Source organism: Mustelus asterias, chromosome 11, assembly GCF_964213995.1.
Source record: "Mustelus asterias chromosome 11, sMusAst1.hap1.1, whole genome shotgun sequence".
Classification (NCBI taxonomy): domain Eukaryota; kingdom Metazoa; phylum Chordata; class Chondrichthyes; order Carcharhiniformes; family Triakidae; genus Mustelus; species Mustelus asterias.
In genome coordinates, this window is record NC_135811.1 from 71,149,322 (window position 1) to 71,221,410 (window position 72,089).

Below are 72,089 nucleotides of genomic sequence, written 5' to 3' on the forward strand. Positions count from 1 at the left end.
CGGATGAATGAACACCGCTCGACAATCACCAGGCAAGACTCTTCTCTTCCTGTGGGAGAGCACTTCAGCAGTTACGGGCATTCGGCCTCTGATCTTCGGGTAAGCGTTCTCCAAGGCGGCCTTCACGACACACGACAGCGCAGAGTCGCTGAGCAGAAACTGATAGCCAAGTTCTGCATACATGAGGACAGCCTAAACCGGGATCTTGGGTTCATGTCACACTATCGGTGACCCCCACAGCTTGCCTCCTGGACTTGCAGAATTTCACTGGCTGTCCTGTCTGGAGACAATACACATCTCTTTAACCTGTGCTTAATGCTCCCTCCACCCACGTTGTCTGTACCTTTAAGACCTGGCTGGTTGTAGGGATTCACATTCTAATCAGTATTCTGTAACTTGATTTTGTGTCTCTGTGCCCTGTTTGAGAGCAGATTTCCACTCCATCTGACGAAGGAGCTGCGCTCCGAAAGCTAATGGAATTTGCTACCAAATAAACCTGTTGGACTTTAACCTGGTGTTGTTAAAACTCTAACGATAGTAACCCATTCAGACAAGAGGCAATATTCAAGTTTAGTCCTAATTTATTCTTTAGAGTATTTGTGGGACTGCTGCACATTTTGAACAGCGATATATTAAACATGATTAGCTAGTCAGGCTAGGCACTGATTAGCAGACCTCACAAAGGGTGTGTTTGGATGGGGTGTGTGCTAGGACCCTGTGGCATTCCCTGCCAGCCAACCTCAATCCATGGGGTATATAAACAGGCTGGAAGCGGGGAGAGAGTTCAATCCTGGAACTCTAACTTGCAGCAACAAGGCGCAGACACACAAAGTGGACAAAGATGAGCATGAGTTTCGAGTCAGTACAGACCTCGTCTTACAGGAAGCGTTTCGGGGGTCTCACCACAATCCCTTCAAGCAGATACAGCTTCACAAAGAGGTACCAAATAATGCAGCATTCCTTCCGCAGCCTTGCTTGTAACCGAAGCGAAATGCTCACACAATGACAGTTAGAAACTTGCTGGAATCCGTGCTGTAACTGGGGGGTGAGAGTTACACCTTCAGAGGCAGATACAGAAACATCTGGAGTTTCAGTTACCTGTCACCTGGTAGGAGCTGAGTGAACTCGGAGCTTCTGTGAACTAGTTTAAAAATATTGCCAGCTCTGACCTTACTTTTCTTGACTTGGTTAGAACTGCTTTGGGCTTTCAATGTGCAATATTTGAATTACTCTACACATGCTTTATGTTCTGTGTACTGCATCTGGAATGGTTAAAAATTGGGTCAGGCTTTGGTACGGTCTATGGACCTGTTTCTCCCCACAAGATTCTCTTCCAAGTGTCTGGTTCAAGGTTCTGCTCAGATCTGCTGTTTGACTGTTGGTAAATATGTTTTTCATTTTAACAGTGTCTTTATTAACCCAACTCTTCATACAGGGCAGGTAATCAGTAATCACAATTGTCTTCACCTGACGAAGGAGCCCCACTCCGAAAGCTTGTGATTTCAAATAAACCTGTTGGGCTATAACCTGGTGTCGTGTGACCTCTCATCTTGTCCACCCGAGTCCAACACCAGCATCTCCACATGGCCTCTGTCAAAGAGTGAGGGATGTTAGAATGGGAGGAGAGCGAAGGAGAGGAGTGTCACAGTACAGGGGACAGAGTGAGGGGGTGGGAAGGAGAAAGGAGGTGTCAGCTTGGTAGGGGAGAAAAGGGTGTCATGGGGGTGGGAGAGAATTGGGAGGGAATCAGAACGAGGGCGGGAAAGGGGGAAGAGGAGAGAGGGTAGGTATCAGTGGGGAGGAGGGAGAGAGGGGGGCAGTCACAGTGTAGAATCATGGAATCTCTACAATGCAGAAGGAGGCCATTTGGCCCATCGAGCCTGCACCGACAACAATCCCACCCAGGCCCTATCCCTGCAACCCCATGTATTTACCTCGCCATTCCCGCTGACACTAAGGGGCAATTTACCATGGCCAATCCACCTAACCCACACATCTTTCTGACTGTGGAAGGAAACCGGAGCACCCGGAAGAATCCCACGCAGAAACGGGGAGAATGTGCAAACTTCACACAGACAGTGACCCAAGCCAGGAATTGAACCCAGGTCGCTGGCACTGTGAGGCAGCAGTGCTAACCACTGTGCCACTGGGCTGAGGGGAGAGAGGGTAGTCACAGTGCAGGAGGGGAGAGAGGGGTCTCAGACAGGGGTTCAGGGGAGGGCTGACGGTCAACACAAAGGAGAGAAAGAGCAGTGTCTCAGTCTGGGAGGAAGAAGGAGCGATAGGTATCGGGGGGAGAGAGATAGAGGGTCGCAGCATTTCACAGATGGGAGGATGTATTAATTTTTTAAATTTGATCTTTCAGCCACTCTTTTGGAGCGTACAAGCGCAGACATGCCCACACCCCTCCCCCACCCACCAGACCATACCCTCCCCACCCAACCCTGATCCTGTCTACTCCAACTGGCAGGAGAGAATATGAAGGAAATGGCACCCCCTAGTGAATTCTGAAAGTATTGCTGTTCTGACAAAAACTGCTGAATGCCCTGGAAATATCTCTGCAAATGTCAGCAACATTTAACACTCACTGAATGGGGGACAGAGTGCTGGAAGAAGGGAAGGGTGGGGTGAGTAGGAAGAAAGAGAGGGATGGATGAAAGGTCATATGGAGAGAGAGAAAGAGAGAGGCATCGGAGACGGGAATTAGCAGAAGGAGCGGGAGATGGACAGAGAGAAGTGAAAGGGTGGGAAACAACTGAGAGAGGCCAAGAGGAGAGGTAACGAGGGATTGAGGAAGGACAGAGATGGAGAGAGGAAGGCAAGATGAGAGAAGGGACAGGGTGATCGGAGGGGAGCAAGGAAGAGAGAAAGGACCCAATGTGTAGTGAGTACAGGGGTATTGGGGAGCGATGTAGGGGGGCGGGGGGGGGGGAGGATGGAGTGGTTTCGGCACTGCACAGTGACCCTGGATATTTCTCCTCCTGGAATCCGGATTAACTCTTTGGGGACTGCTGACAATTCTCAAGTGGAAAATTAACTGAATAAGATTGGAAAGAACCAAATCAAGTGGATGTAAATGATCCCTGGACATTACTGCAAAGAGAATCAGGAGAGTTCTCCCCAGTATCCTGGCCAAAGTTTCACCCCTCAATCAGCATCACTATCGTGGGTACTGTTTGTGGGATCTTGCTGTGCAAATTGGCTGCCATGTTTCTTACATTATAACAGTGGACAGACCTCAAACTTACTTCATTGACTGTTAAATCCTGAAGTTGTGAAAGGCACAGAATAATGTAACTTCTCTCTCTTTATATTCCTCCCCTCAGCACACACGTATTTATTGGAGAATTAGGTATCTGGATTTGAGAATGTTACCTGGGGCTGATTAGTCAAAAAGCTATCGCACGGACAACATGCAGCAACTCCCTGGACTAAGCACCTGCTCTGAGCCTCACCGATTAATCCTCCTTACAGTTAACAACTAAATTAGAAAGAGTGGAATAAAATTATTTCTTTCATTGTTGAGTGAGTCTGGAAAGTTCCATGATAGATTACATGTAATTTGCTAAAGAAATGAAAGGAGAAGTAGGAAAGGAGTGACATTATTAACCTATCTTATGGATGCTTCAATCCCCAACTTTCTGGCACATGGGTTCAGTAATGCCACTGAAAAGTGGCAGTCACACCAGCGGGTTAGAAGGTTGATTCTTGTTCTGTGGAGTTGGCTGATCTTCGCCAAGTGGTGCTGAAGGCAAGAGATGGGATTTTCCAGCTCGTGGGGGGGTTGCCTTCAGCGGGACTGGAAGATCCTGCTAGCCGGAAGGGCTGGAAAATCCCATCTCTTGCCTTCAGCACCACTTGGCGAAGATCGAAGATCAGCCAACTCCCCCCTCCACCCCCCCCCACCCCCCCACCACCTCAACCACCAGAAAACACGCCGCAGAGAGGCCGGAAAATCCCACCCAGAAACTATAACCTCGGCACCTCTGAGCCAGGGAGGGTCATAATCCACCAGGGTTAAAGTTCATGATCTCTCATCATTGTCCATAGCAATGAGTGTAGGCATGGTGCCTGCCATGAACATCAAGGCTGACAATCCTCACTCTCTAGACTGGTGTTTGAGAAATAGCTTATAGGTCACTCGGGAATCCAAGCTCCCACAGCAACATACACTTTTACTTGCATGTTGTAAGCTGGAGCTATGAATATTGATGTTAGAATTTCTTTCCATCACATGGATTCTCTCCTTCTCTTACCACCTCCTATTGGCGTGTGTTGGAAAGATTTGCAGATTGATGCTTAACCTCAATGTAATGAACATGGGCTATTTCAGCACATGTGGTACAAGAAATAAGAATCAAAGGGCAACAAGTTAAGGTAAATGGCAGCAGAACCAAACTTTACACAAGGTTAAAACAGCGAGTGGTGTGGGCCTGAGGCAGATTCAATCATGGCTTTCCAAAGGGAATTGGGGTAAGCTTCTGAAGAGGTAATGTGTGGGGCTATGAGGAATAGACTCTTGGACATGGAACACTGAATGGCCTCCTGCAATGTAACCATTCCATGATTCTGTAGGAACAAGGAGCAGGAATAGGCCATTCAGTCATTTGGGCCTGCTACAATATTCAATACCATTGCGACTGATTATTCTCAGATCCACAATCCCCATATTCTTTCATTCCCTTAGTATTCAATTTCCATCTCTAATATGTTCATCGACTAGTCAACTACAACCCTCTGTTCCAACTGGCCCGCTCCTTAGGTCTGGTCCGATCGGCCCCTGCCTTATGTCCGGTCTGACCGGCCCGCACCTTCGGTCTGTTCCAACCGGCCCGTGCCTTCAGTCCATTCCGACCAGTCAACTCCAGTGACCCAAGGCTGGAATTGAACTCTGGTCCCTGGCGCTATGAGGCAGCAGTGCTAACTACTGTGCCGCCCATAAAAAGTAGTTTCTATGTTACCACTAGATTGTGGTTTCAAATGGTGGCTCTCAGGAGGAGACTGAAATGGATCATCCAATTGGCACCTCTGGATAATGATGGTTGCAGGCATTTCAGTCTTGCTTTTGCACTGATGGAGTCTATCATCATTGGGAACTGAATGTTCATTCAGCCTCCTTCTCTTCCTCTTAGCTGCTTAATTGTCCACCACTAGTCGTGATTGGGTGTAGCTTTGGTCTGATCACTTGATTGGGGAAGTGTTTAGCTCTATTGTATGTTGCTTCCACTGTTAAATATACATGCAGTCCTGTGTTGTAGCTTCACCAAGTTGACATCTCATTTTTAGGTATGCCTGGTGCTGCTCCTGGCATGTCATCCTACACCAGGGTTAATCCCCTGGCTTGATGGTAATGGTAGAGTGGGGGATATGCCGGGCCATGAGGTTACAAGTTGTGGTTGGGTACAATTCTGCACCTGATGATGGCCCATAGTGCCTCATGGATACCCAATGTTGAGCTTCTAGATCTGATCTGGATCTAACCCTTTTAGCACAGTGGTATTGCCACACACCACAATGGACAGTATCCTCATTGTGAAGATGGGACTTTGTCTCTACAAGGATTGGGCGGTGGTCACTTCTACTAATGCTGTCATAGCTAAATGCATCTGCGGCAGCTCGGTTGGTGAGGCCAAATAATGTTTTCCCTCATGTTGGTTCTCTCACCACCTGCCGCATGCCCATTCTGGAAGCTACTATAGATGATGACATATAATTGACCTTTGAAGCCTCCAAACATTGTTCCAGAAATGAGGTTAGATTTATATGTGCCAGGTATGAAATGTGATCTGTCGGTGTAGATGTGGGTGAGTCACCATTTTGAAATGTGAAAGAAAATCATATTCTTTATTTCGGTATTTCATATGAAATTATTGTAGCACGATTTAGTGATGAAATTAATTGTACAAAAATACCTTTAACCACATTGAAAACATTTAAAAACCAGTCAAACTCATTGCTTCTGATAGTGAGTTCATCAAAATCGACCTGAGTCACTGGCTATGGATCCCACTCTGGATCAGATCACAGAATCCCTACAGTGCAGAAGGAGGCCATTCAGCCCATCAAGTCTGCACTGACAGAGTATCTTACCCAGGCCCTCTCCCCCGCCCTATCTGTGTTACCCTGCGGATTTACCATGGCTAATCTACCTAACCTACACACCTTGGGACACTAAAGGGTAATTTAGCATGGCCAATCCACTGTATTGGTGTAGTGCTTTCAGTTTCAGAATCCTTGCCCCATAACAAATCATCTTTCTTTCCATCCATTGAATTGGATATTCAGCGTTTTTGATCAATCTAAGAAAGTTTGTGCATTAATAGCATCCAATAATTTAATGATTAAAAACTACACAAAGCATCAAGTGGGGAAGCCATCTTTGTGAAGTTCTTTCCAACGTCAACCATCCATTTATTTGATTTGGTACGAACATGATTCTTGAGTGGCTGTTGATGCAAAGATCTAAATGTTGATCTCAGGATATTAGCCTCCCGCTTGGTAAAACTGTGACATGGGTGTTATTTATCACAGGTACCTCTTGATTTTATTGGCCGCATGGGTTCTGACCATGTCCCACACAAATAAGCTGCATTCTTTACATAGGCCATTGGGGCACCTATTTCACAAACTGAACCACCCCAGCCATCCAACTGTTGTCATGGTCAGGCATAAAAACTCCAGCAAGGAACCTGATTTTCACCATGGTTTTAAGTTTGGAAACAACCACAGGTGTCAGCCATGCGGATTAGTACCGCCATGAATTTTGTCTCCTCGTGTCCTGTGGTTTTCACTCGAATAGTTTTCAAACTTTTCCTCTCCACGGTTTGGTTACCGGGCCTATTGCAATTCATGGGATGGGAATTTCTGGCCGCACTCGCCCCAAGACCGGAAAATCCCGCCTGAGGTCAATGGACCTTTGCATGATCCGTGTCCCCCCACCCCCCCCCCACCCGCCTGCTACAATTCCCGTGGTGGGCAGGGCAGGACAGGAAAATTCCATCAATAGTGTTTCATCCACATTGCTGATGTGGCAGGATGGGTACTTTTGCTGCTGTTTCACTGGAAGCTGGTCATTTTGGCATCAAGCTCTTTTGGTATTCTCGGAGCAATCTTTGTCTTTTGCTGCAACACAACACCTTTTTCACTCCATTAACCAGCTATTGCTCGGAAATCTTTGCTGGGCTCACAGTTTGATTTGGTCCATTTAAATACGCGTTGCATTTTGATGACAATGAAACCATTCTGACGATTGGAAGACCCCATTCCCACACTTGTCAAGATCAGGCCGGTGGTTGGTCCCGGTTCTCATGACGCATTTGACCCTGGACATCTTCATAAGGCGGCTTCCTTCTTTCATTCTCGCACCAGTGCTTCACCAACTCTGAATTCCCAAACTGCAGCACACGTTATTTGGTAAGTTAGCAAATGTTACAACTTTTATATTGAAGCCAACTTCATACCTGATTGGTTTTGCTGAAAGACTGATTTCTCTTCACCATTCGCCAAGTGGAGTTTTCTCTTTGTGGCGTGTCTTGAACTCCAATGCATCTTTGCAATACATCCACGTGCATATCGCCTGCTCAATCACTTCTATAAAGTACATCAAACATGTACTTGTGGGGCAGAAAGATTGAGAATGACTGTGTTTAGCGTGTCATGACTGAAAAGGGGGAGTGAGCCTTTGTTGGACTCTGTCTGAGCCAAGTATATTTTTCCGAGGGTGAAGAATCCAACACACTACAAAGTACTCTAGTGACTGTCTAACAAAAGCACTAAGTGATTGCAGTAAGATCTCCATGCTCTTTTCCACTAATTCCCTTACAATGAAGGCTAACATAATGTGCTCGCTGTGCCTGCATGTTCAATTTCTATTATTTGTGCATGAGGATATCCAAATCCCTCTCAGAAAAACATTAAAATGTCTCTCACCTCTTAAATAATCTTATTTTCTATTCTTCCTGCCAAAGTGGATGATTTCACACTTGACACCTTCTTTCTTTCTCATTCACCCTGCCTATATCCCTTTGCAACCTCTTTGTGTCCCCAACACAGCTTACATTCCATTGTAGCTTTGTATCATTAGCAACCTTGGCTAAATTATCCTCGGTCTCCAGGTCAACACTACAGATTGAAAATATCATTAGTATGTATTCCACTATGATATTGACTGTAATACAGAGTCTGTACTCTATTGTGATTGTAATTTGGAGTGTATATTGCATTGCGATTGAGGTGCCAGAGGACTGTAGGACAGCTAATGTGGTACAATTATGCAAGAAGGGAAGAATGAATAAACCAGGTATTTACAGTGAGTCCTACATCAATGGTAGGGAAATTATAGAAAATATTTCTGAGGGACAGAATTAATCTTCACTTGGGAAGGCAATGATTAATCAAGGATAATCAGCATGTCCTTGTCAGGGGGCGATTGTGTTTGACAAATTTGATTGCGTTTTTGAAGAGGTCACTAGGTGTGTAGATGAGGGCAGTGCAGTTGATAATAGTCTACATGGACTTCCGTAAGACTCTTGACAAGGTCCCACATGGGTGACTGTTCAAGAAGGTAAAAGCCATGGGATCCAGAGCAAATTGGCAAATTCGATCCAAACTTTGCTGAGTAGCAGGAGGCAAAGGGGTTGAAGGTTGTTTTTGTGACTGGAAGCCTGTGTCCAGTGGTGTACCAAGGGATTGGTGATGGGTCCCTTGCTGCTTGTAGAGTACATTAATGATCTGGATGTGAATGTGGGGGGTATGATCAGTAAGTTCACAAATGATATGAAAACTGGTGGTGTGCTAAACAGTGAGGAGGAAAGCATTAGATGACAGGATGATATAGACGGGCTGGTCAGACAGGGAGAACAGCGGCAAATGGAATTTTACCCTGAAAAGTGTGAGGTGATGCATTTTGGGAGGACTAACAAGGCAAGGGAATACACAATGAATGGAAGTACAAAGGACTAGAGGGACCTTGGGGTCCAAATATCCCTGAATGCAGCAGCACAGGGGGATAAGGTGGTTAAGAAGGCATATGGGATACTTGTCTTTAGTAGCCGAGACACTGAATATAAGAGCAGATAGGTTATGATGGAGCTGTATAAAACTCTCGTTAGGCCACAGCTGGAGTGCTGTGTGCAGTTCGGGTCACCACACTATAAGAAGGGTGTGATCGCACTAGAGAGGGTGCAGAGGAGATTCACCAGGATGCTGCCTGAGCTGGGGGTTCTCAGGGGCTGGTTAGGCCGGGGCTGTTTTCATTAGAGCAGTGTAGGCTGAGAAGGAACCTGATTAAGCTGTATAACATTATGAGGGGCATAGATAGGGGAGAACCCTGAGGGGGTCAATAACCAGGGGGCATAGATTTAAGGGGATTTAGAGGGGATTTGAGGAAAAGCTTTTTCACCCAGAGGGTGGTGGGGATCTGGAATTCACTGCCTGAAAGGATGGGAGAGGCGGGAACCCTCACAGCGTTTAAGAGGCGTATGGATGAGCATTTGAAACACCACAGCACACAAGGCAACGGCCAAGTGCTGGAAAATGGAATTAGAATGGCTAGGTGCTTGATGACCAGCACAGACACGATGGGCTGAAAGGCCCCTTTCTGTGCTGTATGATTCTCTGACAGAGAGTCGATGTTTCATTGTGATACTGACTGCAGTACAGAGTGTGTATTCCAATGGGCCCTGGTGCAGTGATAGAGTTTAGCCAGTATCAAACTCAGCCCCTCTGTGACCTGGGGTTGTTTACCTCAGCTGGGACAGTTATTCAACTGTCCTCCTTGTATCAATTTGTAAGAGGGTTGAAATTAGACAGAAGTCTGACTCCTGGGATCTATCACCCCCATTGGAAAGGTGTGGGGGGGAGGGAGGGTCACTTCAGGGTGGGATTGGGGTTTCTGTTGTTCCCTGTTAATAGTCTGCCAAAGCTCACTGCAAGAAGAGAATCCACTTGGGCAAAGTTATTGACTGCACGATAGAGCTCTGGAATTGAATGGGAATAAAGGTGCTTGCACTGGGATAGATCGGGGGTGGGCGGAGGGGGGGGGGGGCTGGGGGGGGGGGGAATGAATCAAATCCTTGCTCCCACTAATTGCATCTCATTGCACAGGTCTGTTTTGCCAAGTACTTCCAGAAGCTCCATGATTCGACTGAAGCATGTCAACTATCCAACAAAAAGCTCCGGAATGTTCCAGGACAAGCTCGACTTCACCCTGTCAGACGCCCTCAATGCTGAGTTCAAGGAGACTCGGACCAACGAGAAGTTTGAGATGATGGAACTGAATGACCGCTTTGCCAGTTACATCGAGAAGGTGCGCTTCCTGGAAAACCAGAACAAAGTCCTGGCCACGGAGCTCAACCAGATCAAGGGGAAAGAGCCCAGTCGGCTGGGAGATATGTACCTTGATGAGATCCGGGAGTTGCGGCACCAGATGGACCAGCTGAACAGCACCAGGGCCCGTCTGGAGATCGAGAGGGACAATCTGCTGGAGGATCGGAACAACATGAAACAGAGGTATGGCATCGCCAGATATTAACCTGCTCGGGTAGATCACACGCTAGCTCTAAGGTTTCCCAAGGGGGTGAGAATCGACAGGATCCATGATTGGCACGCACTTCACCCCAACAGATTAACCCCCAAAAGGTGAGAACGAAAAGCTACTCCCATTCTTCAAATCACACAACCAGGCAAAGGATGAGGTCATTGGGCCTATTGAGCCTGTGGCACCTCTTTGAAATAGCAAACTAATTCAGCCCCCTCACTGCTCCATCACAAGCTTTCTGCCAATTCCACCCAGTTCCTTCAAACAAGTAACCATTTTGCCTTTTGAATGTTAGGGTTGAATCCCATTACCAACTGACTGAAACTCTGTCCTCTATCAGAATATTTACTCGTACTTTGTCCCTCCCCGTCCTACTTGGAGGTAGGCTGGAATGTGAGATGTGGAATCATTGCAGTCTTTCCTCAAAGTAAAATTTATTTATTAGTCACAAGTAGGCTTACATTAACACTGCAATGAAGTTGCTGTGAAAATCCCCCAGTCGCCACACTCTGGCGCCTGTTCGGGTACACTGAGGGAGAATTTAGCATGACCAATGCACCTAATCAGCATGTCTTTCAGACTGTGGGAGGAAACTGGAGCACCTGGAGGGAACTCGCGCAGACACGGGGAGAATATACAACTCCACACAGACAGTGACCCTAGCCGGGAATTGAACCCAGGTCCCTGGCACTGAGGCAGCAGTGCTAACCACTGTGCCACCGTGCCACCCTCAGACTGCCAGGATGTCGATTTGGTGCTTTGAATGTGTTTCACCGTCTGTCTGCTGAGTTTAACTAAGATGTGGAGATGCCGGCGTTGGACTGGGGTAAACACAGTAAGAAGTTTAACAACACCAGGTTAAAGTCCAACAGGTTTATTTGGTAGCAAAAGCCACACAAGCTTTCGGAGCTCCAAGCCCCTTCAGGTGAGTGGGAATTCTGTTCACAAACAGGGCATATAAAGACACAGACTTAATTTACATGAATAATGGTTGGAATGCGAATACTTACAGCTAATCAAGTCTTTAAGAAACAAAACAACGTGAGTGGAGAGAGCATCAAGGCAGGCTCCACACAGACAGTGACCCTAGCCGGGAATTGAACCCAGGTCCTGTCTTGATGCCTGTCTTGATGCTCTCTCCACTCACGTTGTTTTGTTTCTTAAAGACTTGATTAGCTGTAAGTATTTGCATTCCAACCATTATTCATGTAAATTAAGTCTGGTTTAATTAAGTCTAAAATAGGTTCAAGGTGAAGGGGGGGAGATTTAACACAGATATCAGACGGACATATTTTACACAGAGGGTGGTGGGGGCCTGGAATGCGCTGCCAGGCAAGGTGGTGGAGGCGGACACACTGGGAACGTTTAAGACTTATCTAGACAGCCATATGAACGGAGTGGGAATGGAGGGATACAAAAGAATGGTCTAGTTTGGACCAGGGAGCGGCGCGGGCTTGGAGGGCCGAAGGGCCTGTTCCTGTGCTGTATTGTTCTTTGTTCTTTGTTCTTTGTTCAGTGTCTTTATATGCCCTGTTTGTGAACAGAATTCCCACTCACCTGAAGAAGGGGCTTGGAGCTCCGGAAGCTTGTGTGGCTTTTGCTACCAAATAAACCTGTTGGACTTTAACCTGGTGTTGTTAAACTTCTTACTGAGTTTAACTAAAACATTTGGAGGACAGCTGTAGACTTCCTGTTCCTCTCCACTTTGGCTAAGCAGCAATTGAGTGAATAAAGGATTTGGGACACAGTTTAAAACAACTTGGTTAGGGGCATGAGTTGTGCAGTGGGTTAGAGACTGACCTTCCATCTGGAACCTGCTCTATAGATTCGATATGAGATGTGCCAGTTAATGCCAATCCAGTTCCCAGTGGACCCATGACAACACATCAAAACAATCCTGAATTTCTCATCATTTATCAATTTCATTCTGACTGGTTCTGTTACACTGGTGCAGTCGGGGCTGCTTTTTGTGTTAGACCTGTAGCATGTTGCTGGGGCCATCTCGAGGGAGATTTCTTCTACGGCTGGCTATGCTGTACCTGATCTGGGACAGTTTGGTATTCACACTTGTGCTCAACATGGAGAGAGTTTCATCACCCAGCTACATGGATGCAAAAAATAATCTGAGAACAGCTGACTGCAATTGCAGTTTCTCACTCAATCTACCCGAGTCAGGTACTCGAACCTCACACCACCCAACACATGCCTGAACACTTCCTCCAATAGTCACCAAATGACAATCTCTCTCAAGAGAGCAGGGGAAACCTGCAGCCTCTGGGCTGAGACGCCGGCACCTCCACATCTGAGACTCATTCCCAGTTTTAAATCAGCAGTGGACACTCTTGGGTTAGTCAACAGCCTGATGGTAGGGTGCAGTTAGAGTAAAGGGACATTGTGCAAAGATAACTAATGCAGCATCTCCAAATATACTAAGCAGTTGGCTACCCAATATGGCACTCAACTAGCCTCAAATTCCTCAGTTCCCGTTTTGCAGTTGGAGTTTTTGGAATGTGAAGTTCTTGTCGTCATTTCTAAGCCAGTTTCTCCCGACCAGCTCCCTGGGTCTCTCAACCACCCCAAGCCTTGCCCATTGCTGCTTCCCACCCAGCCTTTAGGGGGGCAGCCAAGGGTGCTACCATCCACCCTGAGCTCTATGAACATACTGGATGAAAATTTCCCCCTGCTGGGGAAATAACAACATGGGCAAAGATTTCACACCCTATATCACTTGCTGTTACCACATTGAAGACTGTGTTCCATGCGACATCCACTCTTACAGAATATGCTTCAGAGAAAATCTTCTATTGGATTGCATCTCAATGTGTTTAAAAAATTGGTCAACACACCGTCCACTAGGAACAGACAGAGGCTCAAAGACGTGCTGGACTAAGATTGATAAGTCCACATTGGGCACAGGTAATTACATCATATTAACAGCACAGGAATAGGCCATCCTGTCCAACTGGTCTATTCTCCTATGAACCTCCTCCCACCGAACATTATCTAAACATCTCAGGAGATATGGATCAAGGGCAAATCAATGGATTTGAGGAACAGGCTCAAGGACCCAAGTTGCCTCCTCATGTTCTGGTTTGATATTTTTCTCCCATTCTTCAGATAACCTCCTTGTCAATTTTATCGTGTAGGAGGGAGACCACTAGTTACCACATAAGAGTCGACCAAACTCATCCCACCCTACAGCACCAACTCACCAGTCTCATCAGTTAAGACGAGATTTGAATCTGTAACTGAAGGTTAGTTGCCAACCCACTCCCTCCACCTTCTGGGTGAAGTCGGCAAGGAGGGCTACTCTCCAGTTTAGTCCCGGGAGTAATAGTTGTGGATCTGCACACGCCTTTCCAATGACCCAACATACAACACTGTTTTCTTCACTGTGTGAAGAGGACTTTTAAAATGTGTTTCTAATTTGCTCCTTTCCAACTCTGCCATCCTACAGACCCTGTCGATCCGTCCCTTACCTCGTCCCTCTCCCCACATTTACACCGTAAGGATTAACTCATCAATTGGACACTGGTGTAATGGGTCTACAACAGAGGCTCATTTAGCCCTTTCTTTACTGAAGGAGCAGTCCGTGTTAGACACACAGTAAGTGTCAGAATCTTTCATGATCCGAATAGTAACTCAATCACATTAGTGATCATAAACAGATATTCTTCACTGCAGGAGATGCAATGGCGGAAATCTAAGCATGGTTCAGGCTGAGCTACAATGAGAACATGCTCTATCCAATCCGTGCTGTACCTGTCCTAGGAGTGTTTGATGGGGACAGTGTAGAGGGAGCTTTACTCTGTATCTAACCCCGTGCTGTACCTGTCCTGGGAGTGTTTGATGGGGGACAGTGTAGAGGGAGCTTTACTCTGTATCTAACCCCGTGCTGTACCTGTCCTGGGAGTGTTTGATGGGGACAGTGTAGAGGGAGCTTTACTCTGTATCTAACCCCGTGCTGTCCCTGTCCCAGGAGTGTTTGATGGGGACAGTGTAGAGAGAGCTTTACTCTGCATCTAACCCCGTGCTGTACCTGTCCTGGGAGTGTTTGATGGGGACAGTGCAGAGGAGCTTTACTCTGTATCTAACCCTGTGCTGTACCTGTCCTGGGAGTGTTTGATGGGGACGATGTAGAGATAGTTTTATTCTGTATCTAAACACCATTCCACAGCACGAATATCCTTTAAATCCTTTGGCTTCCTCCAAATAAAAAGAGTTGCTATAGGTACACGTTGGGTGTTAGTGATGCCTGTCTTTTGTGGGGTATGTGGAACATTCTTTGTTCTGGTCCTACTCAGGCCCTCCCACAGCTGTTTTTCCAGTACAGCAATGACTACATCAGTCAATGCTCTTGCTCAGAATTGGAAAAATCAATTTTGCTTCTAATTATCATATTTCTCTCACCTTCACCTTGTCCATCTCAGATTTCCTTTCTCTCGACCTCTCTGTCGACTATGTACTAATATTTACTGTAATCCCACCACTCCCAGGGCTCTTGGACTGGTCATCATAGAATCATAGAAACCCTACAGTACAGAAAGAGGCCATTCGGCCCATCGAGCCTGCACCGACCACAATCCCACCCATATCCCTACATATTTTACCCGCTAATCCCTCTAACCTACGCATCTCAGGACACTAAGGGGCAATTTTAGCATGGCCAATCAACCTAACGTGCACATCTTTGGACTGTGGGAGGAAACTGGAGCACCCGGAGGAAACCCACGCAGACACGGGGAGAATGTGCAAACTCCACACAGACAGTGACCCAAGCCAGGAATCGAACCCAGGTCCCTGGAGCTGTGAAGCAGCAGTGCTAACCACTGTGCTACCGTGCCGCCCATGGTCCTGCTTGTACCCTACACTAAGGACAGCATTCTATTCTCCGCCTCAATTGGATCTGTTCTGATGATGCCACCTTCCAAACTCGAGCTTCTGAGGTTGCTTCTTTTTTGTTAACCGTGGATACACTCCCCACCCACCCCCAGCCACATTCAACCCCTTCTCTAGGGTAATTATGGGTGGGGTAGCCAGCGACATCCACATCCCAAGAATGAATTGTTTAAAATTTCCCACCTTGTTGCACTCACTCCCTCCCTTCCCTCCCAGAGCCGCAGTGAACTCCCCATTTGTCTCTGCTCCTCACCCCACCTGCATTATCTGCATTCGGCAGATCGTTTCCACCATTTCCTCCAGCCCCAGCCTGATATCACCACCAAACACATCTTCCCCTCACTCCCCCTGTCAGCACTCCACAGGGACTACTCCCTCCCAACACTCTGCTCCACTCCTCCATCGCCCCCAATCCCTTATCCCCTTCCCACAACACCTTCCCATGCAATGACGGGAAGCGTTACTCTTTACCTCCTCACTGTCCAAGGCCTCAGACACTCCCTCCTGATAAAGCAGTGACAAACTCACACATTTTGCTGCTCCTCTACATCAGGAAGACTAAACACAGACTGAGCGATCGCTTTGTGGAACACCTTCACTCAGTCCACAAGCATGGCCCCAACCTTCCTATCGTGTGCCATTTTAACTCCAGCACCTTGCTCTCATGCCCACCTGTCTGTCCTTGGCCTGCTGATCCAGTGAAGCCCAATGCAAACTGGAGGAGCAGCACCTCAACTTCCGATTGATTTTTTTTATTCATTCGAGGGACATGGGTGTCGCTGGCTGGCTAGCATTTATTTCCCATCCCGAGTTGCCCTTGGAGGGCGGTTGACTGTCAACCACGTTGCTATGGATCATGTAGGCCAGACCAAATAAGGAAGGCAGATTTCCTTCCCTAAAGGACATTAGTGACTAGACACTGTACAGCCCTCGGGTCTGAACATTGAGTTCAACAACTTCAGACCATGAACTCTGTCCTCCGGTTTTGATTCTGGTTTTTTGCCAAGTGCCGGTCTGAATCATCTTTCTCACCTTTTTGCTTTTCCAGCTGCTTATTATTCTCCCTTTCACACTCCCTCTGAACAAATGCGTTGTTTCTTTGCAGCAACTCACTTTGCCTTTTGATCCATGACAGCTTTGAGGTTTAATTTCTCCCGCACTTTAACCTATTGCGGGCTATCCCTTTTGTTCTTCCTCCCCCTTCCTCCTTTCATCAGCCTATCACACTCCTTCCGTCATGAAGAATCATATTCAGCTTCGCTCACTCAGCTGCTCTCTCCACAGGTGCTGCCAGACCTGCTGGGTATTCCAGCACCTTCTGTTTTCACTAACATCCTTCGTTTTGAGTATAAAAATAAGTGATATAAATAAAAGCTTTGCAAAATTCTGTTCTATCGCCCCATGGAGCGGCACGATGGCACAGTGGTTAGCACTGCTGCCTCACAGCGCCAGGGACCCGGGTTCAATTCCAGCCTAGGGTCACTGTCTGTGTGGAGTTTGCACGTTCTCCTCGTGTCTGCATGAATTTCCTCCGGGTGCTCCAGTTTCCTCCCACCGTCCAAAGATGTGCAGGTTAGGTTGATTGGCCGTGCTAAATTGCCCCTTAGTGTCAGGGGGATTAGCAGGATAAATATGTGATGTTACAGGAATATGGCCTGGGTAGGATTGTGGTCTGTGCAGTCTCGATGGGCTGAATGGCCTCCTTCTGCACATAGGGATTCTATGATTCCCCACTATAAATCCCAGAGGAGGAAGCAGCTCGTTGACTGACCTACCAGCAGAGGGCAGCCGTGAGCAAACCCTGAGCTCAGCCTGTTCAACATGAGTCCCACATCATCCAGCCTGCAGCTGTGGCTCAAACATCGGGACTGATGTGGCAGGAATGCGTTGGGAACACGGTGTTTGAAGGGTGTGCGATGGACAAACAGCCTTTCTGTTTCCTCACTTCTACTGCAATGAGTCATTATTATAAATAGAGAGGCCCGCTTCTCTGCAGCATCAGTGGTGCCAGAGAGGAGTGTCTTTTTAACAAGCTCTGTGTTGTGTGCTCCCTGGACAGGAGGTCTAGGTGACCCATCAGGAGTCACATTGTACCTAACCTGACAATCACTCTGATTCACTAACTCCCAGAAGGAAAGCGAGGAAACGTAAAGACTGCGTCAGCTCATGTGACCCTTCACAGAACAATTCCAATTAAAGTCTTTATGTTAGTGTAATTTAAGCAATCTGTCCACCTGAGGTGAAGCATAAGAGGAAGGGCAAAAAAATGCAATTCTCGTTGCAATTTTGTTTTGGACAAATCTTAGAATCAGACAGTGCAGAAGAGACCATTCAGCCCATCGAGTCTCCACCGACCCATGAGAAACATCTGACCTCCCACCTAATCCTATCTGCCAGCACTTGGCCCATAGCCCTGAATGTTGTGATGTGCCAAGTGCTGATCCAAGTACTTATTAAAGGATGTGAGGCAACCCGCCTCTACCACCCTCCCAGGCAGCGCATCCCACTCACCACCCTCTAGGTAAAAAAGGTTTTCCTCACATCCCCTCTAAACCTCCTGCCCCTCACCTTGAACCTATGTCTCCTCGTGACGGACCCTTCAACTAAGGGGAACAGCTGCTCCTTATCCACTCTGTCCATGTCCCTCATCTTGTACACAGTGTAACACTACCGAACCTCTGTAAATCAATGAACAATACTTATTTTAATCCAGCATCTTCTACAAAGCTCATGGACAACTGTAACCTCAGCCATAAAACCCACAGAAACGTAGATGCAGATTTACAAACACTTAAATTGTTCCAGTGTGTAACTGTTGTTAGTCAGAAGGTGTGTAACAACTCAGTGTCCAATTCCCAAACACAAAAGAGACATCACAGAGACACACTCATCTGGCTGAACTGCTTAAATGTGGAATTAGAGTTGTTGCTGTCTGTCCATATCAGCCCAGAGCGAGAGAGAGAGACAGTAGGCCATTCAGCCCTTCGAGCCTGCTCTGCCATTCACTTTGATCATGTGTGGTCATCAAATTCAATATCATGATCACCCCTTCCCCCACCCCCCCACCCCAATATCCCTTGATCACGTTAGCCCCAAGAGCTTTATCTAATTTCTTCTTGAAATCAGACAACATTTTGGCCTCAACTACATTCTGTGGTAGTGAATTCCACACATTCACCACCCTCTGGATGAAGAAATTTCTCCTCACCTCAGTTCTAAAAGGTTTACCCCTTATCCTCAAACTATGAACCCTAGTTCTGGACTCCCCCACCATCGGGAACATTCTTTCTGAATCTATCCTGTCTAACCCTGTTAGAATTTTATAAGTTTCTATGAGATCCCCTCTCACTCTTCTAAACTCCAGTGAATATAATCCTAACCGACTTAGTCTCTCGTCATATGACAGACCTGCCATCCCAGGAATCAGCCTGGTAAACCTTCGCTGTATTCTCTCTATAGCAAGGACATCCTTCTGCAGATAAGGAGACCAAAAATGCACACAATACTCCAGGTGTGGCCTCACAAACGTCCTGTATAATTGCAGCAAAACATCCCTATCCCTGTACTCAAATCCTCTCGCTATGAAGGCCAACATACCATTTGCCTTCTTTACTGCCTGCTGGACCTGCGCGCTTACTTTCAGCAACTGATGCATGAGGACACCAAGGTCTCGTTGAGTATCCACCTCTCTCAATTTACACCCATTCAAGTAATAATCTGTTTTCCTATTATTGCTACCAAAATGGATAACCTCACATTTATCCACATTATGCTGCACCTGCCATGTAGATGCCCACACACTCAGCCTGTCTAAACAACGCTGAAGCATCTCTGCATCCTCCTCACAGCTCACCCTCCCACCCAACTTTGTATCATCTGCAAATGTGGAGAGAATACATTCAGTTCCCTCTTCCAAATCATTAACATATAATGTGAACAGTTGGGGCCCTCGCACAGATCCCTGTGGAATCCCACTAGTCACTGACTGCCAATCAGAAAAAGATCCATTTATGCCACCTCTTTGCTTCCAATCTGCCAATCAGCTTTCTGTCCATCTCAAGACATTACCTGCAATCCCATGTGCTTTAACTTAAAGGGAAGAAGAAAACTAATGGGGTAATAATAGGAACAGGATGATCTAAAGGGTAAGACACTGGCTGAATTAGATGTTTCCATGAAGAAAAGGAAGAGGGTCTCCACAACATGTTATAAAGTTCACTGGAATCAGGTAAACCATCAGAGGTCAACATGATCACACACTTTGCTCCTTTATTCAAAGAGGAGGGGGATACAGCAATGCTGTATTGATGTGGCTGCTAGCTTCACAACCACAGTGTGGAAGCACCGGGGAACAGACTGGGAACAGTAAGTGAACACTTGGCTAGGTGTAATCTAATTCGAGTCAGCATGCTGGCATGATCAGATATCCTTATCTAATGATCCTAATGGGGTCAGTGAAGCTCAGTGGAGCTCAGTGGAGATCAGTGAAGATCAGTGGAGCTCAGTGGAGCTCAGTGGAGCTCAGTGAAGATCAGTGGAGCTCAGTGAAGATCAGTGGACAGGAAGGAAGTACATGGATTTTGAGAAGATATTTACTAACCGATGAAAGGCAGGTGATTGGGACACATGCAGAAAGCAATTAAAGAAGGTCTTTGGCAATTGATGGGACCTGCCCATTGAGAAACACTTCACTGGCATTGAATAACAGAGGGACCTGGTTCAGAAACAGGAACTGTTAGAGTTATAGCTCTTCAACTTAGTCAACAAACTCGTATCCCAGCCCTCACTCCAAAACTGTGTTTTTCAGATTACAGGATGAGATCAATCTGCGGACGGAGACTGAGAACAACTTAACAACGTTCAGACAGGTAAGGAACTGTCAGAAGACTGATGCCAAAAATCTCTGTCCTCCTTCGTGGCTGAGATTCTCCGGTGCTGTTGAAAGTAAATAGAGTTTTGGCTGGAACGCCAAATTCTCCATTCTCACTCGCAGCGGGGTGGGTATGGACCAGATCGGAGAATCCTGCCCTGAATGTCTGGAGCTCTGAATTTCTAACAGTGAAACTGCGTATCGGTGAGGAAATGCTGGATAAGGGCTGGGTTAAGATAGCAGAGAGATGAATTTGTATTGAAGGTAGTTCACCTCGGGTACAGGGCAATGGTGGAGAGTGTGTCCTGGGTCATTTTATTGGGCAACACATGGACAGGCCTATGAATGGGTGTATTGGACACTTCAGTGAAGCCCTTTTCATTTAGAACTGCCTTAAGACTCTCCAGTGGAAGCAAATTCTAGTAGGTTCCACGGAGGGTGTGATCTTCAACAAAACTTCCTCCCTACCCTCCACCCAAGTCGCACCTAAAGAGGAAATCTACTCCTGCCCTCCATCAATGGGATTAGGTTGTCACTGAAGTGAAATTCTAACATTACCTTCATGGTGGGCCGATGGTTGAGCGCCCAAATATCTTTGTGGTTGGGCAGGGGGATGGGGGGGTTGGTAAAGAGAGCCCCCGATACTTTTATGGTGTGGGGATAGGGTGGGGGGACAGAGACTGAAGTAGTAGAGTGAAGGAATACCACATACCTTACTACAGGACACTTGGTGAAACCAGATTCCACCTTTTGATGGAAAATTGAATAAATATTTGAAACAGAGGAAGATACAGAACCAGAGGGAATGTGAGGCAATGAGATTATCTTTAGATTGATCTGGCAAAAGTTAGCACAGACACAATGGGCCAAATGACCTCTTTCTGTGTGTAAAATTCATTTGGTTTAGTTGGCGTTGGATTGAGTTTCCTCTATTAGTTGTTGGACCATTACCTCTTCTGACAGTCCATGCTGATTCTCCTTTGCTTAGCAAAGCTGTGCAGTAAGCAACAGATTACGATAACCCTTGAGATATTGGCAGTTCCACACTTCAATCCCAACCTCTTGCCCCTTCTAATCTCCCCATAATCATGCCCGCTGCCAAGATAATGAACATGAAGAATCAGGACTTTGAGCCCAAGGTCTTAGAACGGCTGTACATGAATGAAGTGTATCCTCTTTCCATGGCTGAATGCTGTGGGGATGGGATTTGAGGCTTGAATCAGTGATAACCATCTCCTGACTGCTTTTCGTGGAGAGATGGGTAACAGGGATATCCCTGAAAAACAAGAAGCATCTGGTGTTTTCTTTGATCAGTGCTTTGTCACTTGTTAAATTGGGTGGTTATTCTCTGCTGTTGAGTATCTCAGAGGTAGAAGTTCCAAAAATGTGGTCACCCCAATAGACCTTTGCACGCTTGCCCGTGTCCTGGAATTCACCCGGAGGTCAACGAAAATGCTCTTTGGCTGCTTTCCCTTTAAGACCATAAGACCATAAGACATAGGAGCGGAAGTAAGGCCATTTGGCCCATCGAGTCCACTCCACCATTCAATCATGGTTGATTTCAACTCCATTTACCCGCTCTCTCCCCATAGCCCTTAATTCCTCGAGAAATCAAGAATTTATCAATTTCTGTCTTGAAGACGCTCAACGTCTCGGCCTCCACAGCCCTCTGTGGCAATGAATTCCACAGACCCACCACTCTCTGGCTGAAGAAATTTCTCCTCATCTCTGTTCTAAAGTGACTCCCTTTTATTCTAAGGCTGTGCCCCCGCGTCCTAGTCTCCCCTGCTAATGGAAACAACTTCCCTACGTCCATCCTATCTAAGCCGTTCATTATCTTGTAAGTTTCTATCAGATCTCCCCTCAACCTCCTAAACTCCAATGAATATAATCCCACGATCCTCAGACGTTCATCGTATGTCAGGCCTACCATTCCTGGGATCATCCGTGTGAATCTCCGCTGGACCCGCTCCAGTGCCAGTATGTCCTTCCTGAGGTGTGGGGCCCAAAATTGCTCACAGTACTCCAAATGGGGCCTAACCAGTGCTTTATAAAGCCTCAGAAGTACACCCCTGCTTTTGTATTCCAAGCCTCTTGAGATAAATGACAACATTACATTTGCTTTCTTAATTACGGACTCAACCTGCAAGTTTACCTTTAGAGAATCCTGGACTAGGACTCCCAAGTCCCTTTGCACTTTAGCATTATGAATTTTGTCACCGTTTAGAAAATAGTCCATGCCTCTATTCTTTTTTCCAAAGTGCACGACCTCGCACTTGCCCACGTAATAGAGAAGACAAAATGTGGATATTCTCAGGTGGAATAGGAGTAGGAACACCTCAGCCTGTAGCCACAGTGGCCAGGAAATGGTAACCATAGAAACACCATTTTTGATTTAACCTCACGTCATCTGAGGGGCTAATCTTCGGAACCTTGACTGTGCCCACTTAAGTTGCAAATTGCAACAAACCAAACATTGTAGGTTCATGATTTTTGGGTGGCATGGTGGCACAGTGGTTAGCACTGCTGCCTTACAGCATCAGGGACCCAGGTTCAATTCCCGGCTTGGGTCGCTGTCTCTACAGAGTTTGCACATTCTCCCCGTGTCTGTGTGGGTTTCCTCCAGGTGCTCCAGTTTCCTCCCTCAGTCCAAAGATGTGCAGGTTAGGTGGATTGACCATGTAAGTTGACCCTAGTGTCAAGGGGATTAGCAGGGTAATTATGTGGGGTTACAGGAATAGGGTAAAGTAAAATTTATTTATTAGTCACAAATAAGGCTTACATTAACACTGCAATGAAGTTACTGTGAAATTCCCCTAGTCGCCATTCTCCGGCACCTGTTCGGATCAATGCACCTAACCAGCACGTCTTTCAGTCTGTGGGAGGAAACTGGAGCACCCGGAGGAAACCCGCGCACACACAGAGAGAATGTACAAACTCCGCACAGACAGTGACCCAAGCCGGGAATTGAACCCAGGTCCCTGACACTGTGAGGCAGCAATGCTAACCACTATCACCGTGCCGCCGGTTCTGGGTGGGATTGTGGTTGGTGCAGACTTGGTGGGCCGAATGGCCTCCTTCTGCACTGTTGGGTTCTATGGTCTATGATGCCAACCCTGAGGCATCATGCCAACCAACCGGAGCTCAAACAGAAGCAATGACAAAAACCACAGTGAACAGAGAAACAAAGTGTTATTTTCCCCAAAGAATGTAAGTTCCAAGATGGCTGAAGGGGTTTTTGGTGCAGTAACTGCTTGCACTCAATGATGCCGACATTTGCCAACACTGCAACCTGGTAACTGCCAGGATTTTAGAACCTTCAACCAGTGTAAACAATGGAGCCCAAACTCAGCCTAGTCACAGAATGGTTCTGCCGGTTACTCCAGGGAATAGTTATTGGCGGTGTTTTAGAAACCAGTAAAGGATGACCAAAAAGTTGATAAAAAGGAAAAATATGTTGCTTTTATTAGAGCAAACTACCCAGAATCATTAAAGAAAAGATTGTAAGGGCTTTTACAAGAAAATGAAAAGGAGGAGAGTAGCTAAAGTAAACATTGGTCCCTTGGAGGCAGACAGGAGAAATAATCAAGGCCAATTAGGAAATGGCAAAGATGTTCACTAAATATTTTGCCCGTCTTCATGATAGAAAACTGAAATTAAACAGCAAGGTCTGTGCTGAGGTATCTAATCCCAACTAGCACAACAGTAAAGCTCCTGAATGTCTGACTGTCCCCCAAGTCAGAAAGGAAGGGGGGGCTAATCAGCAGTGATTATAGTTCCTGACCACAATGCAGCAAGTAGTGCTGGGAAATATTTGTTTATATATAGGGGGCAATTTTGTACCCACATTTGCCGTGAGTGAAATCCCACGAGAGTCTGGAAACGAGATTCTCGCCGGCAAGATCTCACTTCCCGATTTTCCCTGCCCCTCACCGGTGATGTAATGAAGTTCCCACCCACAAAGGGCAGGAATCTTAATTGAAATACATTTTAATATATTTGAATAGTATTAACAGGCCTCCCTGATTCCCTGCCCCTCCCCCTCACTAAATACTCCAAACTTTGCCAACATGATGTCACGTCAGCGAGGTTCACAACAGCTTCAGAAGAGTGGGATTGAGTTGACGAGGTCCTACCTGGGGCATCTAGGTAAGTACAGTCACCGGGGGAAGAGGGACATGCCTGGGGGCACTGTCCCTGACACTGTGTCCAACACAGGTTGGCATTGCTCTCGTACAGGTTAGCAGTGCCAATCTGTTAGTGCCAACCCTGTGCCAGGTCAGTGTCAGGGGTGGGCCCTTTGTGGAGAGTCCCTGTTATATGAGGTGGGGGGGCGAGAAAGGGGTGATGCCTTTGAAAGAGGGATTCGCCAATGAAGAGGCAAGTGTCTGTGATACTGCCATGATGGGGTAGGGGTGGCTCCTGATACCTTCATGATGGGGGGTTTGGTTAGTGCTCCAAATACCTTCATGGTGGAGGGGTCGGGGGATCACCCTGATGTCTGTGATTGTAAGGGGTGGGGGGTCTTCCTTGTCATGGGGGCGGGGCTGGAGGGAGTTTAACTTCGGTGCTAATCGGCTTACCCTTTAAAGATGGCGCCCCAATCTTTGTGAAACTGGCCTTGCCGCCTCTATCAGACCCCATCCTGCCAGACTGGCAGTGTAAACCACCCCCCCCCCCTCTCCCCGACCCCAATTGATTTTGTCAGGGTGGCTCAAGACCTGGTTTGAATTCTTGGCAGTGCATGTGGAGAGATAAGCGCTGGGTTTTCACTAAGAGTCTGACCCTCTGACAAACTATGGGGAAATTCCCAAGAGCGGGAACAGTGAAGTTCTCAGAAACTGCAGCTCTCAAGATCGGCAAAGTCCCCTCAGGCTGTGAACACTTTGAACTGTCAATGGTAACCTGACGAAGGAGCAGGGCTCCGAAAACTAGTGGCTTGTGCTACCAAATAAACTTGTTGGACTTTAACCTGGTGCTGTGAGACTTCTTACAATGGTAACATTCAACAGAAGCCACCTCTGAGCTTTCATTGTCACTCCCCTCTGAAGCCCATCCCCAACCCCTTCTCTTCTGAAACGTCTCTACCCCAGTGGAATCCTCTCTGAATCCCCCTCCCTCTGAATCCCCCTCCCTCTGAATCCCCCTCCCTCTGAATCCCCTTCCCTCTGAATCCCTCTCCCTCTGAATCCCTCTCCCTCTGAATCCCTCTCCCTCTGAATCCCTCTCCCTCTGAATCCCTCTCCCTCTGAATCCCCCTCCCTCTGAATCCCCCTCCCTCTGAATCCCCCTCCCTCTGAATCCCCCTCCCTCTGAATCCCCCTCCCTCTGAATCCCCCTCCCTCTGAATCCCCCTCCCTCTGAATCCCCCTCCCTCTGAATCCCCCTCCCTCTGAATCCCCCTCCCTCTGAATCCCCCTCCCTCTGAATCCCCCTCCCTCTGAATCCCCCTCCCTCTGAATCCCCCTCCCTCTGAATCCCTCTCCCTCTGCATCCCTCTCCCTCTGAATCCCTCTCCCTCTGAATCCCTCTCCCTCTGAATCCCTCTCCCTCTGAATCCCTCTCCCTCTGAATCCCTCTCCCTCTGAATCCCTCTCCCTCTGAATCCCCCTCCCTCTGAATCCCCCTCCCTCTGAATCCCCCTCCCTCTGAATCCCCCTCCCTCTGAATCCCCCTCCCTCTGAATCCCCCTCCCTCTGAATCCCCCTCCCACTGAATCCCCCTCCCTCTGAATCCCCCTCCCTCTGAATCCCCCTCCCTCTGAATCCCCCTCCCTCTGAATCCCCCTCCCTCTGAATCCCCCTCCCTCTGAATCCCTCTCCCTCTGAATCCCCCTCCCTCTGAATCCCTCTCCCTCTGAATCCCCCTCCCTCTGAATCCCCCTCCCTCTGAGCCTCCTCCCTGAATCTCCCCCCCCCCCCCCCACCCCTCTGAGCCCCCTCCCTGAATCCCCTCCCTGAATCCCCTCTCTCATTGCCTTGTCCCTGAAGCCAGTCGGGTCTAGGAAGCCCACCAGGGGAGGCAGGGGGAGGGGGCGGGTGCAGTGTTTTGCTGGTGAATGGCTGCTCTGTTCTGTATCTAACCTTGCTCTCCGCTCCCCTTGTCAAGGACGTTGATGATGCTGCTTTGGTTCGGATTGACCTGGAGCGGAAAATTGAATCCCTGCAGGATGAGATCGACTTCCTGAAGAAAGTCCACGATGAGGTAAGGACTCTGCACCCAGTGTGGTTGGGAATGAGCTGGGAGTGACTGGGATTCGATTGGATTCTGGCTCCAATGATCCAGCTCCTCCCTCCTCGCACCAACAGGCTGCTTGCTACCAGATCTGACTGAAGAATAAACAAGTCGCCGCCTCTTTCGATCTGATGAAAACTTTAGATTGCCAGGATTCAGCAACTGGTCGGGATGGCCAAAAATCCTGGACAACTGTCACAGGAACAAAACCCTGTGGATGCTGGAAATCCAAAATAAAAACGGAAAGTGCTGGAAGTACTCAACAGGCCTGGCAGCATCTGTGGAGAGAGAAACAGAGTTAATGTTTCAGCTTTTGCTGACACTCTGTCAGAAGTCTATCTAATCGTAGTCAGTGAATCATTTGCAATGACTTCTCTTCCTGTTCCTGCTCCGTTACCTCTGGTGTATCATTGGTCCCTTTCTATTTCTACGGCTACCCTTGGGATGGAGGAGTGGTTGAGGGTGGGGAAGGGGTTTGAGCAGAGCAGGGTCTCTGACTATGGAGCACCCGCTCATGGGGAAAAAAGGGGACAGGGTCTCAGGGCACAGAGCTTCCTCAAGAAGCAGACTCCCTGACCATGGAACTGCCTGACTGATGCTTTCACCTGTTTCCTGATCTTGCTCCGTTAGGAAATCCGGGAGCTGCAGGAACAGTTGCAGATGCAGCAGGTCCACGTTGAGGTGGATGTATCCAAACCAGACCTCACTGCCGCCCTCAAGGATATTCGCGTTCAGTACGAGTCTGTCGCCAGTAAGAACCTGCAGGAGGCTGAGGAGTGGTACAAATCCAAGGTAAGCGAGTTCCGTCCTTGATTAGCAGCTCTGTCTCTGAAAAGGGGAAAGTGTTGAGTTTAGAAAGAGCCTTTCACAGCCTCGGGGTAACCCAGAACATCCTGTGTGTAATTCCCATTGTGATGTAACAATCCTCACAAATACCATGATTCCAGAAGCACAAGTGAGGTCAATAGCCAGAGAATGTCTTTTCGGAATAAATATTGGCCAGGCCACGGAGGAGAACTACCCTGCTCTTCTTTGAGAGACAACCATGAGGCAGTGAACACCCACCAGCAAGGACAAATGGGGCCTTGACTTAGCATCTCATCAGAAAGATAGTACGTCAGACAATGCAGCACCACCTCAGTACTGCACCAGAAAGTCAGCCACGTTATGTCTGTCAGCCCCTCGAATGAAACTCTCAAACTCAGTACAGTGCTGCTGCCTCACAGCCCCAGGGACCCGGGTCCGATTCCCATTTGGGTCACTGGCTGTGTGGAGTTTGCACGTTCTCCCCTTGTCTGTGTGGGTTTCCTCCGGGTGGGTTTCCTCCGGGTGCTCCGGTTTCCTCCCACAGTCCGAAAGACGTGCTGGTTAGGTGGATTGGCCATGCTAAATTGCCCCTTTGTGTCAGGGGGACTTGCTAGGGTAAATGCATGGGGTTATGGGGATAGGGCCTGGGTGGGGTACTGGGCAGTGCAGACTCGATGGGTCGAATGGCCTCCTTCTGCACTGTAGGATTCTATTCTAAACTCAAAGGTTACACATGCTCTCATGGCTGGAGCACAATTCACCAACCGGCCTCCCATTTCTACTTCTTTGCTGGACCACCACCAGACAAGAGTCATAGAGTCATAGAGGTTTACAGCATGGAAACAGGCCCTTCAGCCCAACTGGTCCATGCCAGCCATTTTTTTTTTAAACCCCTAAGCTAAACCCAATTGCCCGCATTTGGCCCATATCCCTCTATACCCATATTGCCCATGTAGCTATCTAAATGTTTTTTAAAAGACAAAATTGTACCCGCCTCTACTACTACCTCTGGCAGCTTGTTCCAGACACTCGCCAACCTCTGCGTGAAAGAATTGCCCTTCTGGACACTTTTGTATCTTTCCCTTCTCACCTTAAACCTATGCCCTCTAATTTTAGACTCCCCTACCTTTGGGAAAATATATTGACTATCTAGCTGATCTGTGCCCCTCATTATTTTATAGACCTCTATAAGATCACCTCTCAGCCTCCTCAGCTCCAGAGAAAAAAGTCCCAGTCTATCCAGCCTCTCCTTATAACTCAATCCATCAAGTCCCGGTAGCATCCGAGTAAATCTTTTCTGCACTCCTTTTAGTTTAATAATATCCTTTCTATAATAGGGTGACCAGAATTGCACACAGTATTCAAAGTGTGGCCTTACCAATGTCTTGTACAACTTCAACACATTCCAACTCCTATATTCAATGTTCTGACCAATGAAACCAAGCATGCCGAATGCCTTCTTCACCACTCTGTCCACTTGTGACTCCACTTTCAAGGAGCTATGAATATGTACCCCTAGATCTCTTTGTTCTGTAACTCTCCCCAACGCCCTACCATTAACTGAATAAGTCCTGCCCTGGTTCAATCTACCAAAATGCATCACCTCGCATTTGTCTAAATTAAACTCCATCTGCCATTCATCAGCCCACTGGCCCAATTGATCAAAATCCCGTTGCAATTGGAGATAACTTTCTTCACAGTCCACTATGCCACCAAAAGAGGTTTGTTGGTCTTTTTGAGGGTCACCATTTTATATTGGGTGTGGGTAGAAGATGGCTTGACCCTAAGTAAGTCCTGAGAGGCCCAGATCGTGACCTTTAACCTACTCCTATCGATAGGGGAAGGGTCTCTCAGCCATTTGGGGTCTTGTGTTCTGAAAATGTGCATCATAGCTTCACTTTTACTGTCTGTCTCCAAATCTACTCCGCCTGTCACACAGCGTGAATGTCAAGTAATGGGAAGCCAGATCATAATTTAACGGTTATTCCTTTAAACCTGAAAGGAAATTTGTAGAAAATAATAATCAAAAACCTGAACTAAAGGTTGAATTGGTTAATGATGTGTTTTGGAGTGTCGGTGTACTGGATAGTAGGTGGAATTGTAAGTGTTAACTTCGATGGGCCATGTATATTCTGATGGCTCCATTGTCAACTTTCCCGCCATAATCTTTGACACTTAGTCCAAAAGAATTCTGGAGGCGGGTCCCACAATGTCACGCTGGCAGAGTGAGCTTATTCACAGCCTATCATGCCAGTAACACCAGCCTTCCAGAGATCAGGGTGCCCACCACTAAAGAGCACCTCGAACTAAACTAAAACGAAAAGGGACTTCGCCCCCCCCCCCCGCAACACATACACACACACACTCCCCACTCCACAGAACCACCGCTAGGCCCCATAGACATGGTGAACTCTCTTCACATGCACACAGCCCCCCATCCTCTCCCCCCACCCCTCCTGGAATCTCCAGCCATGGACATGGTGTCCCCACCCACAGAACACCCCACAGCCCTCTGGCATGGCCACGGTACTACCCAGGAAAGACCCTCTCGGCCCAGGGGCTGTAATTAACTCTGTGCCCCTGGCAGGTTCCCTCCACAAGGTTCCCGTATGCCAAAGGCTATTGTAAACCCTGCCGACGTGGTATCACATCAGCGGGAGGGATTATTTCATATGGGGGATATGAGAGCAGGGAAGTCCACTAATGATATTATAAAGTGTTCCAATGGCGTTTCCAAACTTTCATTATACCAGAAAATGTGTCTGCGAGTGTTGGTGTGTCCTCGATCCTGTGTCTGGGAGTGTTGGGGTGTACTCGATACTGTGTCTGGGAGTGATGGTGTGTCCTCGACGATGTGTCTGGGAGTGTTGGTGTGTCCTCGACGATGTGTCTGGGAGTGTTGGTGTGTACTCGACGATGTGTCTGGGAGTGTTGGTGTGTACTAAGTGTTACATTGCTGTGGGATTTCTCTGACAGTCGATGGACGAACTGAGCCCAGACCAACATTTCTCACCCTCCGGTGCTGATTATTGTCTCCTAACATTGAACCTTTGTGCACAGTTCTTAGATCTGACCGACGCTGCCACTCGGCAGGCTGATGCCCTGCGCCAGGCGAAGCAGGAAGTGAATGATTACCGAAGACAGATCCAATCCCTCACCTGTGACCTGGAGGGGCTGAGAGGGACGGTGAGTTCTTTCTGCAGACCCAGAGTACACAGGGACAGCCGGACAGGGAAAACCTCACTGGAATCAGGAGGAGAATTCAGAGAAAGCTCAAAACTGTTCGGAAGTGCTTTTATTTGAAAGAGGAATATTGTGTCCTTCTTGGAGAGATCACTATTATAACTGGGGGTAGAAACACATTTTAACTGAATCCCCACCTTAAGCACAGAAAAGATAGGGTGTAAATTTTCAACTGCCATGGGGACAGGGTAGAGGGAGCTTTACTCTGTATCTAACCCCGTGCTGTCCCTGTCCTGGGAGTGTTTGATGGGGTCAGTGTAGAGGGAGCTTTACTCTGTATCTAACTCCATGCTGTACCTGTCCTGGGAGTGTTTGATGGGGACAGTGTAGAGGGAGCTTTACTCTGTATCTAACCCTGTGCTGTACCTGTCCTGGGAGTGTTTGATGGGGGACAGTGTAGAGGGAGCTTTACTCTGTATCTAACCCCGTGCTGTACCTGTCCTGGGAGTGTTTGATGGGGACAGTGTTGAGGGAGCTTTACTCTGTATCTAACCCCGTGTTGTACCTGTCCTGGGAGTGTTTGATGGGGACAGTGTAGAGGGAGCTTTACTCTGTATCTAACCCCGTGCTGTACCTGTCCTGGGAGTGTTTGATGGGGACAGTGTAGAGGGAGCTTTACTCTGTATCTAACCCCGTGCTGTACCTGTCCTGGGAGTGTTTGATGGGAGTCATGATGTGGAGATGCCGGCGTTGGACTGGGGTAAACACAGTAAGAAGTCTAACAACACCAGGTTAAAGTCCAACAGGTTTATTTGGCAGTAAAAGCCACTAGCTTTCGGAACAGGCTGTTCCTTCGTCAGGTGGGTGGGAGTTTATCAGGTGAGTCACCTGATGAAGGAACAGCGCTCCAAAAGCTAGTGGCTTGTGCTACCAAATAAACCTGGTGAGACTTCTTACTGTGTTTGACGGGGACAGTGTTATATGAAACAGATGTAAGTGTAGAATCATTCTGAACCCGCTCTGATATCCTGTTTCGAATGTGTTTGAAATGCTGTGACAGAGAATAATAAAATATTATCTCCTTTCATCACTGGCTCCCTGACACCCAGAAATGTATAGCATGACTTTGTTGAAGAATTATTGCCGGGGGGGAGCGTGTGGGGTGAAGTGATGCATGGATCACCCTGTGCAGAGTTCTGATACCTGCCACTGGGTGCAGACAGGTATTGCTCCAATCCCCAGCTCTCCAGGGAGTGAGTAGCTGATACATTGTCAGCTTCAGAATTCCAGATTCCAGGCCTGCCCCTTGTGGCTTCATTGGGAAAACTGTGTGCGCCACAAAGCCCCAGATTCAATCATCAGTCAGTGCCATTTAAATCATCTCAACCACCAGTATAAAAGCCTTGCACTTCTAGATTAGGAGGGAAGATCGCCAGGGTTCACACTCTTGGAAAATGCATAGGTGGGAACAGGAATAGCACTGTGGCACAGTGGTTAGCACTGCTGCCTCACAGCGCCAGGGTCCCGGGTTCGATTCAGCCTTGGGTCACTGTCTGTGCAGAGTTTGCACGTTCTCCCCGTGTCTGCCTGGGTTTCCTCCAGGTGCTCCAGTTTCCTCCCACAGTCCAAAGATGTGCGGGTTAGGTGGATTGGCCAGGCTAAATTGCCCCTTGGTGTCAGGGGGACTAGCTAGGGTAAATGCATGGGGTTATGGGGATAGGGCCTGGGTGGGATTGTGGTCGGTGCAGACTCGATGGGCCAAATGGCCTCCTTCTGCACTGTAGGGATTCAATGATTCTGCTCATCTGTGATGCCAACACTCAATTGATTCAATTCAACAGGTGGGGATTATCCTCTTGGGTAAACATCTGAGGAGCCGGAACCTTCTGGAAAGAGAGGGAGAGTCATGGGGATTAAATTGGTAAAATCTGTTTTTTTTAAAAACGGCCCAAACATTGGGATGTGTGATACACTGTGCTTGTAGCTGTGATCCCAGGTATGATATCTGACACTGGTGACGTTCACTCTTCTGTTCGCTCACAGAATGAGTCACTGGAGCGTCAGTTGCGTGAGATGGAGGATCGTTTCAATTTTGAAACAAATAACTACCAGGACACTGTTAGCCAATTAGAGAGTGACATCCAGAACCTGAAGGAGGAGATGGCCCGTCACCTGCAGGCCTATCAGGACTTGCTCAACGTCAAGCTGGCTCTAGACATTGAGATCGCCACCTACAGGAAACTGCTGGAGGGAGAGGAGAGCAGGTAAGTATTGTGTGTGTTAGAATGATGGAGAGGCACCAATCACTCATGAGGGATTAGACAAACATATTGTGGGCTCATTTATTAATTCTAAGCACAGGTGAACAGATATAATTGGATAGAAAGCTTCAAGACATCAGGGCTGCAGAGCTGTGTGTCTGTGCTCTGCTCCAGGTGAAAGTGAAACTGTGGGTGAATCACATGACACACTCTCATTCTAGTGATGTCCCCCTTTCTTTTCAAAGATACTTCTCCCCCTTCCAAAGAAGTTTAACTATTTACAAGACATCCATGTAATCAGGCCTCTGTCCATCTGTCCGTCCATCCTAAAGGAATGGTCTAAAACAGTGAAGGCTAGGAAAATATCCAGAATAATTCCAGAATAGGTTACCCCTTTGTTGTCAACTTCAGTGTTTTGCTAATGGTGCCTGGCAGTACCCCACCGATAGCAACCACATTAGCACATCCTGCTGGCGATCCATTCAGTGAAATCTAGATGACCATCCAAAGATGTGCAGGTTAGGTTGATTGACCAAGCTAAATTGCCCCTTAGTGTCAGGAGGATTAGCAAGGTAAATGCATCGGGTTACGGGGATAGGACCTGGTTGGGATTGTTGTCAGTGCAGGCTTGATGGGCCAAATGGCCTCCTTCTGCACTTTAGTGATTCTATGATTCTATGAAAAATATCCTTTACAAAGCCAAAACCATCCTCCTTTAACAGGTTTCCTGCCTTAAAGGACGTCAGTGAACCAATTGGGTTTTTACCACAATCAGCAGTGTCATGGTCACTGTTATTGATACATGTGTCTATTTCCAGATGTTTTGATTGAATTCTCCCATGGTTGTGAATTAATGACATAACCACTGCGCTATCATACAGGAGCCCTGGCTCCGTGGGAGCCGGAGACTCCTCCTTCTCACCCTCACTCCAGGAAGTATACTTCCCACTCTCATGAACTAAAACCTCTGAGACACACTTCAACACCTCACCCCTGCAACCACTCAAACCACCCCCCCCCCCTGCCCCTGACTGAGTCAGTGCCCACTCAGTAACCATGGTAAAGTGCTCTGAGACACCTGCCTGATGATCTCTATGCTGTTGTAAAGAGTTGCTCCGACAGCCTGATAATGGATGTCTGCTTGTTCACAGAATCTCGATGCCTGTTCAGAGCTTCTCATCACTGCACATCCGAGGTAAGTGTGGACAACAACAAACCGCGTTAATATAGCACCTTTTAATATCTCAACATGCTTCACAGACAACATCTGACACAGATCCAAGGAGCAATCAAGACAGGTAACTAACAATTGACCAAAGACGGTGGGTTTCAAGGAGCATCTTAAAGGAAGAAAGTGAGGTTGAGGGGCTGTGAGGTTTAGTGACAGGAGAGGAGAATTTAGGCCACGAATAGTTTGTCTCTAAAAGAGTAAGCAATAAATTCAAGTATTAATTAAAACAGTCCACTTCATCAATAACGCTGCTATATATGTAAACCCCTGTATTAATTTACAATCGTTAACTAGAAAGAGTTCATTTTATAACAGTCATTTAATTGGAAGACATTTTCTCTCAAGAGCAGGTCTGACATCAGATGTGGTGTCGTTTAACTCGCGTTCTTCATTTGAGGGGTCGGGGTTGGGGTCAGATTGAGGGGTCGGGGTTAGGGTCAGATTGAGGGGTCGGGGTTAGGGTCAGATTGAGGGGCCGGGGTTAGGGTCAGATTGAGGGGTTAGGGTCAGACTGAGGGGTCGGGGTTAGGTTCAGATTGAGGGGCCGGGGTTAGGGTCAGATTGAGGGGTTAGGGTCAGACTGAGGGGTCGGGGTTAGGTTCAGATTGAGGGGTCAGGGTTAGGGTCAGATTGAGGGGCCGGGGTTAGGGTCAGATTGAGGGGTCGGGGTTAGGGTCAGACTGAGGGGCCGGGGTTGGGGTCAGATTGAGGGGTCGGGGTTAGGGTCAGATTGAGGGGTCGGGGTTAGGGTCAGACTGAGGGGTCGGGGTTAGGGTCAGATTGAGGGGTTAGGGTCAGACTGAGGGGTCGGAGTTAGGTTCAGATTGAGGGGTCAGGGTTAGGGTCAGATTGAGGGGCCGGGGTTAGGGTCAGACTGAGGGGTCGGGGTTAGGGTCAGATTGAGGGGCCGGGGTTAGGGTCAGATTGAGGGGTCGGGGTTAGGTTCAGATTGAGGGGTCAGGGTTAGGGTCAGACTGAGGGGTCGGGGTTAGGGTCAGACTGAGGGGTCGGGGTTAGGTTCAGATTGAGGGGTCAGGGTTAGGGTCAGATTGAGGGGCCGGGGTTAGGGTCAGACTGAGGGGTCGGGGTTAGGTTCAGATTGAGGGGTCAGGGTTAGGGTCAGATTGAGGGGTCGGGGTTAGGGTCAGATTGAGGGGCCGGGGTTAGGGTCAGATTGAGGGGTCGGGGTTAGGGTCAGACTGAGGGGCCGGGGTTGGGGTCAGATTGAGGGGCCGGGGTTGGGGTCAGATTGAGGGGCTGGGGTTGGAATCAGATTCATTGGGCGGGATTATCCTGTCCCACCCACCATGGGAACGGTCACGGGCGAGGATTTGATGGAGCAGCACAAGACCCATTGACTTTGGGCAGGATTTTCTGGTCCTGTGGCAGACGGGATTGGGAACTCCTGCCTCATGTTTCCGAAAGTGGGTCTCCAGTGCTCTGAACAATGACACATTTCATGTGATGAATTGCGAACCGGGCTCTGGAGTGATCATTGCTTTTATTTCTGGTGCTCCTAAGGGATGGCTGGATGTCACAAAGGATTGTTGTGCTGGCCATCACACTTCACAAACACTTTAGCGTTGTAGTTCCAAATTTCATGCTTCGTTTTGCTTTTACTTCCATTTGATCTTTCGCTTCTTAATTACGTCAGCAAATATGTTGACCATCAGCTCTGTGGAATATCTCAGAAAGACGTTTGCTCATCGGATGTGCAAAGCTGAGAGTAGCTGGAGGCTTTCCAGTAATCAAGTGAGGAGTCACTCTGTAATTGTATAGAAGGCCAGAGAGCTCTTCCTTCCATGATTTGCTGTCAGCTGAATGTATCACTTTGTCAAGGTATGCATAAATCTCTCAAATTCTCCATTAGCTCTTGGCCAACAGGGTGTGATTTTTCCATGGAGGCGGATTCGATGGGGTCTTTTAAGAGACTTTTAGATAAGTACATGGAACTTAGTGAGATAGAGGGTTATAGGTAAGCCTAGTAATCACTAAGGTAGGGACATGTTCGGCACAACTTTGAAGGGCCTGTATTGTGCTGTAGTTTTTCTATGTTTCAATGTTTCTTTCTATGAGTGAGGTAGCTCATGAATTTCCTGAGCTCTTTGCCATTGAATGTTGGTCTATTGTCACTTCTCACTGTTTAAAGGATTCCAAACAAGGTGAAAACCTGGTCGAACTTTGAGATAACTGCTTTTGTTGAAGTTTGCGGAACTATTTCCTTGACTGGGAATCTGCTGTGGTCATCTGACAACAAGCGGGAGTTCAGCAGTGTGAAAGTCTGTGGAATTGAGACTAACCTCAGTCCGTGCTCCTGGAGGCCGCTCAGACATATTGAGAGGATCATGAGAGTTTGGCATTGTGATTGTCTCCTACCTTGCCATCAATTCCTGGGAACCATCCCTTTCCCCTGAAGAGTTGTTTGATTTTGACAATTCCCTGGTGATCTCATATATTTTCTGAACCACAGATTCCCTGAATGATTGTGGAATAAAAGTGCAGTTTGTTGCATAACAGCAGACCAGATGTTGTAACATCGAGCTTATTTTGAACATTGTGAAGACCTTGCAGTGTTTGTGAGCTGTTTTGTTTTTAGATGCTCTCCCACAAAGCGTCTTTCTTGTGATTCCACCGCTGCCATACATCGTCTCATCTTGTCTTGTTGCTGCTTTGATGTCACCTAGTTTTAAAGACTACGGCACTGCATTTAACTTTATGGAGTTAAGATGTTCTTCACAGCTCATGGAATGATAATTCAATGGCCAGATCGTGCCTGACTGATACTCAACATGGAAATTGTACTCTTGCTGTGTGACTTACCGATGCTGTATTCGAGTAGCTGGCTTGCTATGTGGATCGTTGAACAATCTTACAAGTGGTCTTTGATTGCTTAATACTTCAAACTTGCTTTCATACAAATTGTGATGAAAGTGTGAGATAGCCAATGTGATTGAGAGTGCTTCTCTCTCTCTCTCTGTTTGTGAATAAGGTTGCTGTCTGGGTGTTAGTGATGGGTTAATGTGTGATGTACACCACCCCCTGTGGTGCAATTTTGTCAGATCATATAAGGGAGTCAAATAAGATCATAGGTCTGGAATGACATTGTTATAGAACATCGAACAGTACAGCACAGAACAGGCCCTTCGACCCACGATGTTGTGCTGAGCTTTATCTGAAACCAAGATCAAGCTATCCCACTCCCTATCATCCTGGTGTGCTCCATGTGCCTATCCAATAACCGCTTAAATGTTCCTAAAGTGTCTGACTCCACTATCACTGCAGGCAGCCCATTCCACACCCCAAATCCACACCTCATCAAGTATTGTTACAGTACTTGATGAGCCCTAGCAGGCTCTGGACTTCCTGCACCTAGTACTATCCACAGTGTTTACAATAGCTTCAACTCACATGGGTCAGGCAATACTCCATGGCTGAAGATTTCCATTAAGCGGGCACCTGTCTTTGTTCAAGTTAAGGTTACATTCTCTCAGACATTGTGGGTAGGTCATGAGTTGACTTGCAGTGTGACCATAGATGAAATGTCATCACTGATGTTCAGCATGGTTTCAAGTATTTGAGGTACAGATGGAACCATGTGCTGAAATTGAATCATAGAATCCTACAGTGCAGAAGGAGGCCATTCGGCCCATCGAGTCCGCACCAATAACAATCCCACCCAGGCTCTATCTCTGTAACTCCACACATTAACCCGCTAGTCCCCCTGACACTAAGGGTCAATTTAGCATGGCCAATCAACCCAACCCGCACATCTTTGGACTGTGGGAGGAAACTGGAGCACCTGGAGGAAACCCACGTAGACACGGGGAGAATGTGCAAACTCCACACAGACAGTGACCCAAGCCGGGAATCGAACCTGGGTTCCTGGTGCTGCGAAGCAGCAGTGCTGACCACTGCATGACGGTCAAAATGGCAGCATGGTGCTTCACAGCGCCAGGGAGCCGAGTTCAATTCCAGCCTTGGGTCACTGTCTAGGCGGAGTCTGCACGTTCTCCCCATGTCTGCATGGGTCTTCTCCAGGTGTTCCGGTTTCCTCCCACAGTCCGAAAGACTAGCTGGTTAGGTGCATTGGCCTTGCTAAAGTCTCCCTCAGCGCCCCCGAACAGGCGCCAGAGTGTGGCGACTAGGGGATTTTCACAATAACCTCATTGCAGTGTTAATGTAAGCCTACTTGTGACATTAAGTAAACTTTAACCTAAGTTTAGTGGAGTGTCCAGCTCCATTCACTTGATCTCTGATGTCATTTCATTGTCAGTATCAGGTGTCATTTTTGTTGTATAGCCTTGTTTGGTGACTGCCAGTGCAGACACAATGAGCCAAAGGGCCTCTATGACCCTATATCAACACTAATTCTAATCTGTCTCACTTCTGGCCTTCTTGTCAACATGTATGGGTGAGACCCGAGGCAGAGGCTCATCTGCAACTTTCGTAGTCATATCAAAGGTCAGGCAGATGCTGAAATTGCTGAACCGGGAAACAAGAAACAGTACTCATCGCCAGCGAGGCACATCGTTCACCTGCAGCTTCTGATACCAATCAGTCAGCACAATTCAAGAATGTTCTTGGCATGTGTAGGGATCACATGTGTAACTGCAATCATGTGCAGATCCGCTGATAAGCATGTCACATTCCAGATATGACATAGCATGCAGTGTTCATTCTACTGCCTTGGAAAGAGATTGGTCTTTCAAAAGTCCTGGGAACTTTCAGTGCTTTGTCATTGTTGTAAAGGAAACTTTTCACATTCCCTGGTTTGTAGAGAGTGGAGCAGTTCTGAAGTTTACTGGCCGTTCCTTTTCCGATAACATTGAGAGACGCTCCTGTATCTACGTTCTTGTTGTGTCTAAAAGGCAGCACAAAAGTACATTTGGAGTTATCTGCTCCTACATTGGTGACATTCTTTTGCCCTTTTGTTGGCATCCTCCTGCTGGTATTGGCGTCAGTAGTTCATTTGTCTGTTGGGGGACAAGCATGGGCCAGTTGGGTGAGTTTGCCATTGGCTTTATGCTGTTTACCAGAAGCAGAGCTTTCTGTCCAGTCTGAGTCATCACTGCCACGGGGGAAACATTCTTTGGACAGGTTGCAGCTCTGATTGTGAGAGGGTTGTTGTTGTTTTGTAGGTGATTTCTTGGCACCTGATGATAAATAGTGTTCACAGGAATATGATAGCTGACTGCTGTCAGCCTCAACTTCAGTAGCTCTGCACTCGAGTGGCAGTGATCTTGCTAATCCCACAGTTCCGAGAACTTTCTGTCTTTCTCAACTGCTTCTTGTTATGGTGAGCGGGCGGGTAAATGGAGCTGAGTCCACAAAAAGATCGGCCATGATCTTATTGAATGGCGGAGCAGGCTCGAGGAGCCAGATGACCTACTCCTGCTCCTAGTTCCTATGTTCTTGGTATTGTTGACTTGAGTCAAACTTCAATTATTTGTGCCCTGATGAAGGGTCATCCAGACTCAAAACTTAAGCTCTATTCTCTCTCCATAAATGCTGTCAGATCTGCTGAGATTTTCCAGCATTTTCTGTTTTTGTTTCGATTATTTGTGTGTTTTGCTTTCCATTTTGACATGGGGTGGCATGATGGCACAGTGGTTAGCACTGCTGTCTCTCAGCACCAGGGACCTGGGTACAATTCTGGCCTCAGGTGACTGTGTGGAGTCTGCACGTTCTCCCCATGTCTGCGTGGGTTGCCTCCGGATGCTCCAGTTTCCTCCCACAGTCCAAAAATGTGCAGGTTAGGTGGATTGGCCATGCTAAATTGTCCCTTAGTGTCCAAAGATGTACAGGTTAGGTGGATTGTCCATGCTAAATTGACTCTTAATGTCCAAAGATGTGTAGGATAGGGAGATTAGTCATGGTAAATGCAAGGGGTTACAGAAAAAGGGTGGAGGGGTGGGCCAGGGTAAGATGCTCCTTCAGAGAGTCGGTGCAGATTTGATGGGCCAAATGGCCGCCTTCTGCACTGTAGGATTCTATGGTTCTACATTCAACATCACCAAAGTTACATTTGGTTGCTAGTTGCCTCAATTATTGGTCAATTGTCTCACTTGCTTCTTGATTAGCTCATTGGAAGACAATTGTTTCAGATGTTGCATTTTCTTGGTTGTGAAGTGGGTCATGAATTCCTTTTTGGCTGAATTTTGCTCAAGAATGTCTCAAAAATATCTTCAAGTTCTTCGTCCCCAGAGTGGAGAAAGAAGACCTTTTCCCTTTCGTTAGATGATGAAAACCTTGATCAAAAAGGTACGTTTTAAAAAATGGCTTAATAGAGCAAGGAGAGTTGGAAATATATAAGGCGGGAATTCCAGAGCTTAGGGCCTCCAGACACAGCCAACCATGTGATTGAAATTAGGAATGCTCTATAGGCCTGTGTTTGCAGAGTGTCTATGGGATTGTGGAGTTTGCAGAGAAAGGGAGGAGCGTGGCCGTGAAAATTAAGATACGAATTCTAAAACCAAGGCTGCTGACCAGGATACATTGCGAGCACAGGGGAAATTAGTTAGCAGGATCTGATGGGAGTTAGGACACGGGCAGCAGAGTTTAGAACATGGGAGAGTAGCCAGGCAAGGTTTGGAATAGTTAAGTCTGGAGGTAACGCATGGCAGTTAAACTGAGGCTTGGTCGATGTCAGACAATGTTACAATGGGAAGTATAGGTGAGCTGAGTGATTGTGTGGATGTGCGGTTAAAAGTTCATATTGTGGTCAAAGCCCTAAATTTCCTTCCCTAAGAAACATTCATGAAGCAGATGGGTTTTTACAATAATAGTTTCATTGTCATCATTAGACTTTTAATTCCAAATTTTTATTGGATTCAAATTTCACCATCTTCCTTGGTGGGTTTCGAAAACCTTGGTCCCCAGAGAATTACCCTGGCACTCTGGATTACTATTCTAGTGTCAAAACCACTATACCTTTGCCTCCCCTTACCCACAACTCCCATTATTTCACCAGTACTGGGGGATATCAAACTCCTCTTCCACTCTGGTTCAATTGAGTACTTTGCCAGAGGCAGGTGTAACGGGGCTGCATAGCAGGGTTTGGGGTGGAGGAGGGGTTGGGTGGACTATACCACATGGTGAAGCCACCAGGCTCGGAGGAGGGATGTTCCTCCTGTTCAGGCAGCCTTTGCCCAGTAGAGGTGCAAAGGAAATGGTCGTCCCTGCAGATTACCCTTTCCCCCCCCAACCTCCTGGCTGAGCACCAATCCCTCACAAGAGCCTGCCTACATGGCCACGATTAGACTACCCCACTTATCTCATTATCTGGTCTCCATCACTGTCCATCGTCAGGGACTGACTGCATTTTAAGCAGTGGCCACCACTCCCCGGGGGGGACACTATTGGGACTGGACAGCTGCCAGCTATCTGGTTGACATATCTCAAACGTAAAATCTGGCCATGGCTTCTCAGGCCAACAGAGGTGGGTTCATCCCAATTTTTCTGTCAGAGGGTGGGACTACCATGTCCAGAAAAATTCCTTGACATGTTTCTGAAGAGTTTGGTTCCGATTCAGAATGTTGTCAGGCAGAGAGATGGAGTCAGTTGCTATGAAGTGGAGTTTATGATAGGGATCAAATTCCATTACTTCTGTCTTGTCAATATTTAATGGAAGTACATTTTTTACACTTCTGATATTGGAGATCAAGTAACAGTTCAGAGTCAGAGAAATGGTCAAGTGTTTGTAGGGAGATAGAGTCATAGAGGCGGAATTTTCTCATTCGCCAACCACGGGAATCGTAGCAGGTAAGGGGGCGGACCATGGAAAAGTCCGTTGACCTCGGGCGGGATTTTCCACTTTTGGGGCAAGCGCAACCGTTCTTTGGCACAGAAAGAGGTTCTTCACACAGATCCAAAGAGGGTGTTGTGTACATGAGTGGTCTTAAACAAAGTGTCTGGTGCTGAACCAGTGCCCAACGACACGTGATTATTTAAAAAAGTATCTGGTTCTGGACCTTAAGTGCTGTAAGCTACAGGGCTATGGGCCGGGTGCAGGAAGGTGGGATTAGAAAGGGCACCTGAGTGTCATCGGGCTGGCATGGACAAGATGGACTGAATGGCCTCCTTCTGTGCTGTAACTTTTCTGTGGTTCTATGACGGTGTGTGTGAGTGACGGTATCAGTGTGTGTAAGGGTGTGTGTGAGTGACGGTATCAGTGTGTGTAAGGGTGTGTGTGAGTGACGGTATCAGTGTGTGTAAGGGTGTGTGTGAGTGACGGTATCAGTGTGTGTAAGGGTGTGTGTGAGTGACGGTATCAGTGTGTGTAAGGGTGTGTGTGAGTGACGGTATCAGTGTGTGTAAGGGTGTGTGTGAGTGGCGGTATCAGTGTGTGTAAGGGTGTGTGTGAGTCAGTGTGTGTAAGGGTGTGTGTGTAAGGGTGTGTGTGAGTGACGGTATCAGTGTGTGTAAGGGTGTGTGTGAGTGACGGTATCAGTGTATGTAAGGGTGTGTGTGAGTGGCGGTATCAGTGTGTGTAAGGGTGTGTGTGAGTCGGTGTGTGTAAGGGTGTGTGTGTGTAAGGGTGTGTGTGAGTCGGTGTGTGTAAGGGTGTGTGTGATGTCGAGGATGATTTGCTTCCACATTAAAGATGAGTTCTCAAGGTGAGTGAGGAGTTCAATGTGAACGACAGTCTGTGTGCCAGGTGGGCAGACAGTGGGTGGAGGAGCAGGTGTGTGGGGTATCCGGGTTGCCACGTGCTCCTTTTAATGAGGACGTTGCGCTTATTCAAGGAAGCTTTGAGGGTGTTCTTGAAGCATATCCTTTGCCCTCCTGGGGTTCCCTTGCTGTGTTGAAGCTCCAAGCGTAGCACTTGTTTCAGTTGTCTCATGTCAGGTAGGTGAACGATGTGCCCCCACCCAGCAGAGCTGGTCGAGTGTGGTCAATGCCTCAATGCTGAAGATGCTGGTCTGAGTGAGAACACTGACTTTGGAGCACTTATCCAGACAATGGATTTGCAGGATCTTGCGGAGACAGCACAGGTGGAAATTCTCCAGGGTTTGGAGGTGCCTGCTGTGCAGGGTCCTCGCCTCCTAGCAATATGGGAGGACAAGTATCACTGCTGCTCTGTAGACCATGAGTTTGGTGCTGGGTCTGAGATCCTGATCCTCAAACACTCTCTTCCTCAGGCAACTTGTGAGTAATTGGAGTGTAGATCATGTGTTAATGAGGTTCTGATGGATGTTCATTTCGTGAAGAGACTGCATGAGACGAAGGATGAGAGGTGACCTGATAGAGGTGTACAAGATGTTGCGAGGTATAGATCGGGTGGATTCTCAGAGGCTTTTTCCCAGGGCTGAAATGGTTGCTACGAGAGGACACAGGTTTAAGGTGCTGGGGAGTAGGTACAGAGGAGATGTCAGGGGTAAGTTTTTCACAGAGGGTGGTGGGTGAGTGGAATCGGCTGCCGTCAGTGGTGGTGGAGGCAAACTCGATAGGGTCTTTTAAGAGACTTCTGGATGAGTACATGGGACTTAATAGGATTGAGGGTTATAGGTAAGTCTATTTATAAGCCTAGGTGGGTAGGGACACGACCGGCGCAACTTGTGGGCCGAAGGGCCTGTTTGTGCTGTAGGTGTTCTATGTTCTAACTGAAGGCAATGCTAAATTTCATCATCGACAATGGTCCACACAACTGGTTATATATTACTCCCAAGCAGAAATACACAACATATTAAAAATGCTTGACAGTATAACAGGAAAATACAAAATATCAAACTGTGCATACAAAGAGAAGTGAATGTAACCTTTACCTCCTGAAGGATCGATGAAATGTAGGCAGTTTCAGTAAAGGAAATTTTTGCTTCAAAACACTACGTAATCCAGTTAAATCTGGAGAGGAAAGGCTCAATCCAGTTGTTACCAAAGACATTCAAGTCTGTGGCCCTTGGATCTCTGGTAATGAAGGGGATATGACCGGGGGGGTGGATTAGCCGGGGAGTGAGCAGGACCACTCCCACCCAGTGAGATATTACATCCCACTGAGGCAATCAGCAATGCCAATGGCACACAGTATTCTCTGGGGGGGAGAGGGGAGACATAACGTGGCAGGGCTTAGTGGTTTTACTGAGAAAGCAGGGTTTGATTTAAAAAATCGATAACAACCAAGATGTTATTTAGAATGAACGGCCAGAGGCCAAGATAGTTGGGAGTTTGTGATTTGAGGGTGAGATTTTTCCAGGTTCGGAACAGAATAAAGTGGTGGGGGGAGCAGAATGTGGATAGAAAGCGATACAAGGAAATGATCAGAGTCATAGAGATATACAGCATGGAAACAGGCCCTTCGGCCCAACTTGTCCATGCCGATCAGGTTTCCTAAACTGAACTAGTCCCATTTGCCTGCGTTTGGCCCATATTTCTCGAAATATTTCCTATCCATGTACCTGTCCAAATGTCTTTTAAATGTTGTAATTGTATATCTGCCTCTATCATCTCCTCTGGCAGCTTATCCCATACATGGCACCACCCTCTGTGAAAAAGTTGCCCCTCAGGTCCCTTTTAAAACTTTCCCCTCTCAACTTAAATATATGCCGTCTGGTTTTGGACTCCCCTATCCTAGGGAAAAGGCCTTGGCTATTCACCTTATCTTTGCCCCTCATGATTTTATAAACCTCTATAAGGCTACCCTTCATCCTCCTACACTCCAGGGAAAGAAATTCCAGCCTATCCTGTCTCTCCTTATAGTTCAAACCTTCCAGTCTCGGTAACATCCTTGTAAATCTTTTTTGCACCCTTTCCAGTTTAACAACATCCTTCCTATAGCGGGGTGACCAGAATTATACACAGTACTCCAAATGTGGCCTTACCAATGAATTGTACAGTTGTGACATAACATCCCAACTCCTGTACTCAATGCTCTGACTGATGAAGGCAAGTGCGCCAAATGCCTTTTTCACCACTCTGTCTACCTGTGATGCTAATTTCAAGGAACTATGTACCTCTACCCCTAGGTCTCTTTGTTTGGCAACACTCCCCAGGACCCTACCATTAACTGTGTAAGTCCTGATTTGGATTGTCTTACCAAAATGCAACACCTCGCATTTATCTGAATTAAACTCCATCTAGCATTCCTCAGCCCATTGGCCCAGTTGATCAAGATCAGGTTATAGTTTTAGATAACCTTCACTGTCCACGACACCACCAATTTTGGTGTCATCCACAAATTTAATAACCATGTCTTCTATATGTAGACAACATCTGCCGTATTGCCCTCATCTATTTTCTTGGTCACCCCTTCAAAAAAACTCTCAGAAATTTGTAAGGCATGATGAAACGATTAGCAAGATGATGATGCTGAGGCTGGGGTTGTCTGGGTGGAGAGTTTAAACAAAGGGTGAGATTTCGGGAGGAAAGGAAGGCAGTGAATGAAGCAAAGAGAGATCAAGTGGAACTCTGATGGAGGTGGGAATTACCAAAGGTGAGAACTCAGTGAAGAGGCAGAGAGAAGAGAGTGAAGAAAACATCTGTGTGAAATGTGGAAAGATATTTGTGAGAAAAGTAGTTTCATTCAGAGGTGTGAAGAGTAGAACAAGATGAGATGCTCAGAGGGGAGTTTGCCACTGGAGTAGGAAGACAGGCTCTGGTTTGGTTTCGTGACGGGTTACATCAGCATTGGGGTTGCCTGATTGGGATAAATGGTGAGGGAAAGGTGGCATCATCCCTCATGGATTAGTAAATTGAGACGTGAAGGCTCAGTTAGGGCACTTGAGAGTTACAAGTTAGCCAGGAAGGGCCTAAAGAAAGAGTTAAGAAGAGCCAGGAGGGGACATGAGAAATCTTTGGCAGGTAGGATCAAGAAAAACCCTAAAGCTTTCTGTAGGTATGTCAGGAGTAAAAGAATGACTAGGGTAAGATTAGGGCCAGTCAAGGACAGTAGTGGGAAGTTGTGCATGGAGTCTGAAGAGATAGGAGAGGCACTAAATGAATATTTTTCGTCGGTATTCACACAGGAGAGGGACAGTGTTGTCGAGGGGAGTACTGAGATGCAGGCTGTTGGACTGGACAGGATTGAGGTTCATAAGGAGGAGGTGTTAGCAATTCTGGAAAGGGTAAAAATAGATAAGTCCTCTGGGCCGCATGGGATTTATCCTAGGATTCTCTGGGAGGCTAGAGAGGAGATTGCAGAGCCTTTGGCTTTGATCTTTGTGTCGACATTGTCTACAGGAACAGTGCCAGAAGACTGGAGGATAGCAAATGTTGTCCCCTTGTTCAAGAAGGGGAGTAGGGACAACCCTGGTAATTGTAGACCGGTGAGCCTTACTTCTGTTGTGGGCAAAGTATTGGAAAGGATTATAAGAGATAGGATTTATAATCATCTAGAAAGGAATAATTTGATTAGGGATAGTCAGCACGGTTTTGTGAAGGGAAGTCCTGCCTCACAAACCTGATTGAGTTCTTTGAGAAGGTGACCAAAGAGGTGGATGAGGGTAAAGCGGTTGATGTGGTGTATATAGATTTCAGTAAAGCATTTGATAAGGTTCCCCATGGTAAGCTTTTGCAGAAAATACGGACACATGGGATTGAGGGTGATTTAGTGGTTTGGATCAGGAATTGGCTAGCTGTAAGAAAACAGAGGGTGGTGGTTGATGGGAAATATTCATCCTGGAGTTCAGTTACTAGTGGTGTACCGCAAGGATCTGTTTTAGGGCCACTGTTGTTTGTCATTTTTATTAATGACCTGGATGAGGGCGTAGAAGGATGGATTAGTAAATTTGCGGATGACACTAAAGTCGGTGGAGTTGTAGGCAGTGCAGAGGGAAGTGGCAGGTTACAGAGGGACATAGATAAGCTGCAGAGCTGGGCTGAGAGGTGGCAAATGGAGTTTAATGCGGAAAAGTATGAGGTGATTCACTTTGGAAGGAGTAACAGGAATACAGAGTACTGGGCTAATGGTAAGATACTTGGTAGTGTGGATGAACAGAGGTATCTGGGTGTCCATGTGCATAGATCCCTGAAAGTTGGCACCCAGGTTGATAGGGTTGTTAAGAAGGTGTACGGTGTGTTTGCTTTTATTGGTAGAGGGATTGAGTTTCGGAGCCAGGAGGTCATGCTGCAACTGTACAAAACTCTGGTGCGGCCGCACTTGGAGTATTGTGTACAGTTCTGGTCGCCGCATTATAGGAAAGATTTGGAAGTATTGGAAAGGGTGCAGAGGAGATTTACCAAGATGTTACCTGGTATGGTGGGAAAATTGTATGAGGAAAGGCTGAGGGACTTGAGGTTGTTTTCGTTAGAGAGAAGAAGGTTAAGAGGTGACTTAATAGAGGCATACAAGAAGATCAGAGGATTAGATAGGGTGGATAGTGAGAGCCTTTTTCCTCGGATGGTGATGGCTAACATGAGGGGACATAGCTTTAAATTGAGGGGTGAGAGATATAGGACAGATGTTAGAGGTAGGTTCTTTACTCAGAGTAGTAAGTGCGTGGAATGCCCTGCCTGCAGCAGTAGTGGACTCGTCAACATTAAGAGCATTCAAATGGTTATTGGATAAACATATGGATGATATTGGAATCGTGTAGGTTAGAGGGGCTTTAGATTGGTTTCACTGGTTGGCGCAACATCGAGGGCTGAAGGGCCTGTACTGTGCTGTAATGTTCTAGGTTCAACCATTCTTTACCATGGCTGAAATGCCAATGGTGTAACTATAAGCAGTGAAGGAATTGAGTAACAAGCTACCCACCCCCTATCGCCCCCCACCAGCTCCCAGCCCACCCCCAACAGGCTCTCTATTTCTTCCCCTAGACCCTGCTAGATCCCACCCCCTACCCTCCCCCCCCCCCCCCCCCCCCGCACCACCCAGGAGAAGGTGCCTGCTTCTTGTTTCTTGTGTACATCAATGCCCCATGATTGAATGACCTGTGCGTATTGTTTCTGTAGAGACAAGCCTGGAATCTAAAGGCTCCACAGATATTCAAGCAAGAAGGAACATTCTGATCAAAACAGTGGAGACCAGGGATGGACAGGTGACGACATTCCTTCCATTCAGTTAGGGGGTGATGGAATCTCTACATCTGTCTGGTGTAGCTGGCACTGGTTGGTAATCTAACACTTGGCTCTCCATCTATGTCCAGCGCTGGCCCCGATAGTGATTGGAACCAAGCTTTAACCTGTTGCTGCCAGACACCAGTCTCAACAGTGTACAGTGTGAGCCTGGCACTGTCTGGTATGAGCCCTGACACTGGCACACACTTCATGTACTGGGCTAAGCTGAGCCCAGAATGTCAGGTGGAAACAAACTTCTGAACCTCCCATTAAACCCAGGAACAACCTCGTCCAGAACAGAATATTCCATAAAGTAAGATAAAGATGAAAGACATCATAGAAACCCTACAGTGCCGAAGGAGGCTATTCGGCCCACCGAGTCTGCACCGACCACAATCCCACCCAGGCCCTACCCCCACATATTTACCTGCTAATCCCTCTAACCTACACATCTCAGGACTCTAAGGGGCAATTTTTAACCTGGCCAATCAACCTAACCCGCACATCTTTGGACTGTGGGAGGAAACCGGAGCACCCGGAGGAAACCCACGCAGACACGAGGAGAATGTGCAAACTCCACACAGACAGTGACCCGAGCCGGGAATCGAACCCAGGACCCTGGAGCTGTGAAGCAGCAGTACTAACCACTGTGCTACTGTACCGCCCCCTCAATAGCACCTTTCACAAACTCACAACATCCTAATACTCTGTTCAGCCAATGAAGTAATTTTGTAGTCACTGTTTTGATGTCGGAAACACTGCTTCCAAATTATACACAGCAAGATCCCACAAACAGCAATGTGAAATAGACTGGATAATCTCTTTCAGTGAGGTGAGTTAAGGGAAACATATTGGCTGGGATACTCAGGAAAACTCCTCGGTTCTTCCAACAGTGTCTGTGGGATCCTGTATCACTGCACCTTCTCCTGGGGGGGGGGGGGGGGGGGGTAGGGAGTAAGGGGTGGGATCTGTCACTGTGAGCAGGGTCTAGGGGAAGAGATAGAGAGCCAGTTGGGGGTGGGCTGGGAGCTGGTGGGGGGCAGACAGGGTCTCAGGTTAGTCTGTCGTCTGAAAAATAATGGATAGAATCTTCTGGTAGCAGTGAAGTTGTCGACGGTGGGACGTGTCTACTCGTCAGCTGGACAACTGACCACGCGCAGTCACATGGTGACCAGCCAATTAGGTACTCGTGAGCGAGGAGCCAGGTCAATCATGCAGCAGTGATAGACAGGAAGTCAACACTCTTGCTGTTACCTCATGGGGTCAAAGGTCTAAAGGTCATCGGACAGCCACTCACTCCCTGTAAGCCAGAAGCATTATTTCCGCTGTCCAAAAGGAGGTTTTGGGAATTGCTGCTACCTCTGCTCCTCCTGCCAACTGGACCCCTGGATCTGCTGAGACCCCTTACTAAAGTGGCAAATATCCGAGTGCAGACAGGATGCCCCCTTCAGGTTCTGCTCCATGCTGTCCACGGGCAGTGGGAGGTCCCGTTTCCCAGGATGGCAGCAGGAAGCTCTCCCTCCCTCCTGTCTGAGCATTTTTGACCAATGAGGAGCATCAACCACACCCTGGCTGGTCTCCTCCCATCCCACCATGGTCAATGTCATCCTGGAGTTCACCGCAGAAAAGTCTTCATGGTGGCACGTGGACAATCTCCCAGTGGACAATCTCTCAGTGACCCTGGACCGAAAGCCGTCACCCTTGACCCTCAGTCCATCACTTTTACTCTGCCTTTGGTATTTGAAGGGAATGACATTCCTTTCTGCCTGATAGGGAGGATGGAATCTGTACCTATCCTGCCTGGTCGGTATTCTAACCCATAGCTCTCCAACTATGCTCAGTGCTGGCCCCAATATTAGCCAAAACTAATTCTGAACCTGTTGTTGCCAATCACCAATCTCAATAGTGTTCAGTGTGGGCCTGGTGTGACCTACCCCATCACCCTTAATTGACCTCTGAGCCTCCCCCGACACTCTGAAACTGCCCTTCGAAAACCATGGCCTGATGTGCATCATCCTCACACGGTGGCACAGTGGTTAACACTGCTGCCTCATAGCGCCAAGGACCCAGATTCGATTCCAGCTTCAAGTGACTGTGTGGAGTTTGCACATTGTCCCCGTTTCTGCGTGGGTTTCCTCCGGCTGCTCTGGTTTCCTCCCACAGTCCAAAGATGTGCTGGTTAGGTTGATTGGCCACGTTCAATTGCCCCTTAGTGTCAGGGGGATTAGCAGGGTAAATACATGGGGTTATGGGGATAGGGCTTGGGTGGAATTGTTGTCGGTGCAGACTCGATGGGCCAAATGGCCTACTTCTGTACTGAAAGAATTCTATGATTCTTTGATCCTTGACCCTCTCTCTGTTACCCTCAACTCTCAGGATTTCAATACTGACCTTCCCCTGTATCGTCCAGTTTCCTCCCTCTGTCCTTCACAAGCTTCCATAGGATTCCCTCCCTCAGTCAGGAAGGTCCCTTTCCCAGCCACTCCCCAATCTCAATGCATCAGTGCTCCCGTCCTGTGGTTAAACAGTTCCCTATAGTGGCAGCTCTGACCCACTCCAAATCCCTCGGGAAGATGCCTTGCCTGCTGCACATCACCCTTAGGCAGTGGTGAATCTGAGGACAGGTGTACCTTGTTGCTGATGACTTCACTCTGGAGAGCTTGCTGTTTCGTGACCGTGTCTGATATGCAATTTTATTAGAAAGAGGCTCCCGCTGCCATTGTGAAGCTTGATCCACCCTCAATACTCTGCCAGCTAACTCCAACTGTGCCATCTCACTGAAGGGAAGCCGACCCTTGGCCTCCTGCACAATTCCAACTTCCGGGGACTCCACAAAATTCCACCCAATGCCTCCACAGCCACACGACTGCACAAAGATAGCGATGACCCTCAGACTATCCCCATCCCTGACTATTCCCATCCATGCCAGTGGGACCCAGGGTGACCAACTCTCCCAGAGAACATTAATGGACACTCTAACATGAAGGTCCATTAGAGTGGGAGAGGGAACTGCCAAAGCTGTGAGAGCAGTGGGGGATGGGAGGGTGGGTTGCCAGGGGCTGTCAGCGTGGGTTGCCAGGGGCTGTGGGAGGGTGGGGGCCGGGGAGGAGAGGGCAGGGGGGCTTGCCAGGGGCTGTGAGAGCGATGGGGGATAGAATCATAGAATCCCTACAGTGCAGAAATAGGCCATTCAGCCCATCGAGCCTGCACTGACAACAATCCCACCCAGGCCCTATCCCTGTGACCCCACATATTTACCCTGCTAATCCCCCTGAAACTAAGGGACCATTTACTATGGTCCATCCACCTAACCTGCACATCTTTGGATGTGGGGGAGGGGAGGATGATTGCAGGGGGTTGTGAGAGCGATGGAGCATGTGGCGGCATGGAGGTGATATGGGTGGTTTTTCCAGGGCTTTGAGGGTGAAGGGGGATGTGGGGGTTTGCTCGGGGCTTTGGGAGCACACAAACACTTGGAGAACGGGTACTGCACACATGCAATGTTTAAGCAATTGAATTACAGAATAAACAGTTTCCTGGCGGCTTCGACCTGGGATAGAGACTACCTGGACCTCAAACACTGGACAATCCCTAAATTAAGGGAGAGTTGGTCACTCGAGAGGGACTCCCTCTGTGGCGAGGCTGGGATTCGGAAACTCCACAGTTGGTGAGTCAGGGTGGAAGGTCATACCTGTCCTGTCCAATGCCATGGGTTCATCCCGAGTTTAGTGAAATACAGTTTACTTAAGAAAAATAAAACTTGAGATTAAATTGAAATCCAAACATCCAGAGGAAGTTTTAACAAGATCCATCCCAAACATTTCATCCTCTGATTCTTTTTCTCCCCGTCTATCCACAGGTAATCAACGAGTCCAGTGCAGAACGCAAGGAACTGCCCTGAGGGGGTAGTTGTGGCCTAGCGGAGCGAGCAGCAGCTTAGTGTGGAGATGCCCCCCCCACGTCGGTCGCCCGCTAGTAGATCTAGTGTAGCCATTTGTGGAGTAGGTCAAGGGAGGTAGGAAGTGGAATCCTGGGATTGTGTGGTACATCGAGACAGTGAAAATGGACATAGCTTCATTGAGAAACACAGTTAACAAACTCAAGCTTCAAGTGATCTGTGCTGTATTTACAACTATACTGGAGTTGACTTAACTTGGGGTGGTTTGGTTTGATCTCTTGTACTGTAACAGTAAGACTTTTGATAGTTTCTATTCTTAATAACTGTAGGCAACTTTGTTTTTGCAAATATTGTGTTTGCTACTGGCATTGCTTTTGAATTTTGATTTCAAAGTGCGAAAGGATTCTTGAATCCTCAGAACCAATACCCCTCAGTGACTGAGGCAGTATCCCTCCAATGCCCTAAACACAGAGAGTGAGGAAATACTCTCCATTCTCCTCTGTGTAACCGTAGAACTTTACTTTTTGATTTTGATCCAGTCTATCGCTGAAACCAAGACAGCAACTTGCTATGTTTCAATGGTAGGAATAGCCATTCCAGCACCCCTCACCACCCAGTGTCAGTTTGACCTATGTCCCAGAACAACAGGAAGAATAGAACAAGTTTGATTCTAACAACTGCATCTCCTGATGTCTGAATACGACTGCACCTATTTTAACCAAACGATGGGAGCATTATTTTCCTGACCCTGTGTGACTGACCCCAGTAATATTCTAACAGCTTTCAGTACGAAGGTTCTTTGTAATTGTATTTCGTGCTCCGTTTAGAAGGCTCATTGCTTTTCTAACGCAAAGATAACAATAAAAGGCTTCTAAATCAGTCAAGTGTTTGAGTTCTTCAGGAATGTGTAGGTGTAAGCTGGATCTGATGGCCTGTCTGATTAAAGCACTTGTGGTTCAACTACTGCACTTCCTGATTTATCCAATTAATAATCTTGCCATCTGTCTGAGTACAAAAATGTGTGCTGAGACCAGGGACTTATCTCACCCTGTGAAATTTTGGCTCAAAGACCCGTTCAACAACTTTGGATGACATAATTGTATCTATTATTGTGTAGGGGAGGCGATGGCCTAGTGGTATTATCACTAGACTATTAATCCAGAAACTCAGCTAATGTTCTGGGGACCGGGGTTCGAATCCCGCCATGACAGGTGGTGGAATTTGAATTCAATAGAAAAAATCTGGAATTAAGAATCTACCGATGACCATTGTCAATTATCGGAAAAACCCATCTGGTTCACTAATGACCTTTAGGGAAGGAAATCTGCCGTCGGGACCTGGTCTGGCCTACATGTGACTCTAGAGCCGCAGCAATGTGGTTGATTCTCAACTGCCTTCCATGGGTAACTAGGGATGGGCAATAAATGCTGGCCAGTCTGCGACGCCCATGTCCCACAAATGAATTTTTAAAAGTGTCTTCAATCCCTCACTCGTCCCTCACAGTCTAAAGGTTCCCCTCTCGAGATGCAAGCTGCCCAGATCATTATTTCAAAGCTCTGACTTACTCCCAATAAAAGCACTCATCGCCTACCTGGCCCCATCTGGAGTGCCATCGTAGGTCCTGGAGGCCGTGCACCCCTAGAAACAGACTGGAACAAAGCTCCGTCATGGGACTAATGTGGGAAAGTCAGAACAAGTTTCATGTAAACTGCAGCAGTAAACTCAGACAGTAATTTACAGGCTGCCGCGGTCTCAATAATTCCTGTATTCTGGACTGAAGTGCCCCTCAACAACTCTGACAACTCTTGGTCTTTGGTCACTTCTCATTTTCTCTCTCTTTTCCTGTGTATCTGGCTTTTCTCCTCCACACTGCCTTGCTCAGGAAGGTCTCTTTTATCCTTGTTCTTATTCATTGAATCCCTCTCTTTCTCTTCCCCCACCCTTCCACATTTGTCTTCAATCCTGTGGTGGTCAGGCTCTGACCATGCTTCTCTTGACCGTACATGTACAATTCCTGTGAGCCTCATGCCATTGCATAATACTATTTCCTTCCATTATTATTCTTATTGCAAGACTTTGGCATCTGTTTTCTTTCAGAGGGCCCTTTATATTTCGTGAGGGTGGCACAGTGGTTAGCACTGCTGCCTCACAGCGCCAGGGACTCAGGTTCAATTCAGGCCTCAGGCGACTGTCTGTACGGAGTCTGCACGTTCTCCCCGTGTCTGCGTGGGTTTCCTCCGGGTGCTCCAGTTTCCCCCCCAAAGTCCAAAGATGTACGGGTTAGGTTGATTGGCCATGCTAAATTGCCCCTTAGTGTCAGGGGAGACTAGCAGGTTAAATAAGTGGAGTTATGGGAATAGGGCCTGGGTGGGATTGTGGTTGGTGCAGACTCGATGGGCCAAAAGGCGGCCTCCTGCACTGTAGGGATTTTATGATTCTATTCACACAGATTTTTATTAAAAATAATTCAAATTCACAAACAGACATGGTAGGATTTGAACTCCTGTTCTTGGGATCAAGTTTCTGCTCAAAGACCCATTTAAGTTTCACATCATTGGATGACATAACTATCTATTTCTGTGCATCTTCAATCCCTCGCTCGTCCATTAAGGTCCTCACAATCCAAAGGTTCCCCTCTGGGAGGGAAGCTGCCCAGATCATTATCTCAAAAGGAGATTACCACTCTGCTACAGTGCCCAGCTACATTGGAAGATCTCCGATAGCGCTGATCAGGAAAGGTGGCACGGTGTTTTTTGCTCAGTGCACCAGTGTGTAAAACTGTTGTTAAAGTGAAAGTGTAAGCTCTGGGAATGGTGGAGTCGTGTGATGGTGAGTCACCAGATCCATGTGTGAGGCTGCGTCACCAGGTCCATGTGTGAGGCTGCCAACAGTTCAACACAAATTCTCGGGATCATTTTAATCATTAATAAAGTAACAAACCTGAGCATGCACTAAGATGAGTTTCAATTACCGCAAACAAGGTGATCTCGCTGTCCTTCGGGGTCCTGTCACAATCAGTAATGCAGGGGCAGCAGTGCCAGGCACATGTCTTTCTCTTCAGTCTGTGAGTACACTATTCCCATTCAGGAAAGAATTCCCCAACAGTATGCATTTAGGATTCTGTCCGCATCTTAAAATGTTCCTCCACCACAAGTGGCACAGTGACACAGTGGTTAGCACTGCTGCCTCACAGCTCCAGGAACCTGGGTTCGATTCCCGGCTCGGGTCACTGTCCGTGTGGAGTTTGCACGTTCTCCTCGTGTCTGCATGGGTTTCCTCCGGGTGCTCCGGTTTCCTCCCACACTCCAAAGACATGCTGGTTAGGTACATTGGCCATGCTAAATTCTCCCTCAGTGTACCCGAGCAGGCGTCAGAGTGTGGCGACTAGGGGATTTTCACAGTAACTTCATTGCAGTGTTAATGTAAGCCTACTTGTGACCCTAATAAATAAACTTTAAAACTTTTAACAAAGTGCAATCAGACACTCAGGCTGGAATCCTCCCCTCCTGCCCGCCACTGGAATTCTAGCGAGCGGAGGTGTGAGGGGCAGACCATGTAAAGGTCCACTGAAGTCAGGCGGGAATCTTCGGTTTATAGGCGAGTGCAGCCAGAGAATCCCGCCCTCAGTCTACATTCAACACAAACTCAATTCAGTGGTTGGATATCCACTCTCTCTGATGGCCGTCGAATCCTATTAGATGATAAGAACATAAGAAATAGGAGCAGGAGTAGGCCATCTAGCCCCTCAAGCCTGCTCCGCCATTCAATAAGATCATGGCTGATCTGACAGAGGATTCAGTTCCACTTACCCACCCGCTCCCCATAACCTTTAATTCCCTTAATGGTTAAAAATCTATCTATCTGTGATTTAAACACATTTAACGAGGTAGCCTCTACTGCTTCATTGGGCAGAGAATTCCAAAGATTCACAATCCTCTGGGAGAAGAAGTTCCTCCTCAACTCTGTTCTAAATTGACTCCCCCGTATTTTGAGGCTATGCCCCCTAGTTCTTGTTTCCATTGTAAGTGAAAATAACCTCGCTGCTTCTACCCTGTCTAGCCCCTTCATTATCTTATATGTCTCTATAAGATCTCCCCTCAACCTTCTAAACTCCAATGAGTACAGGCCCAGTCTACTCAGTCTCTCCTCATAAGCTAACCCCCTCATCTCCGGAATCAACCTGGTGAACCTTCTCTGTACCCCCTCCAAAGCTAATATATCCTTTCTTAAATAAGGGGACCAAAATTGTACACAGTGCTCTAGGTGCGGCCTCACCAGTACCCTGTACAGTTGCAGCATGACCTCCCTGCTTTTATACTCCATCCCCTTTGCGATAAAGGCCAACATTCCATTTGCCTTCTTGATTACCTGCTGCACCTGCAAACTGAGTTTTTGTGATTCATGCACAAGGACCCCCAGGTCCCTCTGCACAGTAGCATGTTGTAATTTTTCACCGTTTAAATAATAGTCCATTTTACTATTATTCCTTCCAAAGTGGATAACCTCACACTTACCAACGTTATACTCCATCTGCCAGATCCTTGCCCTATCCAAATCTCTCTGCAGACTCTGTGTCCTCCACGCAATTTGCTTTCCCACTCATCTTTGTGTCATCCGCAAACTTTGTTACCCTACACTTGGTCCTCTCTTCCAGATCTTCTATGTTTATGGTAAATAGTTGAGGCCCCAGCACCGATCCCTGCAGCACGCCACTAGTCACTGATTGCCAACCGGAAAAGCACCCATTTATTCCAACTCTCTGCTTTCTGTGAAATGGGTTTGGAATAGCTTCCTGTTCCCACTCCCCAGAACATCAACTTGATGAGAATCATAGGCCATCAGAAGATGGCGCCAATCCTGTCTGCCAAGCAATGACACACAAGAGGAGGGAACCAGGTGCAAGTCTTACCTCAGCTAAAAATACTGCGGATGCTGGAAATGGCAAATAAAAACAGAAAATGCTGGAAATATGGCAGCATCTTTGGAGAGAGAAACAGAGTTAATATTTCAAATCAATGAGCTATTCTCAGCATTCCCTGTTTTAATCTAAGTTTTCTTCAGTGTGTGGGAAATCTACAACTATTCCACATCTAACCATTTGAACCATTGCATTGGGTTTAGAAAGTCCATCAAATTAATGTTTGGTTAAAGAAATCAGTTTCAGCAGTTTTTGAGAGAGACGGTCCCTGAGTTCCACATCTTGTGCTCCCTGACATTTACCCCGAATGATCTAGCTGTCATTTTAAGGTTACGTCTCCTTGCTTGGGACTCCCCACAGAAGGAAATATTTTCCCTCTACCTTATCCTTTACACCTAAAACAGCTCAGTTAGGTTGGCGCTTCTAGTCCTGGTGTAGAGATGCCGGCGTTGGACAGGTTTATTTGGTATCACGAGCTTTTGGAGTGCTGCTCCTCTGAAAGCACGCGATACCAAATAGACCTGTTGGACTTTAACCTGGTGTTGTGAGACTTCTTCTAGTCCTGAGCACTTTGCCCAAAGCTCCTCAGCCCATTGTCTGCTGATGTTCCATCCGAAGCTGTTTTCTTGGCAGTTTTAGGTGGTTTGCCATTTGTCTTTCACTCTCAGAGGCAGATCTAGCAAGCTCGCACAGGATTCGAACCTGCGCTGTTCACACTATTCAAACCATGTGTGATCCAGCCTAGCAAACTGGCCCCCAATCTTTACCCAACACAAGAATAAAAGCTTCATTTCTGCTGCTGTAGCCCTGACCCATTGCCCATTGGAGCAGAGGGATTGATGCGGTTTATTTGGATTAATCAGACAGATTGTGGCTGCCACATGGTGAGGTGAGCAGCTTTCTATAAGAATAAGAACTCAGTGTCAAAGAATTTAGGAAAAGTGACACAATAACTGAACAGTCAGTGAGCGAGCGGAGCCTGGCTGAATACAAAACCATTCTCATTTTCCCTGCTACTTGGTGGTGGCTGAACTCTGACCTCTGCAGGGTGACCATCCTCTGGGAGTAGCCTCTAGAGGGCACTGTATCATAGACTCCGGGTCATTCTTGCCTCCCAACAGAGTTGGGCACAGGATCTCTTAGCGCTGAAGTCCTGTCCAGCACTGCTCCCTTCTACCCACCGCCCTACATGGCATCCTTAATGTTTTAATATCGAATTCAGAATCAGGAAATGGCCACTCAGCTCATTCCAACCAAACAGAGAGGGAATCCAACACATAGAATCTGATATGGAGATGCCGGTGTTGGACTGGAGTGGGCACAGTAAGAAGTCTCACAACACCAGGTTAAGGTCCAACAGGTTTATTTGGTAGCACGAGCTTTCGGAGTGCTGGTGGTCACCTGATGAAGGAGCAGCGCTCCGAAAGCTTGTGCTACCAAATAAACCTGTTGGATTTTTACATATAACCTGGTCACAGTCACATTACTCTTTATGGGATCTTGCTGCACTCCTCATATCAAATAGTGACTACCTTCAAAAGTACTTTATTGGCTGACATGTTGGGACATCCTGGAGTTTTGACAGGCGTTATAGAAATACAAAATCTTACTTTCTATTTTTCTTTATTTAAAAGCCCAAAATGCGAATGGTTTGCCTCAATGGTGCGATGGAACTCAGCAGGAATTATATATTGGAAAATTTAAGTCCTTGTTGACTTCCTTCCTATTGAATATACATTTCAAATCCTGTCCTTTTCTCCCAGCAGACAGTATTCCACATATTTCTGTCAGAAGATTCATTTCAATTAGTCAGGCATAATCCGCTCCTCACAAACCCTTGCTAATTGTCCTTGACCCACCTGTTATTTTACTAATTGGCCATTCACTTGATTTCATGTTATACGATCAAATTATTGTGTGTTAATTCCACAATGCTGGTTAAATTCTGCCACACCTGCTACCTGGAAAGAAAAGTGCTATATTTCATTTAGACATATACATCGAAACATACATAGAAACTAGAAGCAGGAGGAGGCCATTCGGCCCTTTGAGGCTCCTCAACCATTCTTTATGATTATGGCTGATCATCAAATTCAGTATCCTGATCCCCCCTTCCCTCCACATCCCCAGATTCCTTTAGCCCCAAGAGCTATATCTAATTTCTTCCTGAAATCATGCAGTGATTTGGGTGCCGCACTAAAGACAATATACGGGGTTGTGTTTAAATTGTGTTTCAATCAGTCCAAAGTTAGAATGGAATGGGATAAATGAAGGAAAGCCAATCAGCAGGCACTAGAGATGGACAAGTCACATTTATCATGGTGCAACCAAGCACAGCTGCACAGTGGTTAGCACTGCTGCCTCACAGCGCCGGGGACCCCAGGTTCGATTCCCGGCTTGGGTCACTGTCTGGATGGAGTTTGCACGTTCTCCCTGTGTCTGCGTGGGTTTTCTACAGGTGCTCCCGTTTCCCTCCCACAGTCCAAAGATGTGCGGGTTAGGTTGATTGGCCATGTTAAATTGACCCTAGTGTCAGGGGGATTAGCAGGGTAAATATGTGGGGTTGCGGGAATAGGGTCTGAGTGGGATTGTGATCAGTACAGACTCGATGGGCCGAATGGTCTCCTTCAGCACTGTAGGGATTCTATTCTTTTCTATTCTATTCTTCACAGTAACTTCATAACTCTATCTCCTTTATGCTTGCATTGGAAAAAGAGAGGATCAGGCAAGCTAGGAAAGCGTTTATATGGAGTAAGGGGAAATATGAAGACATAAGGCAGCAAATTAGAGGAGTAAATTGGAAGGAGGTATTCTCGGGGAAATCTACTGAAGAGAGGTGGCAGTTTTTCAAGGAATGTCTGTCTAGGGTTCTACAGGAAAATGTTCTGAGCAGACAGGGAGGAGTTGGTAGGTTAAAGGAACCGTGGTGCACGAAAGCTGTGCGGGACCTAGTCGAGAAGAAAAGGAAAGCGTACAAAAGGCTCAGAGAGCTTGGCGAAGATAGGGATCTAGGTGAGTATACGGCTTGTAGGAAGGGACTAAAGAAGGAAATTAGGAGAGCCAGAAGGGGTCACGAGAAGGCCTTGGCAAGTAGAATTAAGGAAAACCCTAAGGCATTCTATAAATATGTGAAGAGTAAAAGGATGAGATGTGAAGGAATAGGGCCTATAAAAGGTGAAGGTGGGAAAGTCTGTACGGAACCAGTAGAAATGGCAGAGGTGTTTAATGAGTATTTTGCCTCGGTTTTCACAGAGGAGAAGGACCTGGGTGGATGTACTGTGGGCTTGCGGTGGACTGAAAAGATTGAGTATGTGGACTTTAACAAAGAGGTTGTGCTGGAATCTTTGAATGGCATCAGGATAGATAAGTTGCCGGGTCCGGATGGGATGTACCCCAGGTTACTGTGGGAGATGAGGGAAGAGATTGCAGAGCCTCTCGCGAAGATCTTTGCATCGTCGATGGAGACGGGAGAGGTGCTGGAGGGTGGCGGATGTGGTTCCTATTTTCAAGAAAGGGAATAGGGATAGCCCAGGAAATTACCGACTGGTGAGTCTAACCTCAGTGGTTGGTAAGCTGATGGAGAAGATCCTGAGGGACAAGATTTATGAGCATTTAGAGAGGTTTAGTATGCTCAAGAATACTCAGCATGGCTTTGTCAAAGGCAGATCGTGCCTTTCGAGCCTGGTGGAGTTCTTCGAAAATGTGACTAAACACATTGACGAAGGGAAGGCGGTAGATGTGGTTTATATGGATTTTAGCAAGGCGTTCGATGAGGTCCCCAATGCAAGGCTTCTGGAAAAAGTGAGAGGGCATGGGATCCAAGGGGCTGCTGCCCTGTGGATCCAGAACTGGCTTGCCCAAAGGAGGCAGAGAGTGTGTATAGATGGGTCTTTTTCTAAATGGAGGTCCGTCACCAGTGGTGTGCCCCAGGGATCTGTTCTGGGACCCTTGCTGTTTGTCATTTTCATAAATGACCTGGATGAGGAAGTGGAGGGATGGGTTGGTAAGTTTGCCGACGACACGAAGGTTGGTGGGGTTGTGGATAGTCTGGAGGGATGTCAGAAGTTACAGAGGGACATAGATAGGATGCAAGACTGGGCGGAGAAGTGGCAGATGGACTTCAACCCAGATAAATGCGTAGTGGTCCATTTTGGCAGGTCAAATGGGATGAAGGAGTACAATATAAAGGGAAAGACTCTTAGTACCGTAGAGGATCAGAAGGACCTTGGGGTCCGGGTCCATAGGACTCTAAAATCGGCCCCGCAGGTGGAGGAGGTGGTTAAGAAGGCGTATGGTGTGCTGGCCTTTATCAATCGAGGGATTGAGTTTAGGAGTCCGGGGATAATGATGCAGCTATATAAAACCCTCGTCAGACCCCACTTGGAGTACTGTGCTCAGTTCTGGTCGCCTCATTACAGGAAGGATGTGGAAAAGATTGAAAGGGTGCAGAGGAGATTTACAAGGATGTTGCCTGGATTGAGTGGCATGCCTTATGAGGATAGGCTGAGGGAGCTCGGTCTTTTCTCCTTGGAGAGACGTAGGATGAGAGGAGATCTAATAGAGGTATATAAGATGTTGAGAGGCATAGATCAGGTGGACTCTCAGAGGCTTTTTCTCAGGGTGGAAATGGCTGCTATGAAAGGACACAGGTTTAAGGTGCTGGGGTGTAGGTACAGGGGAAATGTTAGGGGGAAGTTTTTCACACAGAGGGTGGTGGGTGAGTGGAATCGGCTGCCGTCAGTGGTGGTGGAGGCGAACTCAATAGGGTCTTTTAAGAGACTCCTGGATGAGTACATGGGACTTAATAGGATGGAGGGTTATAGGTAGGTCTAAAAGGTAGGGATATGTTCGGCACAACTTGTGGGGCCGAAGGGCCTGTTTTGTGCTGTCGTTTTCTATGTTTCTATGTTTCATTGCAGTGTTAATGTGAGCCTACTGGTGACACAAATAAACAAACATTAAACTTTAAACATTCAGCTGGCCATGGCATCTCTGTATAACCATGCCCACTTGCACAGGCATTAAGCCAACAGTGAGCCAGTTGCAAAGACATGCAAGCTATTGTAAGGGTGGGGAGGGGGGGGAGGTGGGGTGAGCACCTTGCTGCCTTCCTGCCTCTGCCCCAATTCAGTCCAGGGTACAAAGGCTAATGGGTGGCCTTCCCACCTCACTCCCCAGGGCCTTAAGTGGGAAATTAACACCCACATTCCACCACTGCTCGTATGCAACCCAGCGGGTGTGGGGGACAGTCGCCATGTTGGGGAGATTGAAAGGCAAACTGTGTCAATTTTTCTTGCAGACTATTGGATGGGGGAGCTGCAGGAGGGCTGGGGGTAATCAGGCACTCAATGCCTGATTGAGGAACCAGACATCAGAAAGATGGACCCCCACTAAGAGCCAGCCCCTGCCCTTTCTTCTGATACCTCTACTGATCCAGTGACCCCCACCCCTCTCCCACACGACCCCATCCTGCCATCCCATACCCGTGGCCTGGGTCCCTGATTGATCCTGGGCCTATGGTAGGTACATTACCGAGATCAGCCACCCCACCTCGTGGCTGCCTGCAACAGAAAGCTGTTGGCTGCGAAGGGGTGGGAGGCGGTGCGATTCACCCCAGGGCTCCTTGATCCCAGGATTGTCCCACTGCTTGCCACCTGAGGCATTTAATATTGAGGATCTTTCCCACAGGAGGTGCCACTGGGATTCGTGTTATTGTGATATGTGTGCATGCGCCTTTAAGGGAACGTATCTTCAACTGCTGTCAATTGTCATCACCTCAACAGGGTAGGATGCATTAGTCCCATCAGCCAACAGGAGGTTGAGATCAGGCGTACTTATCCTCCCAGTGTATATAACCTGCAAACAAAGACCCCTCCTGACTGTGTCAAAGAACAAAGAACAAAGAACAATACAGCACAGGAACAGGCCCTTCGGCCCTCCAAGCCCGCGCCACTCCCTGGTGCAAACTAGACCATTCTTTTGTATCCCACCATTCCCACTCCGTTCATGTGGCTATCTAGATAAGTCTTAAACGTTCCCAGTGTGTCCGCCTCCACCACCTTGCCTGGCAGCGCATTCCAGGCCCCCACCACCCTCTGTGTAAAATACATCCGCCTGATATCTGTGTTAAACCTCCCCCCCTTCACCTTGAACCTATGACCCCTCGTGAACGTCACCACTGATCTGGGAAAAAGCTTCCCACCGTTCACCCTATCTATGCCTTTCATAATTTTATACACCTCTATTAGGTCACCCCTCATCCTCCGTCTTTCCAGTGAGAACAACTCCAGTTTACCCAATCTCTCCTCATAACTAAGCCCTTCCATACCAGGCAGCATCCTGGTAAACCTCCTCTGCACTCTCTCTAAAGCCTCCATGTCCTTCTGGTAGTGTGGCGACCAGAACTGGGCGCAGTATTCCAAATGCGGCCGAACCAACGTTCTATACAACTGCAACATCAGACCCCAACTTTTATACTCTATGCCCCGTCCTATAAAGGCAAGCATGCCATATGCCTTATTCACCACCTTCTCCACCTGTGACGTCACCTTCAAGGATCTGTGTCGCTAATTCTGGTGTATGATTAGTATATTTACATCAAGAAATGAAGAATGTAACATTCGTCGGCTCTTCAACCGGCAGACGAGACCCCCATCACCGAGATTAAACGCTGCCCCCTCCCTTGGTCATTCCGTACTGGCATTGGCAATCATTGTCCATGCCCTCAATGCCTCTGCCTCGCTGCAGCTTAACACAAGAACCACATACAAAGAGCTGTCCACACACATCGAGGGCGATTCTCCCATCCTGCTCTACTAATTTTTTAGCACAGCGGGCTGGGAAAATCGTGTGTCAGCCGATTTGTGGGATTCCCACGAGCGTTGGTGCCCCGTGCCCCAACCCAAGATTCCTGGCATTGTCGGAACCTCGCTGAAAACTGGTATGATGGTCATTTGCATCACTTACCCTACATTTGCATGTGATTAGCAGGCTCGACACAGCAGTCTCCACCCTCGTTAGTGTCTCCCACCTCTCTGGCGTGATGTCACTCTGGAACAGACTGGTGTGGCAGCGTTGAACAGGCGTGAGAAGGTAAGTGCTGTGGACCAGAAGCTAGCGGAGTGCGGGGGATGTTGGAGGCAGGCCCTGGAGATGTGCCGCTTGCTGTGGGCTACCTCCTGGATGTCTTTAGCTGCTGTTCCATGGACCAGCAATGTTACGTGCTATTTCGGGGTGGGGGAAGGTGTTCTAGTTTTGGAGTGCTGTCTGGGGGAGGGGGGCCCTCATCGGAGCCCTGGGCAGGCTGCTCTCTGCAGCCACTGTGCGTTGATTTGTTCTTGCTGTGGGTTGTGGTCAGGGACGGCACTGTGTGCTGGGGTTTCAGGAGGCGTGAGGGGGGAGGGAGCGGGGGCGCGGGGTGCACCATGTGCTGACCAAGGGCTAACCAGCTCAAGCAGCTGGTGCTCCGAGCAGGGTGCCCGGGTTCACACACGCACTCACACTGCATGGACTCTGCTGTCAGTGAGCACCCATCTGGTGATGGTTAGCAGTCTGTCCCTGCCCCGTGTCCCTGACCAGCAACACATGCCTGGAACGAATGCTACAGTTGCGCACATGGCAATGGCTCAGGGATGTGCAATGCCCAGGGCTGCACACCAACCTGCATACCCTCTGTGCCAGCTGTTGTCATGATGGCAATTTCACACAACCTAAACAGGTCACGCAGGGCACCATGGATTGTGTGGTGTTGCCAGCACCCACCAGTGGGGGCACTGGTCCCAGGGAGGGATTGGAGGATTGGGGTGGTGCTGGGTCTATGCAGCCAATGACATTAATCTGTCATTCTTTGCCCTGTCCAAACCCCACTGTGCAGAATGGATCTTGGATTGATTGACTTGGAGCTGGTGATAATGGTGGCGGCTGGGGAGGAGGAGGCAGCTCAGGAGGTGGCGGGCATGGGGAGAACACCGCAGGAGCAGCCATTGGCAGTCCCTCAGGAAGGAGGGCAGGAGGCTGCCGCTGAGGGCCAGGAGGTGGTAGAGGAGTCTCCCGAAAGGGTGCCCAGAGGACGGAGGATGCAGAAGACAAGGAGGTACCGGCCGCGGCATTCCTTCAAGGCCCTGTCGGAGGCGATGTGTTGTCGCCGGTTGCGGATCTCCAAAAGCACGGTGCAGCACCTGTGTGAGGTGCTCACATACCTGGCACCTGAGGGGAGGGGCAGCCACCCGCGCACTGTGGAAGTGAAGGTGACGGCTGCCCTGAACTTTTATGCCACTGGGTCTTTCCACCACCCAGTGGTGACCTCTGCATGATCTCCCAGGCCTCTGTGCACAGATGTGTGCAGCAGGTCACAGATGCCCTGTGTGCCCGGGCAGGACAATACATTCATTTTGATGTAGGCCGTGCACAGCAGGAGGCCCGGGCTGCAGCTTTGCAGCCAATGCAGGGATGCCCAATGTCCAGAGAGCAGTGGATGGGACACACATCTCCCTGCAGGCCCCACAAGGAGCACTGCAGCCATTCATCAACCACAAAGGGTTCCACTCCCTGAACATGCAGATTGTCTGCGACCATCGAATGACAATCATGCAGGTCGATGCACAACACCCAGGGAGTGTCCATGACAGCTTTGTGCTGAGGCAGTCGAACATCCCTGGCCTCTTTGAAGACCAGCCCAGGCTGCCCGGATGGCTCGTGGGGGACAAGGGTTATCCGCTGAGGTCATGGCTGATGACACCTGTGCGTTGGTTCGAGACCGAGACCCGTGAGATGAGGCCCACGCTGCCACCTGGTCCACAGTAGAGCGGCCTGCTGAAAATGCAGTTCTGCTCTGGGGAGGGGCCCTCCAGTTTGACCCTGTGTGTACATCACACATCATCATCGTGCACTGCGTCTTGCACATCGCTCAGCGGCGGGAGACCAGCTGGAGCAGGAGGAGGAGGGGGAGGAGTGGCGAGGGGGCGAGGTAGACATCCTGCCGTATGATGAGGCAGAGGATGGAGGGCAGGCAGTGATGGCAGGTGCCCGGCAGGGCAGCGAGGGATGCCCTGATAGCAGCCCGCTTCACGTAGTTGGTGCTGTGCAGTGCGGGGGCTGCTGCAAACACACTTCCACCACACCCCAGGAGCAAATGTAGTCGCCATTCCTCCTCAATCCCGAAATGGCCCCTCAAATGGCCTGATCCTTTCCCACCCTCTCGCATCCCACCCCCCTCACATTCTTTCCCACCCTCTCTCATCCCACCCCCCTCACACGCTTCCCCACCCTCTCGCATCCCACCCCCCTCACATTCTTTCCCACCCTCTCTCATCCCACCCCCCTCACATTCTTTCCCAGCCTCTCTTACCCCACACCCCCTCACACTCTTTTCCAGCCTCTCACATCCCACTCCCCTCACACTCTGTCACAGCCTCTCTCACCCCACCACCCTGTCCCCCAGAAACACCAAAACCTGTTCATGGGCCTAACAATGGTTGCGAGTCTTGGTTGAAGGCTGGAGGATGATGACGACTCGCTGTTGTGCACATTGGGATCCTGCCCCTGGTGCCACTCAAGTCTGACTCCTACCTGTTCTCCATATGCACACTGCCACCCTGGCCCACGTAGCAGTAAGGGTTGGGAACACAACGGTTAGGGCAGTCAGTCAGGGGCGCCATGGGGGTAGGGGGGGGTCAGGGGGTCCAGTTTCGCTAAGGGTCTGGTGGATGTTGGGGAAGGTAGGGCAGGCACTCTGTAACATGTGGCCGAGTTTTGCACTGCACAACAGCCAGCACCTTGATGCATGGGAATGGGGAGCACTCAGCTCAGAGACCCATTAGTTACAGCTGTGAAGTGCAAATAAAAGTTTATTGCACTCTTTACATTTAGCACAAAGAAACCCTGACGACTGGTGACCTTCACCCGTGCCCTCTCAGTGAACCTACAACTTTCTAACTTTATGGGGCCAACTATTTCTTTTAGGTGCTACCCCAGGATGCACATCGGATGTGAAGGTGTCCAGCTGTGATCCTCGCCCCATTGCCTGTGATGCCCTTGGCGGACATCCCCGGGTATCTGGGGCCTGGAGGACCCAGGCTGACTTGCGTATGACACTGTTTCTGTGCCACCCTGTTATATAGCTGGCCCTGAGATGCCCTGGTGTGAGGAAGGGGGGAATTGAAGATCTCGGGATGTCCACAATCTCCTGGGTGGAAGGCCCCATCATGGACTCGAGCCCTTCCTCCTCCCTCGGGGTGCCGAGAGGCCCCAGGGACACTCCACAGGACACCAGGTTGGCTGCTCCTAGTTAGTTAGTTGGACTGAGCTCCAGAGGCTGCGGCGTCACCTGGCTCTGCCAGTCCTGGAGGCCCACATGTATCTGCCCCATGGTCTGTGATCCCTCAGCCCTGGCCCACTGAGACTGGGCCAAGGTTTGGAGCCCCTCCGCTAAGTGTTCTGTGAGCGAGCCAGGCTCTGGAGCCCCTCAGCATTAGTCCCCTGAGACTGGGCTAAGCTGTCAAGGCTCACGGCCACGGCCTGCTGTGTTTCCAGAATGCCAGCGAGAGTCCCAGTCATGGCCAGCAGTGAATAAAGAGCAAAGAAAATTACAGCACCGGAACAGGCCCTTCAGCCCTCCAAGCCTGCACCAATCATGCTGCCCGACGGAACTAAAGCCCCCTACCATTCCAGGGATCATATCCTTTTATTCCCATCCTATTCATATATTTGTCAAGACGCCCCTTAAAAGTCACCATCGTATCTGCTTCCACTACCTCCCCGGCAGTGAGTTCCAGGCACCCACCACCCTCTGTGTAAAAAACTTGCCTCGCACATCTCATTTAAACCTCGCTCCTTAAGCCTATGCCCCCTAGTAATTGACTCTTCCACCCTGGGAAAAAGCTTCTGACTATCCACTCTGTCCATGCCCCTCATGATCTTGTAGACTTCTATCAAGTCGTCCCTCAACCTCCGTCGTTCCAGTGAGAACAAACCAAGTTTCTCCAACCTCTCCTCGTAGCTAATGCCCTCCATACCAGGCAACATCCTGGTAAATCTTTTCTGTACTCTCTCCAAAGCCTCCACATCTTTCTGGTAGTGTGGCGACCAGAATTGAACACTATATTCCAAATGCGGCCAAACTTACAGGATCCAGGGTGAGGTAACTAAATGGATACAAAATTGGCTTGATGACAGAAGCCAGAGAGTGGTTGTCGAGGGTTGTTTTTCAAACTGGAGACCTGTGACCAGTGGTGTTCCTCAGGGATCGGTGCTGGGTCCACTGTTATTTGTCATTTATATTCATGATTTGGAGGAGAATATAGGAGGCATGGTTAGTAAGTTTGCAGATGACACTAAAATTGGTGGCATAGTGGACAGTGAAGAAGGTAATCTCGGATTGCAACGGGATCTTGATCAATTGGGCCAGTGGGCTGACGAACGGCAGATGGAGTTTAATTTAGATAAATGCGAGGTGATGCATTTTGATAGATTGAACCAGGGCAGGACTTACTCAATTAATGGTAGGACATTGGGGAGAGTTACAGAACAAAGAGATCTAGGGGTACAGGTTCATAGCTTCTTGAAAGTGGAGTCACAGGTGGACAGAGTGGTGAAGAAGGCATTCAGCGTGCTTGGTTTCATTGGTCAGAACATTGAATACAGGAGTTGGGATCTTTTGTTGAAGTTGTACAAGACATTGGTAAGGCCGCACTTGGAATACTGTGTACAGTTCTGGTCACCCTATTATAGAAAGGATATTTTTAAACTAGATAAACTGCAGAAGAGATTTACTAGGATGCTACCGGGACTTGATGGTTTGAGTTATAAGGAGAGGCTGGATCGACTGGGACTTTTTTCTCTGGACCATGGGAGGCTGAGGGGCAATCTTATAGAGGTTTATAAAATAATGAGGGGCATCGATCAGCGAGATAGTCAATATCTTTTCCCAAAGGTAGGTGAGTCTAAAACTAGGGGGCATAGGTTTAAGGTGAGATGGGAGAGATACAAAAGTGTCCAGAGGGGCAATTTTTTCACACAGAGGGTGGTGAGTGTCTGGAACAAGCTGCCAGTGGTAATAGTAGATGTGGGTACAATTTTATCTTTTAAAAAGTGTTTAAACAGTTACATGGGTAAGATGGGTATAGAGGGATATGGGCCAAATGCGGGCATTGGGACTAGCTTAGAGATTTTTAAAAAAGGGCGGCATGGACAAATTGGGCCGAAGGGCCTGTTTTCGTGCTGTAAACCTCTATGACTCTTTGACTCTATAACTAAGGTTCTATAAAGCTGCAACATGACTTGGCAATTTTTAAACTCAGTGCCTTGGCCGATGAAAGCAAGTATGCCGTATGCCTTCTTGACTACCTTCTCCACCTGCGTTGCCACTTTCAGTGATCTGTGTACCTGTACACCCAGATCCCTCTGCCTATCAATACTCTTAAGGGTTCTGCCATTTACTGTATATTTCCTATCTATATTAGACCTTCCAAAAGGCATTACCTCACATTTGTCCGGATTAAACTCCATCTGCCATCTCTCTACCCAAGCCTCCAACCAATCTATATCCTGCTGTATTCTCTGATGGTCCTCATCAATTGTCCCATTGGTAAGACGCAGCATTGGCTAATGAAGGGAAAGTCATGTTTGACTAATTTGGTGGAATTCTTTGAGAACATTACATGTGCAGTGGACAATGGGGAACCTGTGGATATGATGTATCTGGATTTCCAGAAGGCATTTGACAAGGTGCCGCACCAAAGACTGCAACATCAGATAAAGGTGCAGTGTTACGGGTAATGTATTAGCATGGATAGAGGATTGGTTAACTAACAGAAAGCAAAGAGTGGGGGTAAATGGGTGTTTTTCTGGTTGGCGATCAGTGAATAGTGGTGTGCCTCAGGGATCAGTGTTGGGCCCGCAATTGTTTACAATTTACATAGATGATTTGAAGTTGGGGACCAAGTGTAGTGTGTCAAAATTTGCAGATGACACTAAGATGATTGGCAGAGCAAAGTGTGCAGAGGACGCTGAAAGTCTGCAAAGGGACATAGATAGTTCAAGTGAGTGGGCAAGGGTCTAGCTGATGGAGTACAATGTTAGTAAATTGTGGTCATTCATTTTGAAAGGAATAACAGCAAAATGGACTATTATTTAAATGGTAAAAAATTGCAGCATGCTGCTGTGCAGAGGGACCTGGGTGTCCTTGTGCAAGAATCACAAGGAGTTGGTTTGCAGGTGCCAGAGGTAATTAAAAAAGCAAATGTAATTTTGTCCTTCATTGCTCGAGAGATGGAGTTTAAAAACAGCGAGGTTATGTTGCACCTGTATAAGGTGCTGGTGAGGCCACACCTGGAGTACTGTGTACAGTTTTGGTCTCCTTACTTGAGAAACGATATACTGGCACTGGAGGGGGTGCAGAGGAGATTCATTAGGTTGATTCCGGAATTGAGAAGGTTGGCTTATGAGGAGAGACTGAGTAGACTGGGGCTATACTAATTGGAATTCAGAAGAATGAGGGGAGATCTTATGAAGGGAATAGATAAGATAGAAGCAAGGAAGTTGTTTCCACTGGCGGGTGAAACTATAACTAGGGGGCATGGCCTCAAAATAAGGGGAAGCCGATTTAGGACTGAGTTGAGGAGGAACTTCTTCACACAAAGGGTTGTGAATCTGTGGAATTCCCTGCCCAGTGAAGCAGTTGAGGCTACCTCATTGAATATTTTTAAGGCAAGGATAGATAAATTTTTGAACAGTAAAGGAATTAAGGGTGATGATGAGCGGGTGGGTAAGTGGAGCTGAGTTCACGAAAAGATCAGCCATGATCTTATTGAATGGCGGAGCAGGTTCGAGGGGCCAGATGGCCTACTCCTGCTCCTAGTTCTTATATTCTTATGTTCATCGTTATCCGCAAATCCACCAACCTTTGTGTTGTCCACAAACTTACTAATCAAACCAGTTATATTTTCCTCCAAATCATTTATATATATTACAAACAGCAATGGTCCCAGCACTGATCCCTGAGGTACACCACTTGTCACAGCCCTCCATTCAGAAACGTACCCTTCCACTGCTACCCTCTGTCTTCTTTGACTGAGCCAGTTTTGTATCCACCTTGCCAGCTCACCTCTGATCCCATGTGACTTCATCTTCTGCACCAGTCTGCCATGAGGGACCTTGTCAAAGGCCTTACTGAAGTCCATGTAGACAACATCTACTGCCCTACCCTCAATCATCTTCGTCACTTCCCCGAAAAACTCGATCAAATTAGTGAGACACGCCCTCCCCTTCACAAAACCATGTTGCCTCTCGCTAATACGCCCAGTTATTTCCAAGTGGGAGTAAATCCTGTCTCAAAGAACCCTCTCCAATAATTTCCCTACCACTGATGTAAGGCTCACCGGCCTGTAATTACCTGGATTATTCTTGCTCCCCTTCTCAAACAAAGGAACAACATTGGCTATTCTCCAATCCTCTGGGACCTCACCTGTAGCCAGTGTCTCCAAAATGCGCCCGACACCCAAGGCCAAGGAGCACTGTGCCTCCTGGATGCCGGCAACACCCTTGGCCGTGGCCCGCTGTGTCTCCAGGGTGGCCTGGGCCCTGTCACCCGTGAGGACAGATCCCTGACCCAGACTTTCCATTGCGGTCGCCACCCTTGCAGTGTTGGCCTGGGCCTCGTGCTGTGTCGGCACCCCCTCCTGCAACAGCACTCTGTTTGACTCCCCTAAACAGCCTTGCCATTGCAGCATGGTCGCTGGCAGCCCTTCCACAGCTCCCTGGGTTTCCTGATGCATCTCCACAGCCTTGGGAGGAACAAACCCAGAGGCCCGGCATCTGGCTTGGGGACAGCTGAATCCTGGCCTCCAGCAGACCTCCGTGTGCCTGAGCCCTCGGGTGTGCCCGCTTCCACCCAAAATGCATCTGTGTCTGTGATGTGCTCACTAATAAGTGACCCAATAGCCTCAACACTAAAAGTACCCCCCATGGTGATAGTTTCTGTTGGTGGGTTGTGTGGTAGATGCCAGTGCCGCTTCACTGGTGCTGTCCTCGGAGGATTCTCCAGAGCTTCCCTCCGAGGTACTGTCCAGGGTGTCATGGGGAGTTTGTACCAGAGCAGCAGGGGGGCACCAACACCCGAAGGGCCGGGTTCCTCTGGGTCCAGAGCTGCAATAGAGAACACACATTAGGGGAAGGGAGGGAAAGCAGCCTGCGCAGCATCGCACTTACTTCGAAGAGGACTTAGGAACACGGCTAAGCTGATACTCATGTGCAAACCGGATGC

The 72,089-nt window shown here is 48.0% G+C and overlaps 1 protein-coding gene across 2 annotated transcripts; it reads left to right on the plus strand.

Moving 5' to 3' along the window:
* The first annotated feature begins 801 nt into the window (after nt 1–801).
* On the plus strand, nt 802–52,791 carry gfap (glial fibrillary acidic protein). 2 transcript variants are annotated; one of them, XM_078223720.1, is made up of 11 exons: nt 802–939; nt 10,105–10,509; nt 20,244–20,304; nt 26,415–26,510; nt 27,171–27,332; nt 30,408–30,533; nt 32,574–32,794; nt 33,943–33,986; nt 40,227–40,283; nt 47,910–47,995; nt 51,874–52,791. In XM_078223720.1, the coding sequence occupies exons 1-11, from the start codon at nt 842–844 to the stop codon at nt 51,913–51,915; spliced, it is 1,398 nt and encodes a 465-aa protein (XP_078079846.1). In that variant the 5' UTR covers nt 802–841; the 3' UTR covers nt 51,916–52,791. The 2 variants fall into 2 exon arrangements, with proteins under 2 accessions (XP_078079846.1, XP_078079847.1); XM_078223721.1 differs by lacking the exon at nt 40,227–40,283.
* The last annotated feature ends 19,298 nt before the right edge of the window (nt 52,792–72,089 follow it).

Bases quoted from the DNA above. Each gene is read 5' to 3' on its own strand.
- gfap (XM_078223720.1), top strand. From the start codon at position 842: ATGAGCATGAGTTTCGAGTCAGTACAGACCTCGTCTTACAGGAAGCGT. The intron at 940-10,104 runs GTACCAAATAAT...CTCATTGCACAG, and splicing joins AGATACAGCTTCACAAAGAG to GTCTGTTTTGCCAAGTACTT. The intron at 26,511-27,170 runs GTAAGGACTCTG...TTGCTCCGTTAG, and splicing joins TGAAGAAAGTCCACGATGAG to GAAATCCGGGAGCTGCAGGA.